Below are 72,089 nucleotides of genomic sequence, written 5' to 3'. Positions count from 1 at the left end.
AAGCAACAGGGATGACCGAGCATAAAAGTAACAGTAATCCATACTCTTTTCTTAATTGAAAAGAACTTTTCCATACGATATTCACATCATAGTTTATCCTTTGTCTCCTCTCAGATTCCCCCTACTCCTCCAGCCTTCCAACTCCACGCCTCCTTTTCTTTGTAGAAAACAAACAAGTGGGCCACGGTGGCCCAGGAAGGCCAGAAGAAAGACATCCATTGCCTGCCCTGGATTGTCCTCCCCACACCCCTACCCTTGTCCAGCGAGGCTAGAAGAAAGATTCCCAAGCACATGCCACAGGTGGACTATGATGAGCTAATGTGTGATGGAGAGACGGGAGAGATGGAGCATGCGGTGGAGAGATGGAAGAGAAAGTGAAGCCAAGGAGTCATATACTGTGGAGAAGGTGGAGCTGAAGAGTCAACTCGACAGTGGTGAGAAACAGGCAGATATGAGGAGACTATGGTGAGATCCTGGCCTGGGCTTCTGCCAAAGGCCATGTCTGGGTCTATGGTCCTGTTACAGCTGGGGTCTATGTTGATGTATGTGGCCTGAGTTACCACCAAAGGCCAAATGGATGTCTGTGGTCTGGGCTGCCACTGGAGACCATGTGGATATCTGAGGGCTGTGTTGTCAAAGCAGGACATGCTGAGCTAAGTGACCTTTGCTGCCACCTGAGGCCATGAGGATATCAAGGCCCTCAAGGATATCTGCTGCTGGGCCATGTTTGGGTACTGGTCGTTTGACAGCCAGGGACTGTGTTGATATTCCAGGCCTATGTTACCACCAAAGGCCGTGCAGATATCCCTGGTCTAGACCGCCACCTGAGGCACTGTGTTGACTTGCCCTCCCCCCACTCTCCTTACTGGATATCACACGCAGGACAAATGGCTATGACCCTCACCTGGGCAGCAGTGTAGAGCTAACCCAGATGGCAGGGGTGTAGGTGAGCTGGCCCCAAGAACATGAGGATGCCCCAAAGGTGTGAGCTGGTACCAAGGGCCTGAGTGCAGGAGAGCTGGCTCTGCACCTCATCTGCCATGGGGTGGGGTGGGTGAGGGAGACATGACCTTCTCCCTCCTTGACCCTTACTGCCTGTGGCAGGTTAGTGAGCTGTCCCTGAGGTCATAAGAGTGAGAGAGCTAACCCCTACCCGCATCATCCCTGCAGCACTTAGGAGAGCAGGCCCTACACCTTGCCTGGGCAACACAGTAGAGCTAGCCCTGGTGCTGAAGGCACAGATGAGCTGACCCAGAGGGTAGGAGAGCAGGAGAGTGGACCCTGCCCCTTGAAGGTGCAGCATTGGGTGAGCTAGCCAGAACAGTGTTGGAGAGCTCGCCCTGCAGGTACAGGCCCAGAAAAGTTGGCGGGCTAACCAACTCAGCTACCTTCCAGGCCCAGATCCAGGGCTTTGAGTTGATCCACCCCAACATCTATTTCATCTAGATCTGCTGGGGCATGTGAAAGGCCTAGGCCATCAGATCCTAAGCTGCAGGATCTCCATGACACAGGGTAACAACAGGATATCTGAGAAGAGTTCCAGTATTGATGGTGTAGCAGAAGCCAGAAGACTTGAACCAGACCAATGACTCACAACAATGAACATTTGCAAGTGGAGATGTGTGGACCAAAGGATATGCATATATTGTATGACACACTACAGCTTCCATGATGAGATTTTTGTTTGCTTTTGTTTTTCTTTTGCAGGGAGGTTGCAAGGGCAGAGTGTGGATATGAAGGGACAGGGAGATGAGTGGGACTGGGGTGCATGATGTGAAATTCACAAAGAATCAATGAACAGTTAAAAATAACAACAAAAGAAAACAAACAGACCAATAAAGAACCAGAATAACATACATACACACACACACACACACACACACACACACACACACAAAACAACAAAGAAAAAGCACTAGAAACACATATTAATCATCCCCTAACACAAACAAAACCCATAAAAACAAAAATAGGAACCTATACTGTACAAGCAAAAAAACCAGTGAGGTAAAAAAATGGCCAAATAAAGCAATATGAGATGAAAAATCTTCAAAAAATACATTGAGACTGTGGTGTGTGTGTGTGTGTGTGTGTGTGTGTGTGTGTGTGTGTATTGGGTATCTACTGTTAGGCATGGGGTTGGCCCTTAAGTGTGGTTTGTATACCCAGGGAGACTCTATTGGAGGAACTGTTTCCTTTGCAAGTGATTGTCAGTTGGAGATAGCTTCTTGGTTAGAGATAGGAGCTCATGTCCACTTCCTCTTCTCAGTGCCAGGACCCAGTCTGGCATGGACCCCAGGTCCTAGGCATGCTGTGACACTGCCACAGTCTCTGTGAGTTTATTTGTGTGTCAGTCCTATTGCATTTCCTTGGCATCACCCACCCACTCTGGCTCTTAATAATAGTTCCACCCCTTCTCCCTGAGCCCTAAGAGCACAGGCGTGATGAAGACATACTGTTTAGGACTGAATGTTACAAGGTCTCTCACTCTGAACACTCTCCAGTTGTAGATCTCTCTATTAATTTCCATTTCCTGCTAGAGACAGCTTCTTTGATGACGGCTGATTGAGATATTGATCTGTGAGTACACAGATTATCATTAGGAGTCATCTTTTTGCTACAGTCCTTTAGCAGAACATTAGTATTTGGTTTTCCCCTAGGTCCATTACCTGCCTAGTCTCAGGTTCTTAGGCACCCAAGCAGTGTCAGGCATGGGTTCCGTCTCATAGAGTGGGCTTTAAATCCAGTCAGATAGTGGTTGGTTGTTCCTACAACATTTGTGCCACCATTGCACCAGAACATCATGCAGACAGGTCACCACAGTAGATTGAAGATTTTGTAGCTGGGTTGTATTTACCTTTCTCCTCTGGTCACATGCTGAATACTTTCTAATACCATGGATGCTATTCAGTATGGATGAAGGCTCTAGTAAGGCTCCAGCTTAACTTCACTGTGTTCAAGAGACATGTAAGTGTTGTCTTTAGCAACAGGGCCTTACCATCAGTTTATGGAGAGCAACTGAAAACCATGGCAATAGCTTAGTTGTTTGTGGATTTCCATGGGACCCCTTTAACCAACAATTCAACTAGAGGTAAGACATTTCTGATATTGAAGGTTTCAGTTGGTGGCAAAAGTTGTCTATTTGGGGCTTTGTTTCCACCATCACTTGATGACTCCATTTAGATTTCTTTCATATAGGTATACGTTTTAAGAAGCTTCTACTGTAGTAGGTTTTTATATTATAACTCAAACGGCCCTTAGTGTTAGTCTTTCCTGTTATTCCCTCTCTTCCCTACCTCTCTCCATTAAATTCTTCCATTTTATCCAGATCCCAATCCTGTCTCTCCATAACTATATGTCCTAGCTCTCCTTCCTAGGGAGATCCTCCCTTCTCTTCTTCCCACGTCTTGTAGGAGGCACAAAGGTTCTTGTGCTCACATATAGGCACTGGGGAACCAGAAGTGTTAAACACACACGGTTGTTTCTTCAAAGAAAGGGATGCACCATCTATTACCATCCTAGAAGGCTAGAAGGAGACATGGTTAATAGCTTAGTGACCTCTGTATTATCTGTGTGGCAAAGACCACACTGTATCCTCCCCTAGACCCTTATTGTGAGCTTTTCAATCTTTAGAACCTATCTTTATGGAAGTTGTTACATGTAGTCGATCTATAGAACCCGTATTTATGGAAGATATCACAGTACTTTACAGTGAGTTTCAATGTTGTCATATCTTAAGCTTTATTATGCTCATGGGATTGAGTTAATTATCAGCAGGAGAAATTTCATCAAATTGTGTTGGGCTTAAAAAATGCCTAAAATAAATTCCTTTGGGTCAGACCCTTGAAGTTTGAACCAACACCAGCTACTTAGTCATGTTGAACTGAACTACCTTCTTGTCTCATGTGGATTATTAGTTTGCTGGCCACGGTAGTTGCAGAGATTCCCCTCCCCCCGCACAGTCCCTTACTGTATACCTAACCTCTGTGGCTATATGAACTGTAGCAAGCCTAGAGAAGCCTAAACATTAATGTTTAAATATAAGAGAATACATACCACATTTGTCTTTTTGAATGTGGACTACCTCACTTAGGATGAATGTTTTTCTAGCTTTATCTATTTACCTGAAATTTCTTTTTTTCTTTCCCTTCCTTCCTTCCTTCCTTCCTTCCTTCCTTCCTTCCTTCCTTCCTTCCTTCTTCCCTCCCTCCCTCCCCCCTCTCTCTTCCTTTCTTTCTCCTTTCCTTTTTGTGGAGTCTTACTATGTAGCTCTGGCAGTCTTGGAACTCTTTATCTAGATCAGGCTGGCCTCTATCTCATAGAGATCTGCCTACTTCTGCCTCCAAATCCTCTGCTTGGATTAAAGACATGTGTCATTACTCCCGGTTTACCTGAAAATAGTATGACTTTGTCTTTTTTAAACAGGTGAACATTATTCCATTGTGTAGATGTACCAAATTTTCACTATCCATTCATCTGCTGATGGACATAGGGTTTTTCTAATTTCTGGCTATTATGAATGTAGCAGTAATGAACATGGAGGGGCAAGTGTCTCTGTAGTAAGTGGAGTCCTTTGGGTATATGCCCAAGAGTTGTGTAGCTGGATTTGAAACATATCTATCCTCAGCTTCCCGAGGAATCACCAGACTGCTTTCCATAGTGATGGTGTAAGTTTGCAGCCCCACCAGGCATGAATGAAAGCTCCTCTGATCCTACATTCTTACCATGATGAGGCAGCATTTCTTTTATAGACCTTGGCCAATTTGACTGGTGTAGGATGAAATCTCGAAGTAGTTTTGATTTGTATTTCTCTGATGACCAAGGATGTTGAACATTTCATTGTTTCTCAGCCCTTTGTATTTCATCTTTTGAGAACTCTCATTTACTCCTGTACCTCATTTGTTAATTGGGTTGTTTTTATTTTTGGGTTTTGGAGACAGGGTTTTTCTGTGTAGCCCTGGTGGTCCTAGAACTCACTCTGTAGACCAGGCTAGTTTCAACTCAGAGAATTACCTGCCTCTGCCTCCCAAGTTCTGGAATTAAAAGTATGAGTCACCATGCCAGGCTTTATTTTTGATGTCTAGTTTTTAAAAAAAATATCCATATAGTTTATATAGTAACTACCTATTGGAGTACTTAGTAAAGATCTTTTCTTTTCTTATTTTTTGTAGCCTGATGCTTTGTTTCAATGGTAGTGTCCTCTTCCATACAGAAGCCTTTTAGTTTCACAAGGTCTCATTTATTAATTGTTGTTCTTAGCACCTGTGCTATCAGTGTCCTGTTGAGGAATTCTTTTCCTGTGCCAATGAGTTCAAGACCCTTTTCTTCTGTCAGGTCCAGTGTATCTGGCCTCATGTTGAGGTCCTTGATCCATTTGGAGTTGGGTTGTGTGCAGAGGATAAATTTACATTCTTCCTGCAACCATCTAGTTTAACCAGCACCAACTGAGAAAGATGCTGTCTTTTTTCTAGTGTGTATTTTCTATTTCCTTTGTCAAAAATCAGGTATCCATGGTCCTGTGGACTTATGTCTTGTATTTAATTCAGTTCCATGGATCAACATGTCTGTTTTTATACCATTACCATGCTGTCTGTGCTGTTTTTGTTACTATAGCTTTGTAGCACAACTTGAGATCAGGAGTGGTAGTGCCTCCAGCAGTTCTGTTATTCTGTTTTAGTTGTCTTGATTTTGTGTATGTATTTCCATATGAAGGTGAAAATTGTCCTTTCAAGGTCTGTGAAGAATCATGCTGAAATTTTGATGGGAATTGCATTGAATCTGTAGATTGCTCGATGGCCATTTTCACTATATTAATCCTATTGATCCAGGATCATATGAGATATTTCCATCTTCTGATATCTTCTTCCTTTCTCAGATGCCTTAAGGTTTTTATTTGATAACTCTTTTACTTATTTAGTTAGAGTTACTGTGAGATTATCTATCTATCTATCTATCTATCTATCTATCTATCTATCTATCTAGGTATAGTTATTGTGAAAGGTATTGTTTCCTTGATTTCTTTCTCAGTCTGTCATTTGCATATAGAAAGACTTAACTTTTGTGTGTCACTTTTGTATCCTGATACTTTCCTGAAAGTGTTTTTCAGCTATAGAAATTTTCTGGTAGAGTTTTAAAATAAGCACAAATAGGCATCATTTATGCTTAAAACAATATCATCTGAAAAATATAGATACTCTGACTTCTTCCTTTATTATTTGTATTCCCTAATCTCCTTCAGTTATCTTTTTGTTTTAGTACAGACTTCAGGTACTTTACTGAATAGATATGGAGAGAGGGGCCATCCTTGTCTTGTTTCTTGATTTTGGTGGAAATGCTTTGAATTTCTCTCAGTTTAGGTTGATGTTGACTGTAGGCTTTCTGAAACTCACCTTTTTTTTTTTTTTAATTTTGAGGTATGTGCTTTGTTCCTCTATCTCCTTAAGACCTTTATCATAAAGACATGTTGGATTTTGTCAAGTTCTTTTTGCATGATCAGTTTTGTCTTTTAGTCTGGTTTATATGATGGATTTACATATGTTGAACTCTTCCTGCATCTCTGAGGTGAAGCCTACTTGGTCATAGTAGGTGATCTTTTAGATACGTTCTTGGATTTGGTTTTCAAATACTTTACTGAGTAATTTTCCATTTAAGTTCATATGGGAAATAAGTCTGTACTATTCTTTCCTTGTTGGGTTTTTGGGTAAAAAGGTTTAGGCAATATTCCTTCTGTTCCTATTTTGCAGAATGATTTGGATAGTATTTGAGTTAATTCTTCTTTGAAAGACTGGTAAAATTCCATGTTCAATCCATCTGAACCTGCCCTTTTTTGGTTGGGAGACTTTTAATTACTGCTTCTATTTCACTAGCCATTATAGGTCTGTTTAAATTGCTTATCTGATTTTGATTTAACTTTGGTAGGTTGTATATATCAAGAAATTTATCCATTTCATTTAGGTTTTCCAATTTGGTGGAGTACAGACTTTTAAAGTGTATCAAGAAGATTATCCACCATGATCAAGTAGGTTTTATCTCAGAAATGCAGGGATAGTTCAATATATAAAAATCAGTAAATGTAATCTACCATAGAAATGAACTGAATGACAAAAACCACAGGATCAGCTCATTAGATGCAGAAAGAGCCTTTGACAAAATCCAATATGCCTCATGATAAAAGTCCTGTAGAGATTAGGGACACAAAGGACATACCCAAACATAATAAAGGCAATTTACGGCAAGCCTATAGGCAACATCAAAATAAATAGAAAGAAACTCAAAGCAATTCCACTAAAATTAGAAATAAGACAAAGTTGTTTACTCTTTTCATATTTATTCAATACAGTACTTGAAATTTTAGCTAGAGCAAGAAGACAACTGGAGGAGATCGAGGGGATATAAATTGGAAAGGAAAAAGTTAAAGTATTGTTATTTGCAGATGATATGATAGTATACATAACTGACCCCCAGAATTCTACCAGGAACCTTCCATAGCTGGTAAAATACTTTTAGCAAACTGTGTGGATGCAGGTTTAACTAAAAAAAAATTAGTAGCCCTCTTACATATAAAAGACAAATGGATTAGGAAAGAAATCAGGGGAACAACACCTTTCACAGTATCTTGGTGTAACTATATAATGAAAAATGAAAGACTTGTATGATAAAAATTTCAAGTCTTTGATGAAAGAAATTTAAGAAACTATCAGAAGATAGAAAGATCTCTCATGTTCATAGATTGGTAGAATTAACATAGTAAAAATAACTATCATATGAAAAGTGATCTACAGACTCAATGCAATTCCTATCAAACTTCTGATACAAGTCTTTACAGACTTTGAAAGGTCAATTCTCAACTTCATATGGAAAAAAAATCCAGGATATCTAAAACAATCCTGAATAATAAAATAACTACTGGAGGTTTCACTATCTCTGATTTCAGGTTGTACTACAGAGCTATAGTAATAAAACCTGTATGGTATTAACTAAAAACAGACATGTTGATCAATAGAATTGAATTAAAGACCCAGACATAAACTCAAACATAGATGGACACCTTATTTTTGATAAATAAGCCAGAAATAAACACTGAAGAAAAGACAGCATCTCCAACAAATGGTGCCCATCAAACTGGAAGTCTGCTTGTAGAAGAATACAAATAAATCCTTATTTATCACCCTGCACAAAACTCAAGTCCATTTGGACTTTACTATAGATGTAATGTGACTGTCTGCCTCAAGTTCCTGTAATGTGACTTCCCCACTATGATTGCTCCCTTGGAACTGTGAGACGAAATAGACCCTTTCTCCCTTAAGTTGCTTTTGTTAGAGGATTTTATCACAGAAAAAGGGTGTTGATTTTTATTTTATTTACCTCATAAGAATAAAAAGCTAAGTCTTACGTAAAAAGAAACTAAAGTCTTTTGTGTATCATTTTTTCCACATAAAAAGTAGCTTACAACTCATCAGTGAAAGCCGTTTCTCACATGTTGCTATCTCGTTCTGGTAAAATTTTTCATCCTTTGCTATGATCTCAGAGAATCGAATCCACAGCTTAGAAAATAGGCACTTTTAAATAGTGACTATAGATTCATATGCTTGAATGTCTGACTCTGAAGGCTCTGTGATGATGTATTTACTAGACTCTATAGGGGGAAACAACAATTCTTTACATATAAAAGATGTCTCTTTGAAGGTAACCTTTGATTCTCTGGCACATACACTTGAAAATCAATAATAAACTGTGCTACTTTTTCAAAATTCCAATGATTACATTTAGCTTGACAAGAGGCAACTGTCAACTACAAATTAACATAACAATATTTTTGATTATTTTATTTATTTTGGGGATTATACTATAATCACATTATTTTCTCCTTCCTTTTCCTCTGTCTAAATCCTCTTATATAAACATAAAGTACCACTAAACATCATGGTGCATAACTTTAATCTCAGCGTCCAGAAGGCAGTGGCAGGTAGATTTCTGTGGGCTCAAGTCAATCTGGGCTACATAGTGAGTTCCAGGACAGCTAGACCTACATAGAAATCTTGACTCAAAAACCAGACCAAACCAAACCAAACACCAAACCAGACCAAACCAAACCAAACCAAACCAAACCAAACCCAAACCCAAACCCAAAACCAAAAATAAATTTAAAAACTCCCCAAAACTAAACCACTACCACAACAAAAAACTCAAAAAAGAAAGAAAGAAAGAAAGAAAGAAAGAAAGAAAGAAAGAAAGGAAGGAAGGAAGGAAGGAAGGAAGGAAGGAAGGAAGGAAGGGGCCGGGCGGTGGTGGCGCATGCCTTTAATCCCAGCACTTGGGAGGTAGAGGCAGGCGGATTTCTGAGTTTGAGAGTTCGAGGCTAGCCTGGTCTACAGAGTGAGTTCCAGGACAGCCAGGGCTACACAGAGAAACCCTGTCTCGAAAAAACAAAACCAAAACAAAACAAAAAAAAAAAAAAAGAAGGAAGAAAGAAAAAAACCAAACAAACCACAAAGCACCACTTTGGGTGAGAACCCAAACACCACCAAACATCAACAACATACCAGCAATCAACACACACATTTCAATAGTGTCTTTAAGTATCAAAGGCCTCAGTTCTCCAAACAAAAGTCACAGGCTGAATGAATAGATCAAGAAACAAAATCCATCTCTCTGTTTTCTACAAGAAACACATCTTAGCTTTAAAGATTGGCTCCATCTTAATGTAAATGGCTAGAAAAACTATTCCAGTCAACTGGGACCAGAAAGCAAGCAGACATCATGATCTGACAAAATAAACTTCAAACTTAATATAAGCAGAAGAAATGAGAGATACTTAATCCTAATCAAGGGAACAGTTAACCAAGAAGACTTTACTATCCTAAACATATGTGTACCAAACTCATAAAAAATATACTACAGGATTTAAAGGCACAGATTAACATCAACCCATTAATAGTGGATGATTTCAATAATACCCCATTTCTCCATCATCTTAACAAAAAATAAACAGAGAAACATCAAGAAAGAATAACTGACATCATATGTCAAATGGACTTAACAGATAGCTACAGAATATTCCACCCAGACATCAAAGAATACACATTCTACTCAGAGGCACAAGGAAGCTTTTCCAAAATAGACCACACCCTGGGACACAAAATAAATCTTTACAAATTCAAAAGGAATGAAATAATTCTGTGCGGGGCGCGCGTGTAGTGGTCTCGCCGGCAAAAAACATACACACACGCGCGCACACACACACATCACACACACGCCAGAATCCTTCCGTATGAACACGTTTATTTCCCCAAAACCAAGATGGTGGAAGAAGACACCTCCCAGCCCTGGGAAAAGCCCTTATATACCCTAGAGCTGCGTAATCATCTCTGATTGGCTGTATACTCGTAGCGCGCCAATCGTCGTGGGATGGGCTTAGCTTTGGCGGGCTTACCATGGCACATGCGCACTTTATTTGTTTACTAGGAAGAACTATGGCTGACAGCGCCACCTAGCGATGGCGGACTTTGCCAGCTCTCGTCGCGGCTCCCAACATAATTCCTTGTATCCTATCTGGACATAATGTAAAAAAACTAAAAACTGGCAGAAAACATGTCTCTAGTGAATACATAAGCTCATTGAGATTAAACAACTTATTACTGAGTGATGAATGGCTCAAAGAAGAAACTAAGAAAGAAATAAAAAATGAAAATGAAAACAATACAGAAAAACCTGTAGGACACATTGAAAGCAGTCCTACAAGGAAAATTTGTAGGTCTAGGTGCCTACAGTAAAATAAGATAAGATAAGATAAGATAAGATAAGATAAGATAGATTGCAAATAAATAACTTAATGATGCCGTTGGAGAAACAACAACAAACCAAATCCAAACCCAGTTGTTGGTAAGAAATAATAAAAATCAGAGTGTAAACCAATGACATAGAAACAAAGAAAACAATAGAAAGAATCATTGAATCTGAGCTGGTATTTTGAGAAGATAAACAAAATCCATAGACCAGTGGCTCAACTAATTAAAAGAAAGAAAGAGGACCCAAGTTAACAGACTCAGGAATAAGCAGGGAAATATTGTAATGGACACCAAGGGAATTCAGAATATTATAAGGTAATGATTTAAAAACCAATACTTCATTAAGCTAAAAACCAAGACGGAGCCATCAACCTAGACAGAACAATAACAAATGAGGAGATTGAGACAGTAATGAAAAGCCTTCCAGCTGAAAAACACAGTCCATGCTCACATGGATTCACGGTAGAATTCTTTTAGTAATGATCTACGCCCATTTTTTTCTTAAACTATTTGAAAACCAGAAATAGAAAGAACACTCCCAAATTCTAACAAAGCCTGTATCACTCAAATACCCAAACCAGGAAAAGGTACAAGAAAGAAGAAAACAACAGGCCAATATCCCTGATGAACACAGACTCAAAAATGCTTACTGAAACATTACAAATAAAATATAGGCATATATCAAAAAGATTTTACACTATGACCAAGTTGGCTTTATTCCTGAAATTCATGGATATCCAACATATACAAGTCAATAAATGAAATAAATCATATAAATGGACTTAAAGTCAGAAATCACATGGACATCTCAATAGATGCAGAAAAAGCCTTTGTCAAAATCCAAAATACCTTCATGATAATGTAGGTCATAGAAAATGTAGAGCTAGAAGAAACATACGTTAACATAATAAAAACTATGGATGAGACACTCACAGCCAACATCATCTTAAATAAAGAAAAGCTTGAAGCAATGCCACTGAAGACAGGAACTAGAGAGGGATGTCCACTTCCCGGCTTCTTTTCAACACTGGGTTTGAGGTACCAGCTGAAGCAATAAGGCAAGAGAAGGAAATTAAAGGCAGACAATTAGGGAAAGAAGTTAAATGATCCTTATTTGCAGATGACATGATACTATGCATTAGCAATCCCAAAATTTTTACCAGAAAACTTCTATAAATAACAAATTTGTTAGTTGCAGATACTTAAAACCTACACACATATACCTATAGCTATAAGAAAGGTTAATTTGTATATTAGGCCCAGTAAGAGACTCACAGTGTGTTACTTGCTTTTCTAAAATACAAAACGCCTGACAAGAAGCTATTTAAGGGTGGAAGACTTCATTTTGGTTTATAGGTCAAGGAGATATAGTCCATCAGTGTTGGGGAAGAGTGTTGGCAGGAGCAGTACATTGTTGGTCACAGTACTTCCAGGGTCAGGAACTAAAGGTCGCTGGATATGTGTGTGCAGCTCCTTTTTTTTTTTTGTTCCGTCCAGGACTTCATTACCAATAGTGCTGTCCACATCCAGGTCAAGTCGCTTTGCAGTTAAACCTCTCTCAGAACTAGAACCAGGAATGTGTTTCCATGATAATTCTTAAATCAATCAAGTTGACAATGAAGATTAATCATCATAAGTAGGAAAGAACTGTATGTCTATTTGCCGCCCTTTAAAATATACAAACATGTAACTATTACATTCTCACATTTCTAATCATGAAAAATTATATATATAAACAATCACTATCAAATCTATCTATCTATCTATCTATCTATCTATCTATCTATCTATCTATCTGAATATGACTGTGCCCTGATAATCCTATCAATATATCAGATAATCAAATCATGAGGAGTGAGTTCATTCCTTCTGAATTTGTAAAGATTTATTTATTTTGTGTCCCGGCGTATGGTCTATTTTAGAAAAGTTCATATATATATATAATTTTATTCTTGGTCCTCGATGAAGTAGATTGCAGAATTCTTTATACCTATCAATTATATATATAATATATACATATATATTATGACCGATTATATATATATGTATATATATATATATAATTTTAGTATTTAATACATATAGTATTTTAGTCTTGGTCCTTAATAAAACAGAATACATAATTCTTAATATATTATACTATTTATTTTCCTATGGCCACCTAATGCTCGGTTATTTATTAATACTATGTATACAAAGCATCTCTGCAAGCCATCGGGAACAATCTGAGTCCCAGCTATTCATTTGCATTTCTAGAGTGACTGCTAGTGGAATCCAGTAAGCCTTACTTAGCATCTGTTCAGGGTAGGAGTACACAAGATGCACCCCACACTCCCGCCTCCATTAAGAACTCTGAGAACCCAGTGTAATCCAGGGCAGTTACTTTGAGACTCTTAGACTGGAACTGGGGCCAGCAAACTACCAGACACATGGACTGTTGGAGTATTGTGGTATAAGAAATTCTGTAACCCGAGTCATAGATGAGCAAGGTGAGACCTCCCAGGTCCGTGTAGAAGGTGCCAGAAATGCTCAGACCTGGACTGTCTTGGCAAGATGGCTTAGGCATAGCGTGGATGGAGACACCCACAGGCTTTTGTGAAGTAGTGGTGGTGAATGGTCTCTTGGGAACTGGAAACTGGACTGTTTAGCATGCTCACTGAAGGTCCTTGAGGTTCTTTCAACAGGCATTATGGGTCTGCTCAGTACCACCGTTCTGTCTGAGAGTAGAAAATTTCCACATTCTAACCCTAATCCTAACTTTGACGACCTTAATTCTTTCTATTCCTATCAACCCTAACCATAACCTTTGTAGAGGGTGAGGCCTTCATGCTTGTCTCTGAAACTGGCCAAACACTGCTCAGAAATCTTCACTCCGACTATTACATTTAAATAGGATCTGTTTTTGGTGGTGGTGGTGGTGGTGGGGCAACGCTTTGCGCCTGCGCCTGCGCTGCGCAGCAGCTGCCCACGCGGTCCTCTAGAGTTTACCCGCGCTGCGTACTGCGCAGGCGCAGTACGTAACAGCCTGGAAGCTGCTGTGGCAGCTGAGGAAGTGGAGCAGTATGGCCACCAGACCGCAGCCGTTGGGTGTGGAGCCCGAGGGATCAGCAGACCTGCTCCACGGGCCTGAGGGGGCCAGAGGTAGTGGTTGAAGGGTGCCTGGGTGGGCCTGGTGAGCTGGCGGGGTGAGCGGACCGCCTGTCGAAGTCTGAGGAGATCCTTGTGGGTGGGCGCGAACCCCTGGAGGGCCCTGACTGGGATTGCTGACAGAGATCTTCACTGAGGAGAAGCCAGCTTGCTGTCTCCCTGTGATGCCAGGCCTAGTGTGGGGTTGTTGTCGGTCACACACCTGTCACCTTCAGAGCGGGCCTGCACCAGGGCCTGTGGCACCACGCCTCAAGTCCTGTGACCGTACTGAGCTGGAGTCGCCCTTTTGCTGTCCAGAACTTGATGTCATCTCAGCGCCCCTGCCATGGGGGTGCTGGGACCGCATCCGAACGAAACTACCGTTCTCAGAACTTTTCTGCACTTTTCTGTGTTTGGGGCGGTAGAACGACATTTTTATTGTGATAAATTTAAGCTTATACAAAAGCGTAGAGGAAGGTGGGCTTACGCTTTGACTCTACTGCCCAGCTTTGATGTTTATGATTGTTTGTCAGTCCTCTGCCATCCCCCATCACTCAGTTTTCTGTTTTATGACCGACCACCTCAGACAACAGTGTCACCCATAAATGTCCCATATATATCTAGAGGACAAGTACTCCAGAAAAATAACAATTGCCACAGCTATATAACAGCACCCACAATTCCTCAATCACATAAAGTATCTGGTTGCTTTTAAAAGTCTATTGTTTTTTATAGTTATTTTTAAATAAAAGAAAGCATTTAATTGGGGGCTTGCTTACAGTTTCTACAGGGTTAGTTCATTTGTATCATGGCAGGAATCATGGTAGCAGGCAGGCCATTAGGCAAGCATAGTGCTGGAGCAGTAGCTGAGGGCTTACATCTTTTTAAAAAAATATTTACACACACACACACACACACACACACACACACACAATCAATCCAGCTGTTTTCCCCCTGCCCCCGTTCCACAGTTCCTCATCCCCTCCCCCCCAGAGGATGCTTCCCCTCACCAGGGTTTCCTTCTCCCTGGGGCCTCAAGTCTTGAGGATTAGGCACTTCTCCCACTAAGGCCAGACCAGGCCTTCTTCTGCTATATATGTGCCAGATGTGCCAGGAGCCTCAGACCAGGCCCTCTATGCTTCCTGGTTGGTGCTCAGTCTCTGGGAGCTCCCTGGGATCTGGGTAAGATGAGACTACTGGTTTTCCTACGGGGTGGCCCTCCACTTCAGCTTCTTCAGTCCTTCCCCTAAATCAACCATGGAGGTCCCCAACTTCAATCCAATGATTGGGTGTAAGTATCTGTGTCAGTTTCAGTCAGCTGCTGGTAGGGCCTCTCAGATGTAAGCCCATTATAGCATCATTAATAGTGTCAGGCTTTGGTGCCTCCCCAGCCCCCACCATGAGATGGATCCCAAGTTGGGCTGGTCATTGGACTGCCTTTCCTTCAGTTTCTTCTCCAGTTTTGTCCCTGCAGTTCTTTTAGACAGAACAATTCTGGGTCAGAAATTTTGACTGTGGGTTGGTAACCCATCCCCCAACTTGAGTCTTGGTCCACTGAAAGTGGACTCTTGGGGTTCTCTATCCCCACTGTTGGGCATTTCGGGTAAGGTCACTCCCATTGAGTCTTGAGAGTCTCTCACATCCCAGGCCTCTGGTACTTTCTAGAGGGACCCCTCTCCTCCCACCCATCAAGGCTGCATATTTCCATTCATTCTGCTGGTCCTCTGGGGTTCTTTTGTCCAACCCCCCCATACCTGATTCTGTTCCCCCTTTCCTCTCCCCCTCCCCTCTTCCACTCAGATCCCTCCCTCCATCTGCCTCTTGTGATTGCTTTCTTCCCCTCTTCTAAGTGGGATTGAAGTATCCTCACTTGGGCCTTTCTGGATGTTAAACTTTTTGCAGTCTGTAGGTTGTATCTTAGGTATTCTGTACTTTTGGCTAATATGTACTTATTAGTTAGTACATACCTTGCATGTCCTTTTGAGTCTGGGTTACCTCATTCAGAATATTTTCTAGTTCCATCCATTTGCCTGCAAAATTCATGATATCCTCATTCTTAATAGCTGAGTAGTATTTCATTATGTAAATGACCACATTTTCTGTACCCGTTCTTCAGCTGAGGGACATCTGGGTTGTTTCCAGCTTCTGGCTATTACAAATAACATAGTGGAGCACGTATCCTTCTGATGTGGTAGGGCATCTTTTGCAAATATGACCAAGAGTGGTGTAGCTGGGTCTTCAGGTAGATCTATTTCCAATTTTTCTGAGGAACCTCCAGATTGATTTCCAGTGGTTGTACCAGTTTGCAATCCCACCAGCAATGGAGAAGTGTTCCTCTTTCTCCATATCCTTGCCAGCATCTGCTGTTGCCTGAGTTTTTGATCCTAGTCATTCTGCTTGGTATAAAGTGGGATTTCAGGGTCGTTTTGATTTGCATTTCCCTGATGATTAAGGACTTTGACAAGTTCTTTAAGTGCTTCTCAGCCATTTGGGTTTCTTCTGTTGTGAATTCTCTGTTTAGCTCTGTACCCCATTTTTAAATTGGTTTGTGTTTTTGGAAGTTAATTTCTTGAGTTCTTTATATATTTGTGGATATTAGCCCTCTATCAGATGTGGGGTTAAAGAATATTTTTTTCCCAATCTGTAGGCTGCCGATTTCCCCTATTGTCTGTGTCTTCTGCCTTACAGAAGCTTTTCAGTTTCATGAGGTCTCATATATCAATTCTTGATCTTAGAGCGTGAGCCATTGGAGTTCTGTTTAGGAATCGTTCCTGCCCCTGTGCCAATGAGTTCGAGGCTCTTTCCTACTTTCTCTTCTATTAGAATCAGTGTATCTGGTTTTATGTTGAGGTCCTTGATCCACTTAGACTTGAGTTTTGTGCAAGGTGACAGATATGGATCTATTTCATTTTTCTACATACCAACTGGCAGTTAGATCAGCACCATTTATTGAAGATGCTTTTTTTTTTCATTGTAAGTTTTTTGCTTCTTTGTTGAAGATCAACAAAGTCCATAAGTGTGTAGTTTTTATTTCTGGATCTTCAATTCTATTCTATTATCCAACCTGTCTGTCTCTGTACCAATGCCATACATTTTTGTAAAAATCACTATTACTCTGTAGTATAGCTTTAGGTCATGGATGGTGATTCCCCTAGAAGTTCTTTTATTGTTGAAAATTGTATTCACTGTCCTGGGTTTTTTGTTTTTCCATATGAAATTGAGAATTGCTCTTTCCATGTCTTTGAAGAATTATGTTGGTATTTTGATGGGGATTGTGTTGAATCTATAGATTGCTTTTGGTAGGATGGCCATTTTTACTATGTTAATCCTTCCAATCCATGAGCATGGGAGATCTTTCCATCTTCTGAGGTCTTTAATTTCTTTCTTCAGAGACTTGAAGTTCTTGTCATACAGATCTTTTATTTGTGTGGTTAGAGTTACACCAAGATACTTTTTATTATTTGTGACTATTGTGAAGAGTGTTCTTTCCCTATTTACTTTCTCGGCCTGTTTATCATTTGTATAAAGGAAGGCACTGATATGTTTGAGTTAATTTTGTATCCATCTACTTTGCTGAAGATGTTTATCAGCTGTAGAAGTTCTCTGGTAGAATTTTTGGGGTTGCTTATGTATACTATCATATCATCTGCAAATAGTGTTACTTTTATTTCTTTGACAATTTGTATCCCCTTGATTTCCTTTTGTTGTCTTATTGCTTTAGCTAGAATTTTGAGTACTATATTGAATAGTTAGGGAGGAAGTGGGCAGCTCTGACTTATCCCTGATTTTAGTGGGATTGCTTCAAGTATGTCTCAATTTACTTAATATTGGCTGTTGGTTTGATGTATATTGTTTTTATTATGTTTAGGTATGGGCCTTGAGTTCCTGATATCTCCAATACTTTTAACATGAAGGGGTGTTGGATTTTCTCAAAGGTTTTTCAGCATCTAATGAGAAGATCATGCGATTTTTTTTCTTTGAGTTTGTTTATATAGTGGATTATGTTGATGGATTTTCATACATTGAACCATCCCTGGATCCCTGGGAAGAAGCCTACATGATGATGGTGAATGATTGTTTTGATGTATGTGTTCTTGGATTGGGTTTGTGAGAATTTTATTGAGTATTTTTTGCGTTGATATTCGTAAAGGAAATTGTTCTGAAGTTCTCTTTCTTCATTGGGTCTTTAGGTGGTTTAGGTATCAGTGTAACTGGCTTCATAGAATAAATTAGGTAGTGTTCCTTCTGTTTATATTTTGTGGAATAGTATGAGGAGTGTTAGTCTTTGAAGGACTGGTAGAAGTCTGTACTAAAACCATCTGGCCCTGGACTTTTTTTGGTTGGGAGTTTTTTTTTAAATTTTTTTTATTGGATGTTTTATTTACATTTCATATGTTGTCCCCTTATCCCATCCCCCACCCACCCAGGAACCCCCTATCCCCTCACCCCTCCTCCTTCTTCTCTGTGGATGTAACCCCCCTACTCCCCCTACTCCCTACCCTCCTACTCCCACCTCCCCACCCTCAAAATTCCCACCCCCTGGGGCATCCAGCCTTCATGAGGTCAAGTATCTCTTCTTCCACCTATGCCCAGCAGGGCCCTCCACTCTTACATATTCAGCTGAAGCCCTGGATCCCTCCCTAAGTGCTCCCAGGTTGGTGGTTTAGACCCTGGGAGCTGTGGTTGGTTGGTATTGTTGCTCTCCTCATGGGGCCACAAACCCTTTCAGCTCCAATGGCCTTCACTCTGACTCCTCCATTGGGAACCCCATTATCAGTTCAATGGCTAGTTGTGAGCATCTGCCTCTGAATATGTCAGACTCTTGAAGACCTCTGAGGAGACATCCATATCAGGCTCTTATCAGCATGCACTTCCTGACTTCCACATCAGCATCTACCTTTGGTGACTGCACATGGGATGGATACTCAGGTGGAATGGTCTTCAGATGGCCCCTCCTTCAGTTTCTGTCCCTCACTTTGTCTCCATATTTGCTCCCTTGAGTATTTTGTTGCTCCTTCTAAGAAGGACCGAATCACCCCCACTTGGTCTTCCTTCTTTATGAGCTTCATGTGGCCTGTAAGTTGCATCTTGGGCGTTTCAAGGTTCTGGGCTAATATCCAATAATCAGTGAGTGAATACCATGTGTGTTCTTTTGTGATTGGCTTACTTCACTCAGGATGATAACTTCTAGTTCCATCCATTTACCTAGGAACCTCTCGAATTCATTGTTTTTAATAGCTGAGTAATACTCCATTGTGTAAATATACCACATTTTTTGAATCCATTCCTCAGTTGAAGGACAACTGGGTTCTTTCCAGCTCCTGGCTATTATAAATAAGGCTGCTATGAACATAGTTGAGCATATGTCCTTGTTATATGTTCGAGCATCTTCTGGGTATATGCCTAGGAGTGGTATAGCTGGATCCTCAGGGAATGCTATGTCCAATTTTCTGAGGAACTGCCAGACTGATTTCCAAAGTGGTTGCACCATCTTGCAGTCCCACCAACAATGGAGGAGTGTTCCTTGTTCTCCACACCCTCGCCAGCATCTACTATCACCTGAGTTTTTAATCTTAGCCATTCTGACTGGTGTGAGATGGAATCTCAGGGTTGTTTTGATTTGCATTTCCCTGACAACTAAGGATACTGAACATTTCTTTAGGTGCTTCTCGGCCATTCGTGTTTCCTCCGTTGAAAATTCTTTGTTAAGCTCTATACCCCATTTTTTAATAGAGTTATTTGGTTGTCTGGAGTCTAATTTCTTGAGTTCTTTGTATATATTGGATATTAGCCCTCTATCAGATGAAGGATTGGTAAAGATCTTTTCCCAATTTGTTGGTTGTCGTTTTGTCCTATTGACAGTGTCCTTTGCCTTACAGAAACTTTGCAATTTTATGAAGTCCCATTTGTCAATTCTTGATCTTAGAGCATATGCCATTGGTGTTCTGTTCAAGAACTTTTCCCCTGTGCCCAGGTATTCAAGGTTCTTCCTCACCTTCTCTTCTATTAGTTTCTGTGTATCTGGTTTTATGTGGAGGTCTTTTATCCACTTAGACTTGAGCTTTGTACAAGGAGATAAGAATGGATCAATTTTCATTCTTCTACATGTTGTCCTCCAGTTGAACCAGCACCATTTGTTGAAAATGCTGTCCTTTTTCCACTGGACAGTTTTGGCTCCTTTGTCAAAGATCAAGTGACCATAGGAGTGTGGGTTCATTTCTGGGTTTTCAATTCTATTCCATTGATCTTCCTGCCTGTCTCTGTACCAATACCAGGTAGTTTTTTTTATCACTATTGCTCCGTAGTACAGCTTGAGGTCAGGGATGGTGATTCCTCCAGAACTTCTTTTATTGTTGAGAATAGTTTTTGCTATCCTGGGTTTTTTGTTATTCCGTATGAATTTGAGAATTTCCTTTTCTAACTCTGTGAAGAATTGAGTTGGGATTTTAATGGGGATTGCATTGAATCTGTAGATTGCTTTTGGCAAGATGGCCATTTTTATTATATTAATCCTGCCAATCCATGAGCATGGGAGATCTTTCCATCTTCTGAGATCTTCTTTGATTTCTTTCTTCAGAGACTTGAAGTTCTTGTCATACAGGTCTTTCACTTGCTTGGTTAGATTCACACCAAGGTAATTTATATTATTTGCAACTATTGTGAAGGGTGTCATTTCCCTAATTTCTTTTTCAGACTGTTTATCTTTCATGTAGAGGAAGGCTACTGATTTGTTTGAGTTGATTTTATAACCAGCCACTTTGCTGAAGTTTTTTTTTTTAATCAGATTTAGGAGTTCTCTGGTGGAAGTTTGGGGGTCACTTAAGTATACTATCATATCATCTGCAAATAGTGATATTTTGACTTCTTCCTTTCCTATTTGTATCCCTTTGACTTCTTTTTGTTGTCTAATTGCTCTGGCTAGGACTTCCAGTACTATATTGAATAGGTAGCGGGAGAGTGGGCAGCCTTGTCTAGTCCCTGATCTTAGTGGGATTGCTTCAAGTTTTTCTTCATTTAGTTTGATGTTGGCTACTGGTTTGCTGTAAATTGCTTTTACTATGTTTAGGTAGGGGCCTTGAATTCCTGATCTTTCCAAGACTTTTTTTTTATCATGAAGGGATGTTGAATTTTGTCAAATGCTTTCTCAGCATCTAGTGAGATGATCATGTGGTTTTTTTCTTTGAGTTTGTTTATATAGTGGATTACATTGATGGATTTCCAAATATTGAACCATTCCTGCATTCCTGGGATAAAACCTACTTGATCATGATGGATTATTGTTTTGATGTGTTCTTGGATTCGGTTTGCTAGAATTTTATTGAGTATTTTTGCATCGATGTTCATAAGGGAGATTGGTCTGAAGTTCTCTTTCTTTGTTGGGTCTTTATGGGGTTTGGTTATGAGTGTAATTGTAGCTTCATAGAATGAATTGGGTAGTTTTCCTTCTGTTTCTATTTTGTGGAATAGTTTGAAGAGAATTGGTATTAGGTCTTCCTTGAAGGTCTGATAGAATTCAGCACTAAAACCATCTGGTCCTGGGCTTTTTTTAGTGGGGAGACTTTTAATGACTGCTGCTATTTCCTTAGGGGTTATGGGACTATTTAGATGGTTTATCTGCTCCTGGTTTAACTTTGGTACCTGGTATCTGTCTAGGAAATTGTCCATTTCATCCAGGTTTTCCAGTTTTGTTGAGTATAGGCCTTTGTAGTAGGATCTGATGATTTGTTTAATTTCTTCAGTTTCTGTTGTTATGTCTCCCATTTCAGTTCTGATTTTATGAATTTGGATACTGTCTCTGTGCCCTCTGGTTAATCTGGCTAACGGTTTATCTATCTTGTTGATTTTCTCAAAGAACCAGCTCCTGGTTTTATTGATATTTTGTATTGTTCTTTCTGTTTCTATTTGGTTGATTTCAGCCCTGAGTTTGATTATTTCCTGCCTTCTACTCCTCCTGGGTGTATTTGCTTCTTTTTGTTCTAGAGCTTTTAGTTGTGCAGTCAAGTTGTTAGTGTGTGCTCTTTCCAGTTTCTTTTTGTAGGCACTTAGAGCTATGAGTTTTCCTCTTAGCACTGCCTTCATGGAGTCCCACAAGTTTTGGTATGATGTGTCCTCATTTTCATTGAATTCTAAAAAGTCTTTAATTTCTTTCTTTATTTCTTCCTTGACCAAGTCATCATTGAGTAGAGAGTTGTTCAGTTTCCATGTGCACGTGGGTTTTCCATTGGTTTTGTCATTGTTAAAGACCAGTCTTAGTCCGTGGTGATCTGATAAGATGCAAGGGATTATTTCAATCTTTTTGTATCTGTAGAGGCCTGTTTTGTGACCAATTATATGGTCTATTTTGGAGAAGGTACCATGAAGTGCTGAGAAAAAGGTATATTCTTTTGTTTTAGGATGAAATGTTCTATAGATGTCTGTTAAGTCCATTTGGTTCATAACTTCTGTTAATGTCAAAGTGTCTCGGTTTAGTTTCTGTTTCCATGATCTGTCCATTGCTGAGAGTGGGATGTTGAAATCCCCCACTATTATTGTGTGTGAGGTGTAATGTGTGTTTTGAGCTTTAGTAAAGTTTCTTTTATGTATGTAGGTGCCCTTGCATTTGGAGCATAGATGTTCAGAATTGAGAGTTCACCTTGGTAGATTTTTCCTTTGATGAGTATGAAGTGTCCTTCCTTATCTTTTTTGATTAATTTTGGATGAAAGTCGATTTTATTTGATATTAGAATGGCTACTCCAGCTTGTTTCTTGGGACCATTGGCTTGGAATATTGTTTTCCACCCTTTTATTCTGAGGTAGTGTCTGTCTTTGTCACTGAGGTGCGTTTCTTGTATGCAGCAAAATTCTGGGTCTTGTTTGTGTATCCAGTCTGATAGTCTGCGTCTTTTTATTGGGGAATTGAGACCATTGATGTTAAGAGATATTAAGGAAAAATGATTGTGGCTTCCTGTTATTTTTGTTATTAGAGGTAAAGTTATGTTTGTATAGTTATCTTCTTTTGGGGTTGTTGGAAGATTACTTCCTTGCTTTTTCTAGGTTGTAGTTTCCCTCCTTGTGTTGGCGTTTTCCATCAATTATCCTTTGAAGTGCTGGGTTTGTGGGAAGATATTGTGCAAATTTGGTTTTGTCATGGAATATCTTGGTTTCACCATCTATAGTGATTGAGAGTTTTGCTGGGTATAGTAATCTGGGCTGGCAATTGTGTTCTCTTAGGGTCTGTATGATGTCAGTCCAGGCTCTTCTGGCTTTTATAGTCTCTGGTGAGAAGTCTGGTGTAATTCTTATAGGTCTGCCTTTATATGTTACTTGACCTTTTTCCCTTACTGCTTTTAGTATTTTTTCTTTGTTTTGTGCATCTGATGTTTTGATTATTATGTGACGGGAGGTATTTCTTTTCTGGTCTAGTCTATTTGGTGTTCTGTAGGCTTCTTGTATGTTTATGGGCATCTTGTTCTTTAGGTTAGGGAAGTTTTCCTCAATAATTTTGTTGAAGATATTTACTGGCCCTTTAATTTGGGAATCTTCATTCTCATCTATACCTATTATCCTTAGGTTTGGTCTTCTCATTGTGTCCTGGATTTCCTGGATGTTTTGAGTTAGGAGTTTTTTGCATTTTGTATTTTCTTTGACAACTGTGTCAATATTTTCTACCGTATCTTCTGCATTTGATATTCTCTCTTCTATCTCTTGTATTCGGTTGGTGATGCTTGCGTCTGTGACTCCTGATCTCTTTCTTAGGTTTTCTATCTCCATGGTTGTCTCCCTTTGAACTTTCTTTATTGTTTCTATTTCCATTTTCAGATCCTGAATGTTTTTGTTTAATTCCTTCTTTGTGTTTTCTTGCATTTCTTTAAGGGATTTCTGTGATTCCTCTTTAAGGGCTTCTATCTGTTTACTTGTACTCTCCTGTATTTCTTTAAGGGAGTTACTTAATTCCTTCTTATAATCCTCTATCATCATCATGAGAAGTGATTTTAATTCTGAATCCTGCTTTTCAGGTGTGATGGGGTGTTCAGGGCTTGCTATATTGGGAGAACTGGGCACTGATGATGCCAAGAAACTTTGGTTTCCGTTGCTTATGTTCTTGCGCTTGCCTTTCGCCATCTGGTTAACTCTAGTGTTACCTGCCCTCACTGTGTAAGACTGGAGTCTGTATTTCCAGTTATCTTGCTTGTTGCAGAGCTCCTCAGAGTCCAGATGTCTCTGTGGTCTTATGCTCCTAATGTCCTGGGTGGAAGAACTCCTGGGACTCAGGCCACCTCTTGGATCTGGAAATCCTTCTGCTCTGGGTGCAGTGGTTCCTCTAGGATGGCTCAGGATATGATGTCTCCCAAGTGCAAACCACCTTGATGTCTGCTGCTCTGAGTGCAGTGGCTCCTCTAGGATGGCTCAGGATTCAGTATCTCCACAGGACAGGAGCAGACCAACTCTGTGTCTGCCCCAGCCCAAAGGCGGTTGGGAGGTTTTTAATAACTATTTCTATTTCCATAGGGATTATGAGACTGTTTAGATAGTTTACCTGATCTTGACTTAACTTTAGTACATGGTATCTGTTTAGAAAATTATCCATTTCATCTAGATTTACCAGTTTTATCTGCTATAGGCTTTTGTAGTAGGTTCTGATGAGTCCCTAGCCATCTGCCTTTTTGAGTCAAGATTTCTGAGTAGTTCAAGATGGACTTGACCTTGTTACGTAGGCTAGGTTGGACTCAAACTGTTGCTCTTCTTTCCACTTTCTCTAAGGTCTAAGATTACAGGCAGATGTTATTACACCTAGTATCTTGGTCTTATGCTTACAAGACCTAGCTTTGATACCATCAGCAACACAAGAGAACTTAAGTATAGCACTGCCCTCACCTTGAGTTTTATGAAGAGAATTTGTGTGGTGCTATTGTACCCTGTAGGAAAAGGCTAACCATGGAAAGGCTTAGTTCAATTTTTGTAATATTCATTTGGGGCAAAGATCAGTAACACTGCTCTGGTTAGAGATCTGTCCTCAGCTAATCTTAGTATCAGCCTAGGTACTGGATCTGCTGTTTATACTGCTGAGTTTGAAATGTTTGTTTTATTTCTACAGGGCGGCGTGGGTCCACACAGAAAATTGAAGACTTAATGGAAATGGTGAAAAAGTTGCAGAAAGGTCATGTGTCTCTTACCATGAGGTTTGAAGTCAGGCAGATGCAGATTCAACTCCAAGCACTGCTATTCACAAAAAAAAAAAAAAAAGAAATTATTTTACTCACATTAACTTTAAAACTTTAAATTGGATGTGTGTGTATAGAGATAGCCCAGTAGTTAAGAGCACTAACTACTCTTGCAAAGGACAGATTTGTTTCCCAGCACTCATATGGTGTCTCACAAGTATTAGTAAGTCCAGTTCTAGGAAATCTGATGCCCTGTAGGTACCAGACACATGTGTGGTACATATACATATGTGCAAGTAAAACACTCACACATATAAAATCAAAATAGATGCTTCTGAACATAAGTTTTAATTTTAAACAAAATTTGGTATGTGTGTGTGTGTATGTATGTATGTATGTATGCAATGTGCATGCTCACACATACCGTGTAATGAAGTCAGAGGCTAGCTTAAGTTCTTTCCTTCTCCTATGTGGGTTCCAGCGATCAAACTCAGATTGTCAGGCTTGGTAGCAAGTGCTTTACCCACTGAACCATCTCACTGGCCCCTTAAATTTTAGTTTCGAACTAAAAAGGGAGCCTTGATGATTTAAAGTTATAGCAGCATGAGAGTGAATAGAAGGCAAAATGTTTTCCCAAAGCCCTGTCCCAGGTCTCCTTTTACTCCACAGCATTCTGTTAGATCCAGAGGTTTTACCCATAATCCTCTTCCACTTTATATCCTGCCACATTCTACTTGATCATATGTATCCTGTTCCTTCTCATTTCCTCCTCAGGGCACCCTCCATTTTACCCAGAGAGCTTGAGGGCCTTCCTTCCTCGATGGAAGGCCCCTGAGACACTTTCTCGTATCTGAAAAGCACTTCTTGACCTTTGCCTATAGACCTCTCCCTTGCTTCATTTCTCTTGACTGAAGTTCCTACAGCTTGACTCAGTGTCTCTATTGGTCTGTTCCTTGTCCCATCAATCCTAGATTGAGACCATAATGTAGCACCTGTATATCTGAGATGCTTAGGAGATTTTTGTGAAGTAAAAGCTGCAGAATCCCAGGCAGACATACTCTATCATCAATGAGCTTTCTTTTTGCTTTGCAGTGGGAAGTCTAGAGCCCCGGATTGAGGTCCTGATTAACCGTATTAATGAGGTTCAGCAAGGTGAGCTCAGTGATTGGCTGCTATCCAGGACCAGCTAGATGTTTTAACAGGCCAGGCCTAGTAAAAAGTGGAAATACAGGGGTCCTTGTTAAAATCTCTGTAGTTATTTCAAGAGAGCATAAATGCAGGGCCCTTCTGCATGTAACTGCCATAGTCAATTGCCTGTGAACACGGCCCTGCTGCCACGTTAGCCTAGCGAGAAGGGCCAGGATTTAGAAAGCCTTATTTCCTTCTTTGTAAAATCTGAGCCCCCTCTAGGTTTTCTTGGGAGAAGACTATGAAATCTCATCATTTGTGCTTGAGGCTGTACTTACCAAATGTTTGTCCTACTCTTTGGCAAAGCAAAAAAGAAAGCCAGTGAGGAGCTTGGAGAGGCCCAGTCTGTCTTGGATAACCTGCAAAAGGAACTGGACTCATGTAAGTTAACTGAGAGTCACTAGAGGTTTCTGTGATGTCTTAGACTTCTAATGTGGTCCCGCAGGCACTTGATAGCCTCACCAGGGCCATGATTCTTCTCCTCATTTCTTCTAGCATTCCCATCTTCTAATAGGAAAGTTGTGGAAATGACTTTGAGGACACTTCTGTCTTGAGTCCTTTGCAGAGATGATCCTCCATGTATTGACCCAGCTAACACAAGTTATTGCCCATACTAGCAGCTGTGTATTATTGGAGAGGTCTTTCTTAGTCATCTTGCAATACCTGATCACATAGCCCTTTTGACTGATGTTGTTTTCCCCAGTCCTAATGACTGTTACATATGGTCATGGATATCGTTTGTGAAAATTAGGGCATGTTGTGTTTACAGGAATGTGGATACCCATAGGGTAGGAACTTACCTCAAGGAAACTACATCTGGTTTAGGGTCACAGTTATACCTTGCCTCTCATATGACTGCCCTTGAGATTTCTGTGTTTGGTTTGGTTTGGTTTCTGAACCTTCATCATCTTTTCTAGTATATGAAGAGAAAGTACGTCTGAAGGATATCTTGAACAGAAAAGAAGGTATTCCCATATTCCCCATTTCTAGGCTTTGTGATGCCCTGTCTAAGCCCACTCTCTCTAGTAGCCAGAAACTTAAGAACTCTCAACCTTATGACATTCCTATGGCTTTTACCAGACCCAGAAAATGTCAAAGTCCACTCAAGTGTCCACAGATTTGACATGATCTGTTTTGTTCCATCTGACAAATTAGATGCCTTAGCAAGCTCTCAGAGGGCTCTGTTGTCCTTACAGAGACCCTGAGGATTATGCAGCTGCACTGCCAGGAGAAGGAAAGTGAAGCACAGAGGTAAGATGTCATGCCTGTAGTGGTCTCCCTAAGCGTTCCTGTCACCTCCCACACTGCCTACTATGTTAGACACAGGCTTCGATTCAGAGGAACAGAATAGAAGCCCCCAGCCCTCCCTCTAGGAGAGTCATTCAAAGAACATGGCTGAGTGTTGGCTTCCTTCCCAGGAAGCACAGCATGTTGCAGGAGTGTAAAGAGAGAATTTCTTTCCTGAACTCCCAGATCGTCAATGAGAAGACCAAACTAAGAAAACTGAGGTAAACCTCAAGGCATGAGGCTTGGGCTGGGGATGTGCTATAGGTATAGTAATGCCCTGGATGGCCAGGCATAGTCCTGGATGATCAAAGGGGTGAAGGTATTCCTTGTGGAAGAGTGGACACAAAGTCTCTGGGTGCTATATAAACTCTGACCTTGGCCAAGCTCTGTGGTAGCTCATGGCCATCATGGCTCTGTGGTTGGCTCCTAGGTTGGATTTTGAAGAACATCTGGAGACTTTGATGAGTCAACATAAGGACACCTTGGAATTTCATGTGAGTCATAAAATGCTGTGCCACTTATTATAATTTTTCCCCTATGTAAGCCTTGGTGTTCCTGCTGTCACTGTAAATCCAGCCTCTGGTGACCACTCTTGAGGTACTTGGTGTTTTCAGTATTGGTCTTTCACATTCACTCATGTTACTGTGTTCATTCAGTGTTCTCTAGGTACTGTGGTAGCACCAAATGGAGTCATCCATTGAGAGTGTCCATGGATGTGTATGAGGCTATCCCAGACACAGTGGAGATATCACAGGATGTGCATGAGGCTATCCCAGACACAGTGGAGATATCACAGGACAAACAGTTGACATTTATTGAGACATTTTTCTATTGGGAGTTCCCAGACACTCAGTAGGAAAATAGGCTGGATATCAGAAGAGAAGGTATCAGGAGATAAGAGGATGCCAGGAGAAGAGAAGAGAGGAAGAAGCACTAATAACTAAATCCCCAGAGAGTGGCTCAGGATTGTAGGTCTGCAGATTTTAGGGTTTTGAATACTTTCCCTTGAACCTCTTTACAGGTTAAAGGTCCGAGGAGAGGGAATGGCAGGGTCAGTATCCCGAGGTTAGGCCATGGCTGGTATATACCAAGGGGCAGGGTACTAGGAAGTGAAACTCACTGAGCAGAGAAATGATTAGATCTACAGGCTTCTCTGAAGCTTGAGGGAGCCAGGAGATCTGGACGTATTTTCTTGTTTGTGCCTCTCCCCACCCCAGAAGCCTGAACATCTGACAGAGGAGATGTGTGTTTTGGACAGCAGCAAGGAGCAGCTGCTTCAGGAAGGTGAGGTCAGGGCAGAAGGGTGGCTCTCACTTGTACCAGCCTGCCCTTACCTGCTTGTTACTCTTTCTCTCTGTAGAGAAACTGATCAAGGTAAAGCTGGAGGATGTGAATCATCGGCTGTGTACCCTGTGTGGGCCTGAGGGGTCTTCCACCCTCACCGAGGGACTCTTCCTCCGAAGCCATGAGGCAGCTGCTGCAATGTAAGATGCAGGGTGGGGCAGGAGAAGGAAATGCCCAGCACTGACTCCTTTCCACACTATCAGGCAGATGTTCAAGAATGAGAATAAGAAAGCTGAGGAGCTCCTAGAGGCTGCAGCTCAGCAGCACCAACAGCTGCAGCAGAGGTGCCACCAGCTACAGCAGAAACGGCAGAGGTAGGCACAGAGCTCCTGTGTCCTCATTTTTCCCAGGAAGATGAATGGCAGTTGTTTCCCCTGTTCTGCCTGTATGTCTCTCATACTTTCTTGATTTTCCTGCTTTTATTCTCTTTGTTCACTCTTCTTCCTTAACAGGCTGAAAGAAGAACTAGAAAAGCATGGGGTACAGATCCTTGCTCAAGCTCAGAGTACGCAAAATGAAGAGGACAGCTCACAGAGGATGGTAAATCTGGGAGCAGAAGGGAAAGGAAAAAAGTGGTATTCTCCAGAGTATAGTCTGTGGAGAGGGCATTCCTACTGTAGGAGGCACAGCTGAAGCAGAGGTGTAAACTTATGGTAGCATGGGCACAGAAACGTGGAAAGGGGGTGGTAGGAGCAAGGAAAAATGCCTGGGCCTTTACCTCCTACAGGCCAATCCTAAGCCCTTAGAAGTCCATGAGGAGACAGTCCACGAGCGCCCATCAAGCAGGACGTAATAACCTTCTCAGCCTGGAGGACATACTAACTCCAAACATCACATGGGGATGTTTTGTGTATCTTTCTTCATCTGAGTATGTGCTGAGTGGAAGAATGGATGTTGGGCCAAGCCTCTTAAGTCTTTGAACCTGGAGACGTCTTGGATCAGTTTTGATTTTCAACTAGCTTAGTGTTCACACTGCAGGCCGTTAGTAAATTCTTTCCCTGTCTCTTGCTCACCACTAATATCTGACACTCTTCTACTCTTGAACAGAAGGATACAGATCTGGACCTTCTCACAGGATCTGAAGCCACTTTGTAGTTTAGTTCCCTCATGTAGGCCCAGAATAACATAGACTTTGAAACAAAAGGAAGATGCATCACCAGTTCTTAATTCTTGCTATAAACCAACCATTCTTCAAGCAAATTAAATGAAATTTGAGTCTGCATGTGGTCTATATTGTTTGTGAGCAATCCCAAACTGTTGCCAGGAACATGCTAAACTAAAAATTCTCTTTTGTTTGGGGAGGACATGAATGAGCAGACCTTCCTCATTCGTCTTTTGTTTGGGGAAGACATGAATGAGCAGACCTTCCTCATTCGTCTTTTGTTTGGGGAAGACATGAATGAGCAGACCTTCCTCATTCGTCTTTGGCTCTGCTGGGTCTTTGTTTGGTTGCCATTAGTTTTGTGGTTTTCCTGGTAAGATGCAAATGAATGTATATTTACCCCAAATATGGAAAGGGACAAAAAGGAAAGAGTCTGTCAAATCTCACTCAGTGAATAAATGAGTTAGCAGGGTGACTTACAGGAGCTATACCTTTTTAAATTCTGCCTCAGTCAGGTTTTGTTTTTCATCTTACAGAATGTAACACTTGGGAATTTAGTGGAATCCTAGAAGAGGATTTTGTAAGGGTCTCCTGAGGGTCTTTTGATACTTCCCTTCCATTCATAAGTGAATGCTAACAGCCCTATTCTTACAGATCTTGATGTCTGCTGTGTAGCTTATTTCATTGCCATGATTCAGGGACAAAGTTTTCTATAGGTTGCCACAGTTACTGTATTTTCAAGATGGCCATGGGCATGGGCATGCCAGGCTTGGAAGAAATATGTACATTAAAAGCAATAGTAAATTCCTTAAGGCCAGACTAATTCTAAAAAATTGTACTCCTGTTTTATTTGTTTCTTTGTTTTGAGACAGAGTCTCATTTTTAGTCCTGGCTGGTTTGGAATTTGCTATACAGACCAGGCTGGCCTCAGACTCACAGAGATCTATCTACCTGCCTTTGCCTACTGAGTGCTGGGTTTAAAGATGTGTGTCACCATGCCTTTTTGCAACTGTATTTGTGAAGTTAATGCTCCTTCCTCAAAAAGACAACCAGACTTGAACCATTTCAAGCTTTACCGCTGAGAGAAGATAGTTGGTGACTGCTGACTAGGTGCCAACCTTAGACAGTGGCCAGATGATGGATGATGCTGCAATTAGTTAATGGCCCCTAGAACTACATGTATTCTGTCTTTCCCTTGTCACTTGAGAATTTCTCTAATGGTAATCTATGAAGTTGAAACATCTCTACCCCAAGGCAGATTTTAAAATTACACTTTTTTCCCTGGAAGCAATCTTGCCATTGTGGAGCTACAACGATCCAAAGCCCTTCAGTGGGGCCACTGTTGTAGTGTCTGTTAACTTTGGGTTTCAGTAGTACTCCAAGGTAGATGAGCTGGAAGGTAAGGGTCAGCATAAAGCTGCTCACATTATAATCCCAAGAACCTATGAGTATGAGACCTATATGGTAAAAGAACTTTGAACATATTGTTAATTCAGTGTCTTGTGTTGGGCAGATAACCAGGGTTATCCATGCATATGCAAACAAATTATTATGAGAAGTCAGGGACAGATAGATTGGAAGATGTTATACTACTGGGTGTGAAATGCTATTCACTCACTGGGAAACTTTCACATGTGCAAGGGGACAAGGGTCTCATTAAATCCACAACTAACATAGTTTATCAATATTTTATTTAGTCTTTTCTGTTTCACTTTATGATAGAAACCCCATATGCTTGGAATTTCTTTCAACAGTTCTATTTTAAGGGATAATGATGGGCAGCAGTGTCAGGCAGTTTCCGGGTCTCATGAACGAGGAATGACACAGAGTTTGAAATGGGGTGGGATACTACCAAATCCAACTGTAATAGGACTGAGGTCGATATCCTTAGGGTCAACCAGAGACTTCAGATTAAAATGCTGCAAAATAGCAGACAAGAGCAGAAACAATTCCATGCGGGCCAGGCCTTCTCCAACACATACACGCTTTCCTAGAAGGGATAACAGTGTTGATGAGGTACTGAGGGACCCAAGCAGAGCTAACACTAAAAACATTGAGGGCTTGGAGGTGTGGGAGGAGGTTTCAAGCACACCATCTAAAGCAGGATCCACCATCCCTACCCATTGGTCCCCGAACACCAGTGCTCATATGTCAGAAAACATGAATGTCGGTGACATTGACTTGGACCAGCAGCTGATACCACTTATTAAGAACTCCACTGCATAAACAAGTGGTATTTTAGGGAAATGGACCCAAAGCGTATTTGCCATAACTTCAGGAAGGTGAGGCTGGCGAAGCCTATGTAAACATAAGCAGTTTAAGTTATCAAATTGGCTGTGGGATCTTCCTTTACAGGAACCCTAGGTGAGGCCCTGCAGTGGGACCATCTGGGGATGCTTCCTAAGAGGAGTCCATGTAGCTAAAGATAAAGTTTAGTGATTTTTTTGAAACTTATGAAGATTAGGTAATACATTTTTGAAAGCTTTTTACTGAGTCTGGTCAGAATAGAAATAGCTGAGCAATTAATTAGAAAACCACGTCCATTCTGTGATAATCCACCCAGAACTCTCATTTCCTGGACTCCTGGTGAAATACACCATTTGACTTTTCTGAACAGGGAGTATGTACTTGGGTTATATCTTACAAGGGCATGATGGAGTTAGGATGGTAGTCCTCATCTAGGATTGGGGAAGAGCACATGGGAAGTAAGTTTAGGATGGAAAAAGACAGTTTCCCAGGGAAGGCATGATTCCTGAACTCTGTTTACCTGCTGAAAATGCCTTGAAATAGTCACTGTACTTGAACTTCCCATTTTCATTCAGAAAATGCTCAGGTTTAAACTTCTCTGGATCTGGAAACTCGTAGCTGTCATATAAAAGTGAGTCCAGAGTTGGAATCACAACTGTACCCTGGAAGAATTAGAAGTTCTATCAGCCAAGTTAACAAAACAGGCTTTCATCTAGAAGACACCAGTGAAGAGGACTGTTGGAATTTTACATATGTAGGCTAGTATATTTCTAATTTGCCATGTTGTTTATTTAAGGACTAAGTAGAAAAGGAGACAGGGATCAGATCAGGTCTAAATGAAAAGGAAGGCCCTATCTCTTTCTTTCATAGGATGGATTCCAGTCTGTGTTGTGCTGCTATGGGATCTCAGTTTTAGAGTGGTCCACAAGTCCTCTGGACCAATTGAGGTGGCATTTTCCATTTCTTTGGTCATGAGGTTATTGGAGTGACTATGGGCGAAGCATTCTGCAGGGGAAGAATGACTGCCGGCTTGATTCCCATATCTAACCATATATGCTGGTCAAAGGTGTCCTTGAGGCTCTACCCTGAAGGGTAACCTAGGTGATAAACTAACAGGACAATGCCCATGGAGTGCTTTCCAACTCATTCCTGACCTTGGGGATGACATATCCTTGGAACTCTGTGTCTCGGGTTGCTTCGTGGGGCAGGTTAGAAGGGACAAGATTGATGAATCTCTGTATCTCATGTACCACAGCATCCATGTAGGGCATATTCATTCTATCTCTGACAGCAGGGACACGGTTTGGCCCAATAACCCTGTCAATTTCTTCATGAAGTTTCTCTGCCAAGAAAAGCATAAGGTCAATCTCAAGGGTTAAATCTAGAGTTGATGTCTACGTACCATCTACCCATATCTATGATCATCTCCGTTTACCTGCTCACCTATGTACCCATGTAACTCACCCACTTTTCTATCCACACACCACTTCATTTACCCACAGGTATAGTACCCTCTACACGCTTACTAACTACTCATTCACCTACTCATCCGTCTAGCCAATGATCCCCCAACAGCTCCATTCACCTACACATCTGTCCAATTCTTCCATCTATCTGCCAAGACATACATTATATGTTTATGAAGCACTTAACCTGCATTTATAATCCCTAAGTACTTTGAATTGTTAAATCATTTCCTTACAAGTATCAGTGAAAGCTAAGACCTGTGAGATTATTCACAGTTGACAGGAAGTTTGGGGGTCTATTGTCATAGTTGGAGATACTTTTTCCAATCTCTTTATATCAGGAGTAGAGATAAAAGGATCTTGGAAAATTCTTCTTAGAGGAAAATCTTTGCATTATTACTCTAGGACAATTTACTGTTGTTAAAAATAGGAAGATAAACTAGACTAAAAATAGGTGATAAACTAGACTATAGTTAATGAAATCTAATTATCCCCATGATTATGACAGAGGGAACAGCAACCTTTGTTAAGTTCCTTGGTCTTTCTGTGTTTGGGATTTACTATGGAACTTTATAATATGTGGAGTGAAAAAAAAGCAAGTTGCAATAAGTTGTGTATGGTATGGTATAAAGCATGGATAAACTAAAGTAGTATTAGTTATGTGTTGATATTTAGTTAACATTAAATGTCCAGTCACATGGGCATGCTACATAGTGGACCCAAAGCATCACCGTATCTGGCGAGTGAGACAGGGACGTGTGGGTTAGTGGGGCTCTAGCTAGTAGATACCTCATTTTTTTTAATAGCTCTGAAGCAAACATCGCAAAATGTCAATAGTTGTTCAATTTGGTAATTGAATTATAGATTGATGTAATTGATGTATAGATTGATGTAATTGATGTATAGATTGATGTAATTGAATTATAGATTGATGTAATTGATGTATAGATGCCGGTCACATTTACTTACTCCTTGCCTATATTAGAAATTCATTATATTAATAATTTAAAACATTTAAAAATTTATGTTTCCCAAGCACAATAATAAAAGTTCTAACTACTGTAATTTGTACATTTCCCTCCCTGGACTTTAGTCACTTCTCTTTTTTTTTTTCTGTGTGGTGTGGAAAGTCAAAGGCATTGCTGACAGGAAGGTCAGAGCTCAGATCTTGTCCCTGGACCAGACAGACACACAATCATGTTCTTGGGAAACATTACTTTGTATGTAGTAGCTGCCCAGATCTATGCCCAGCTCAGAGAATGGCAGGCTTTCAGGCTTTTGAGTACCTTCACCTTAGGTTGTCAACCCCCTCAGTTTCTCTACTAAAGGTGAGCCCCAGTGACTTACATGTAGGGGTTATCACACTTCCTCTATTCGGTAAATGTATGTATGACCCTCTGCATAGTGGGTTAAGGGTCCTGTGCCTACTTCAGGCACAGAATAATTCTTTCTGCCCAGATTTTGCTTTCAAAGCCTTGAAGAGAAAGTGAAATGGATTTAGGACATCCCCAATTGCTTCTTTTTCAATTTCCATTTCAGAGCTCCCTGGGCTAAGATGCTCTGGAATGACTCCAGCCTGGCTGTTACCGCTGTCTCAGCCTATAAATCCAGGACATGTTTCTCAGGGGAAACTGGAACATTATTTACAGAGCAGATCACTGACTCATTCCCCTTTCCATTTCAGCAGTGGGCCACAAACATCCTAGTGGAATGTATTAGGGACTAGTCAGTCTTCAGGATACTAGGTCTTGGGTACATACAAGCTCATGTGCTTTTAAAGTTCAGTTGGTGACTGGGGCACTGAAGGTATGTAAGCAGCCACAGAAGATAGCTGAGACCTGAATTGCACAGAGTTACCCTGACAGGTCTCAGCTATGACACATTAGAGTTTGGCTTCTCATTCATGTACCTTCAATTTCTGGGTATTTCATGAGGATCAGGAGCCCATATCTCAGAGTTGTGCTGGTAGTCTCTGTTCCTGCAAAGAACAGGTCGGCCAAAGTCACAGAAATATTTTCCATTGTGTACATGGGTTCTTGACTGTGTTTTTCCTGTGAAGTTGGAGACAGGGATCTGGTAAGATCTCTTTAGGTGTAAGAAGGTGATGCCTATTGCTCTTCATCAGGGAGGGACCAGGTTTTGTCAGACACCTTGTGCTATCAGGAAACAGCTCATTCTGCCTCACGACAAGGGAAACTGATGCTTCCAGGAAATAGGCAAAGCAAAGGAAAGGGTTTCTTAAACAGGCCACAGGGTCTTGGCTTGGTCAGTAGTGCCAGAATTATCTAATAATAATAATGACCTTCTACCGCTGTAGGGGTCAGGCTCAACCTCTCAGGCTCGAGACCATGCTATTTGGACCAGGGACAGAAAGAGGCAGAGTTGATAGCAATTTCTCAAATGGAAATCAATGTAGGATTTTACATGTTTTCAAGCTATTACAGCAAGAAAGTAAGGGGTAGGCATGCAAGAGGCATAGAGGCTGCAGGAAAATGAAGGCGGGGAGGCCTAGAACTCTGGAAGTTAAGCAAAACTGATCAATAAGTACCAAAAGGTATGCTGAAGTTTTCTCAGATAAGACTAGATTTTTCAAAGGGTTGCAGTTCAATTTGGCCTGGAGGGTGCTAACAGAGGGCCTCTGCCATCCAAATGTGATCAGGGAAGAGAATGGCGGTCATGCTGAAGCCAAGTGTGTTTATGAAAAACCATGACCATCAAGATGCAACCATGGTTCTCCGTGTGAACCCCAGAGACTGGGTCACAATGTCAGACCTGGATGCACTCTGCCCATCCCAGCAAACCCATCTTGTTCTGTACCTTCTCCATCTCTATGAGGAGACAGTCAGTCACATCCCGGGCGCAGTTGATGTCCAGTGTCTGAAGGTGTTCCTTGGCTTTTTGAAGTGTGTACTGTTTTATTTCAGACACATTTTTCATAATTTTTCTATGGCTTCCAGGTAGATATTTTAGATAATCCGAAAAGAAATTGTAAAGCTAAGGAGAACAAAACTATGTAACTGATAGGAGCCTCCAAACAATGAACTTATGATATGTTCATAAATAGTATGATAATACTGTTTAAAATATTGGGTCCTATGGCATCTTTTGGGAGTGCTGTTCTCCAACACTAGGTATATATACACAGGTCCTGAAGTGAGAAGGATGCTGAGCCAACCTAGTCAAATGCCCTCCTGTATGTTCCTGTAGTTTGATTTTCTAGGCCTGTCACTCTCATGCAACCTGAATTTTTCTTCCCCTTTTAATGGAAACAATGCAACTGAAGGTTTATGGAAACGGAGGAGCATGGTCACCTGGACCCAGGGAGTACTCAGCAGGTAGAAGTCTTCATTGAACAAACTCATGAGCCTCAGACACGTCTTGTCATTGTAATCGAAACGTTCGTGGAAGAGGATATCCGAAATGACATTGCAGGGTGCGCAGCCAATCAGAAAGGTGGGGTCAAAAGGCTGGCCTGGAAAACAGATTGAGTGTGAGCATCTCATAATGGCCTTCCCTAGCCATCTCAGCCTTCCATGAGTTTGCACTGAGGACATAGTAAATGTGTGAGCCTCCAAGTGTCTTTACTTTTTAATGCTACTTAGGGAACAACAGTCATGCTTGGCAGCCACTTTTGCTCTTCTGGAAAGAGCTGGGACTTAAATTGAGAAGGAAGTACCAGGGGACCAACTTGATCTCTTCCTTCCCCAGGTTCCTTTAGCTGCCAACTGCCTCCGTGTTGCTCAGTGTACTTGGGAGCCTACTCACAACCCTTCCCGACTGCTGAGATACTAACCTTTGGTCTTTTTGAGCTCCTCCACCAGGAAGTGTGCCTCCCTTTGGATGCGGGCCTCGTTACCCTGTTTCCCCATTCCCCAGTCGCGAAGGATGCTTAGGGAAAACCTCCGCACATCCTTCCATGTGGGTCCATTATTGAAAATAATCCCTAAAAAAAGGGATTAACAGGGGTTACTATAAATACACAATTCTGGAGAAGTAAGGAAGGAGGGGGACATTTGGTCTTGGGTGTAGTGTGGTTTATGTTGTGTGCCTGGCCCTTTAAAGGATCTCCAGTTGCTAGTCAACTAGTTCTTTAAGAGAACTGCTCGATCCTATGACCTTCAGTGTCGGGTTGCCTCTTGGACTTCTGGGGAGAGGAGAGCATATAAAATGCTAGCAGAGGCTGAGAAAAGGGGATTAGGGGCCAGGTGGTGGAAGATGAGGTCAGAGACAAAGGTTAGAGAAGACAGTTGATGCAGAAAGAAAGAAGATCAAGTAAGGGATAAAGAAGAGAAAACAGTTGGTGCAGAAAAGAGATTGAGCAGAGTGAAAACAGGAGACTTGCAGGAGAAGCTGAGCCGAGCTAGAGAAGATACTGTTAGGGGACAGTTGAAAGTGAATCGGGCTAGCAGAGTGAGAAGAGAAGATGGCTGGTGGCAGCTGAGCCAGGAGAAGCTGAGCTGAGCAGATAGGCTAGAGTACTTGTTATAGTTTGGAACTGCTAGAATAGGGAAAACTGGGAGAAGGGTCAGTTTATGCAGACTGTTAGAAATCTTCGAAGTGGCTGGGGTGGAAACTGGGAGGAGGGCTGGCTGGGAGTTTAGAGAACTGGTTGCTGTTTGTAGGAAAAGGAGACATTAAAAGAAACAGTAACAAAGAACCCACAAAGCAGGGATAAAGAAAGGATACACTTGGGTACTGGGTGGGATGTACAGGTGCAGAGGAAGCACAAAGGGAACCGAAGGGCTGTGTTTCATAGTTGTTTCTTCTGAGCATCTGTTTTCTTTGATTTCCTACTTTGCTCTGAACTTTTACCATGCTAAATAAACTGCAGGCAGCCGCTCTAAAAATGGACTCTCCTCTTTCTGCCTCCTGATAAAATTCCTAAGCAGCATATCTGAGTTCATGGATTTTAACCTTCACAACATAAGCCCTTCAACTCAAGACTTTATGGTTTCAAAGCAACATCCTTTACTAAAATCTAAAGGTCAGAAGACTTCCCAGTTTGGAGACATTAAGAAAGAAAGACTGAGTACTATTTCCTCTCAGTGAAATGCTATGGTGTATGTTCCAATCAAAGAAAATGTATTGTTTTTCCTCTTAGAACATGGCCTGGTGTCCCCGCCCTCCCCCTTCTCCCCCCATGAAGACACTGGGAATCAATAACTCTGAAAAGAATTTTTCTTTCCTTCTATCTCTATCTCAGCTAATTCTGTGGGCATTTTTTCATTCCTTAATACTGAATTTAAGACATCCTGACTGATGTGATGGCTTGCTAGTTGACTCTTGGAACTCTTGGATCCCCTTGGAACCAGTTCAACGTATCCAGGGTCAGCTCCACCAAGTCCCACCCAGCTCTTGCCTAACAAAGCCCTCTGGCCTCCCTCCACTCCAGGAGTCTTTCTCTTTCTTTAATCTCTCCCCAGTCCTTCTCTTACTTTTCCTACTGTCAGTAAATAATGTTTTGGAATCTACTGTGTCTAGGCTCTGAGCATTCTGAGACAAACAACAATGAGATATTTACATGGGGTCAGGGCTTGCTTGCATTTTATAATCTCATAATCTCTCCTATGTTAACAGTCTAATCACATGTGAGATGCCTAGTGGAACATGCAGCAGAACATGTGGAAGTTCTAAGGGGACGTATGCTTGCTATGGTCTTAAGAACTTTCTAGAAGAAATGGCCAGCTTGAGAGGGGAAAGGGATGTATGTGGCATGAGCTAAGATTGTGGGTCAGTTTTATCCTGAAGGTTAAAGGAGTGACCCAGTGGCTGAGAGAGTGGCAGAGCTGGCAGCCCACCACTGTGGCATGGGGGCCTTTCAGTAGGCTGACTATCCAGGTCAGGACCACACGTTCTCAGTTCTCAGCATTCACTCAAATGACGCATGCACTTGTCTTGGTACATTGCCGCATACCTGTGCTTAGAGTTTTGTTATTAGAACAATCATTCACACAAAGAACACTGGAGACTCAAAGTCATCCTTATCTAAGGCCCAGCTGAGCTTACAAGAGTCCTTTGCTGTGTGGGATGCATGACAATAGTCCCCAGGCAGGGGCAGCAAATGCCTTTTGAATCTAGCCTGTGGAGAGGCAGGTCCTAATCGTGCTGGCCCATTGCCTGAGCTGGGCTAGAGGGCACATAAAGGTCTGTGCCCTTCTCAGCAGGTTCTTGTCACCCTGCTTGGTCTCTCTTCAATTAGTAACTCTTATATTGAGGACAAGGACTGAGAGTACTTCTGTTTTCTTTCAGTACCTCTTAGACAGTACAGAAACCCACACTATTGATTAGGAAACACCAAATGCTTGAGGTAAAATAGCTTTGAAAACACAAATTGGGAAACCAAGCTGATACGGAGGATAAGACATAAAGCTGACCATGCTTTGATCTAAAATCTCTCTCTGTCTCTGTCTCTCTGTCTCTCTATCTGTCTCTCTCTGTCTCTCTCTGACACACACACACACACACACACACACACACACACACACACACACACACAGAGCTTTGTAGAAATTTATCACCAGTGCTGACTCAGGTGGAATCAGGGCACCCTATCTCTCATCTGCTTTGGGATACCTGGAATGAAAAAGAGGAAGTAAGATGGTACAGCTAAGATGGAGGCTGGGCAGGCAGGAGGCACCAGTGAGCCGGGAGCAGCTCTGGTTCTGGGTGCCCACACTCAGTAAATAGCCTGCATTTCCATCTACAGGGCAGAGCATCTCTCTCTCTCTCTCTCTCTCTCTCTCTCCTCCTTCTCTCCCTCTCTCTCCCTCCCTCCCTCCCTCCCTCCCTCCCTCTCTACCCCCCACCACTCCACTCCTCTCTCTGGAGCTTACCAGCTACAATAGAGAAAAGCAAATGCCTAAAGTCTGGTCTAGCCCTGCAAGCAGAGTGCCAGGCAGGGGTAGGTAAGTGAAAGGACTTTGGTGCATGCAACCAGCTACAACTCAGAGACAGTTGAGGCTGAGTGGAAAGAGTCCCAAGAAGTGTCGAAAAGCACAAGGGCCTGAGGAGGAATCCTCTGGGGGAGACTTCCTGGGTTCAGAAACAACCTGGCTGCCATTCTCTGTAAGTTGATCAGGGCTATGGTGAGCATGGGGGTCTGGAGGTGTCGCTGGGTTCACAGTGCCTGCTCAGTACAAACCTCAAAGCAACTTCCATGAAGGCACAAGACGTCATCTGCGCCTTTGCCTCTTTCTTCATTCTGTTGCTGTCACTAAGGTTCAGAAGATCAAATGGTACTCACATTACTCTCTGTTAATTTGCCCCCTCCAATGGCCTAAGAAGCCAACTTACCCTTGTTCTTGTACTCCTGGAACACAGGAATGTCCCCTCGACCAGAGAACTCATTCTTGTGGTTTAGTAGCACCTCCTTGACAGCCTTGTAGCCATGCAGGACCACGATGCGCCTTGAACCCAGGTGCAGTGTGAACACTGGCCCGAAGCGCTTTGCCAACTACAGGGACCAATGCACAGAAGATAGACAGTAGTCAGCCTGTTTTAGACAGCCCATATCTCCTGCTATTGTTCCTGTTCTTCACGGAGAGTCAAAGGGACTTGGGGGAAAGGGCATTTTGTCTCATCTGATATGAGGATACTCTCTCTACTTTAAGTTTCTGGGTTTGTGGGAGACCTTCCTTCTATCTAGATACAATTCTCTTCTCTGTGCCTGTTTAATCAATGCCAACACTCACCACTCTCTTGTTTGCCTCTAAAGTTAATGCTCTACCTTACCTGATAGTACAAGCTAACTTGGAGTCAATGCTCTTGAAGTCTGTAGCTACCCTGCCATGTGGAAAGACATTAATTCCATGCCTGATAGCATTTTGGGGACTGGTTAAACCATGTAATGTTCACAGCATTAGCAAAAGGCAGATACTGTTACTCTGGTGAATCACAGTTGGCTCGGTGTTTTCCTTTCAGTTCGTTGACACAGGTTAATACCAGCCAGGGTACACCTGTTGTATCATTTGGCACAGAATGGTATCAGTGGCATCAGTAACTCATAATCACTTCAACTGCACAGGGCCTCTGGGCCTGCATGGCACTACTCTCTGTGAGTGGTCCATGCCCAAGATGGAGTGAACTGTTAATTCAGTATCATGGTAATCTGTCATTGGATAACAACTGACAATGAGTTTAGTATATACACATTATATCTACTCTGTAACTTATTTTCTTAATGCAGCAATGTTTTCCTTACCTTGGTGAAAGATTTGGGGATATCCTTCAAATCCAGCTGAAAAACGTTTCCAAGGATAGGGAGTGGGAAAGGTCCTGGGGGCAGGTTCCAACTGCTATAGATCTGCTTCCAGACAGATATGACGAGGAGGGTGACCACCCACAGCAGCAAGGCAATGGTGATGCCAAGAACTGCCATGGTGCCACTGGGGCTCCACTAAAAATGTGTAGGAATTTCCTGAGGAGAAACAAGGATTTTATAATGTGTCACTGAGAAGGAGGATGTCTCATCAGCCAATAACTACTCTTCTCCCTTAGCCTAAGGTACTGGTTTATTATTAGCTGTAGTTGGCTATCATTTCAAAGGCTGAACCTTGGAGCTATTGCCTCTTAGAAGTTGCATCTACTGATCTGACATAGATGAGGCTGGTCTCTGTCAATATTCTGGTTGCTGGCACCTGTCACAGTGCTGGTGAGTACATGGAAGAATACCTCATCAACTCATAGGTCAGTCCTGGGGGTGGGAGGCTGTCCTCCCCCATGGCATGGATCAGCATAGTGGGCATGCATTCAGATGATGTTTGTATGTGTTCGTTTGCTGGGGAAAGGTTTTTGCAAGGCAGTACCAACCCTCTACTGCTCATTCCAGGCCAAAGACAGCACTAGGCTGCAAACACTTAACTTCTGATCTGACACCACAGCACTAATGGCTTGTCTGGAAATTGAGGGCAGAACAGGAAATCTCTACTTTTGGGTTTAATTTCACATCGAATCAACCAGAAAATTCCATGGAGACAAAAAAGTAGCTGTAAATAAAGTTAACCAACTTTGAATTATTCTGACTGTATGTGTATGCTACTATTTGCAGTGCCAAGGACCAAACCCAGGGCCTGTACATGGTAGGCAAGTGCACCTGAAAGGTATCACTAGTCCTCCGACATTTCCACTCATCTGTGAAAAAGTATGTGGAAAATGTTTTTCAAAACAGTTTGCCAAATTCTGAAGAATAAAAGATCAGGATTTTTACTAGATTTTTTTTCATGTATTTGTTCATCCAGGAATGCAGTACTGGTCTACACTCCTCTGCATCAAAAGATGTCAACATATGTAAGAATACTGATTATGTCTTTCATACAGTCTCATATTCACTTTTTTGTCATGGTTCTAGATATATTGTGGACCTTTGTGTGTTTAAAAATGAAGACATCTTTTTTGTCACATTGTCTTCTAACTGATAATGCAGAAAAGATATTAGTTTATGCCTTATAATCTTATATTTTTGTGTAACTACACACCTTTGGATGCATTAGAAAACATGACAGTGGATCTAAGTAACAGATTTTTGTGTTATTTATGGCCCATGATTCTTTCATCTATAAAAAATGATGCTGTGCACCATACACAGTATTCTAACCTGAATGTTCTCTGAATAAACCATTAGTAGTGTAGACTACTCTGTCTTTCAAACCTCAGTTGTGGTTTTGCACTGTGCTCATTAATTAAGTCTCCTAGACTACCAGGGACAGTTGTCATTTTTTTTTTAAATTATTTTTTTCTTTCATACAACACATCTCAACCAAAGTATCCTTTTCCTCTACTCCTTTCTCCCCCAGATCACTCCTCTGTTTCCCTTTGGGAAAGAGCAGGCCTCTCAGGGATATACATTAAGACTAGGCACAAAACCTCATATAAAGGCCAGATGAGGCAACCCAATAAGGGGGAAAAAGGTCCCAAGAGCAGGCAAATGAGTCAGAGACCCCCCTCACTTCCACTGTAAAAGTCCCACAAAAACACCAAGCTAACATCCTTGGCATACATGCAGGGGACCTAGCAGAGACCCATGCAGGCTCTAAGATTGCTGAATCTGTGAGCCCCTATGAATCCTGTTAGTTGATTCTGCAGACCATACTTTTAGATTCTACCTTAGACCTGTCAAAATGTCTAAGATCAATAGCACAAGTGACAGCTCATGCTGGTGAGAATGTGAAGCAAGGAGAACACTCTTCTATTGCTGGTGGGAGTGCAAACTTCTGCAGCCACTTTGGAAATCAACATGGTGGTTCCTTAGAAAACTGGGAATCAATCTACTTCAAGACACAGTTATACCACTCTTGGGCACATATCCAAAGTATGCTCCATCCTACCACAAAGACACTTGTTCAACTATGTTCAAAGTGGCCTTATTCATAATAGCCTGAAACTGGAAACAACCTAGATGTCCCTCAACTGAATGATGGATAAAGAAAATGTGGTACATTTACAAATTGGAATATTACTCATCTGTTAAAAAATGACATTATGAAAGTCACAGCCAAGTGGATGGAACATTATTGGTGAGGTAACCCAGAACAGAATGACAGACATGATCAGTGCCTGGCCCAATCATCATCAGAGAGGCTTCCCTTGGCAGCTGATGGGAGCAGATACAGAGATCCATAGGCAAAAATTGGGTGGAGTGAGAACCCAAATTGAAGATCTCAATCATGTCCCTCTTCTTGGAGCTTGCGGAACCTTGTGGAAGAGAGGGAGGAAGAATTATAGGAACTAGGGGTTTGAAGACAAGTGTCATCTTTAGCTGGGACTTCAGGACCAATTGTTCCTGAGATGAGACCTAATGGTATGACTTGAAGATGAATGAGTCATTGTATCCTTGAGTCTTCCTGATTCTCCTGTGCTTTCTGGGTAGCATAACCCTGGTCCAAGGACATTAAGTAGGCTGTCTTCACTATTAGCACATTCTCTCCTGTCTTCGGCCCATATTTGTCCTTCTGGTGATGCTGGAGGGGCACAGTGCTCTTTGCTCAGGCTGAGCCAATTTTGGGATCTAGTGGACTGAGTGGGAAAATGAGGGTTTTATAGGTAGACCAAGCTTTTGGAACCTGTGACTGAGACTGCCTGAACCTGCATAGCTCACCTAAACACAAACATATTGAGAGTCAGAGTGTCACCAAATGCTGGTGTAGTCTGCAACCAAGGTGAGTAACTCAGAGATTTTCAGTTTATAATGTTGTTGAAAGCCCAGACAATATCAGGTGATAAATACAGATATTCATGTCTTTTGAAAATAATGGCATTTATGTATATCTGATTTTTTTGAAGTAATGACTTCTATTTTCTTTGTATATTACTCAGTTGTCTGAACCTTGTAGGTTGGGACAGAATGACTGTGCATAATGCCACAGAAGTGGTTGTTTCCTCACGATTTTTAACACATTTGTAATGCCAAGTGTGCAAAGAGGAATTGATGTTGGAAGATGTTTCCTCTGTAGCTAACTGACTAACAGTATAACTCAGCATTAACTGTGCTAATTAAACATACTAGTTGAGAGTTGAGATGATGACATTTTTTGATTAACACATTTTTGTTCTTTTTTGTTTCTCTTCTCATTCATTCATTCATTCATTCATTCATTCATTCATTCATTCATTCATTCATTTTTTGAAATATAGGGTTTCTCTGGCTGTCCTGGAACTCACTCTGTAGACCAGACTGCCCTTGACCTCAGAGATATGCTTGCCTCTGCCTCCCAAGCACTGGGATTAAAAGTATGTGCCATCACTGCCTGGCTCAGTTTTTGTTTTTAGATCTTCCTGTTTGAGTCTGGAAATATTGTCTTATGTAAATGCTCTTATATGCATAATTTACAAAATGTTACTCTTAGTAGGTAAATATCTGGCTTGGGGAATGGGAATTCCAGGGACAGGACAGTCTCATAATTCATCCTCATAACTTCCCGGTAGAGGGCTTTTTTTTGCTCTGTCAGAACTTCTCACTCCTCATCCGAAAAATATATGGCCACCTCATCAAATAGGGCTGGTACTCACACGCCTTCTGAGCAGATTTGTACTTTCTGCATATCTATGGGGCCATCCTCCAATTCCTGGATCTCAATCTCTTCTTTTTGTTCTTCTTTCAGGGTCAAATTTAGAGGGTAGGCTCGGGACTCCATTTCTGGATTTTCCAGATTCATAGGTGATGTCCACAAGCCACTTCAGAAACTTAACAGTCTTTCTGCCTTAAAGGACCTCCCAGAGCCAAGTCCGTGATACAGAGAGGGGCGTGCCTGGGTGGCAGAGGACAACCCAAACCTGGCAGGACTTCTTCTCGTCTCTGGGTCGTAAATTCTCTCTATTCGAAGCCTCCTCAGGCTGGTACAAAGAGGTTCCCCAGAAAAGACTGCGGGCAGAAGCTGGGTGTGTAGTGAGTGTGCATCTTGTGAGCTCCATTTTCCGGGACTTCCCAAGCAAAGATCTTCCCTGAGTTCGGAGTCAGCTTCTTCTAAGTTTCCCGGCAGAGCCGGCAGCACCGCCGCCTTTTAATACATTCTTCAACTCAATTTGCTAGTATTTTGTTGACTACTTTTGCTTAAAAGCTCATGAGGAAAACTGGTCTGTATTTCTTTTTCTTTATTGAATCTTTGTGTGGTTTGGGTATCAGGGTGACTTATAGCCTCATAAAATGAATTTGACAGTGTTCCTTATGCTTCTGTTTTGTGGAATAATTTGGAAAGTATTACTGTTAACTCGTCTTTGAAAGTCTGGTAGAATTTTGCACTAAAGCTGGCTTGGCCCTGAGCTATTTTTGGTTGGGAGAGTTTTAATGATTTCTCCTATTCCCTAGGACTTACAGGTCTATTTAAACTGCCTCCTTGATCTTGACTTAACTTTGATAAGTGGAATCTATCAAGAAAATTATCCATTTCTTTTGGATTTTCCAATTTGGTGGAGTACAGGTTTTTAAAGTCTTTATGATTCTCTGGATTTCCTCCATGCCTGTTGTCATGTTCCCATTTTCATTTTTAATTTTGTTAAGTTGGATATTCACTCTCTGCCCTTTAGTTACTTTGGAGAAGGGTCTGTCTTTTTTATTTTCTCAAAGAATCAACTCTTTGTTTCATTTACTCTTTGTAGTGTTCTCTCTGTTTCTATTTTATTGACTTCAACCCTCAGTTTGATTATTTCCTGTCCTCTACTCCTTTTTGGTGTACTTGCTTCTTTTTGTTCTAGGTCTTTCAGATGTGTCATCAAGTTGCTAGTATGAGATCTCTCCAGTTTCTTATGTAGGCACTTAGCGCTATGAACTTTCCTCTTAGCACTACTTTTGGGTATGTTGTACATTCATTGCATTCTAGGAAGTCTTTAATTTCATTCTTTGCTCTGTCTTGAACCAGTAGTCATTCAGCAGAGTGTTGTTTCATTTTCCATGAGTTTGTAGGTTCTCTGTTATTTCTGGTATTATTGAAATTCAACTTTAATTCCTATGGGATTAAATGAACACTCCAGAGAAAGGGTTCAAAGCAAGTCTGGGCTGGTGTCGAAAAATGATGAGAAGGCATGACCTATTTCTGAGGCGTAAAGTGCCAGTTCCTCAGCACCTGGCTGAGGACCTGACTGAGAAGCTCGTCACTTACCAGTAGAGCATGCCGGCTTTGCACCGGACACATGACTATGAAGTGGCACAGATGGGCAATGCAGATGAGACAGCCATCTGCTTAGGAGTACCATCTAGAGTGACTGTTGACAACCAGGGTGAAAAGCTCATCTTGGTCAAGACACCAGGCAGGGAGAAATTGAGAATCACAGCCATGCTGGGGATCTTGGCTGATGGGAGGAAGTTACCACCATATATCATTTTGAGGGGGACATACATTCCCTCTGGGAAGTTTCCCAGTGGCATAGAAATCTGCTGCCACCACTATGGATGGATGACTGAGGACTTGATGCAAGATTGGTTGGAAGTTGTGTGGAGACGGAGAACTGGAGCTATGCCCAAACAACGAGGGATGCTGATCCTGAATGGCTTCCAGTGCCATGCCACTGACTCTGTGAAGAGTTCCATGGAGAACATGAACACAGACATGGTGATCATCCCAGGGGGCCTGACCTCACAGCTGCAGGTGCTGGATGCGGTTGTCTACAAGCCACTGAATGACAGTGTTCGGGCCCAGTATTCCAACTGACTTCTGTCTGGGAACCTGGCACTGAGCCCCACTGGAAATGCTAAGAAGCCACCCCTGGGCCTCTTCCTGGAGTGGATCATGGTTGCATGGGACAGCATCTCAAGTGAGTCAATTGTCCAGGGGTTCAGAAAGTGCCACGTCTCTAGCAACTTAGAAGAAGAAGGTGACGTCCTCTGGGAAATTGAGGGTGAGTTGCCCAAAGAACTACCAAAAGAATGTGGTCTTGAAAGTGTGGCTGAGGGTGACCGAGAGGACTCAGGTAACTGGTCAGGAATAGATCTGCCACCATCACTGATGCCCCTGCTTGTGGTAGCACTTACCTTTTTTCTAGCCCTTAAGTTTTCAATCTTTTCATGTTCTCTTGAAATAAGCCTGTCATGCCACAGTATGGATGGCAGGTCATCAGCACTTTCTTTGTCTGAAACTGATTTCTATTGTGTTTTGTGGCCTAGATCCAGGAGTATCAGGTAAGATGAACAAGGAGCTGTCGGAACACATCACATGAGAGCAGTCCCACTGCAAAGTTACTTGGGCCTCTAGAACACAGTTCAACATTGTTTGGTTCATTAAAAGGTTGTCTGAAGAGACAACTTTCTTCTAAATTGCTGAACTTTGAGGGCTGGGCTGTCTGCTTGTATTTCTTAACATAGTTGCACTGCCTTTTGCTGATCAGCAGGACCATTACCCAGGGAGAGAATAACGTCATCCTTTAGTATGGTAACCTCTAGGCCTTAGCTCTGTGTCCGAGGGAGATTATTATCATCTCCATGCCCACCAGGGAGATGATAATATGTATTGTTTGCTTTTGTCTAGGGAATACTGAGAGTTTAAAAACACCATCTTGGCCTCATAAACTTCAGATATGAGGTGAGACATTACAGTCAATTCCTGTGGTCAGCAGCTATCTGAAGGAAGATGTTTTTAAATTGAATCTTTGAAGGGCTGCAGAGTTGGCTTAGCAGTTAAGAGCATGCTGTTCTTGCACAGTTTTGTTCCCAGTTCCCACATCCTGCAGCTCATAACACTGGTAGCTCCAGTTTCAGGAGTCCAATGACCTCTTTTACCTTCCTTTGACACCTGTAGTCACATATACACTTCCACATACAGAAGCACGGTATTTGTGTGATTAAAAAAAGTCTTGGACTAGAGAGAGGGCTCAGCAGTTAGGAGTGCTTACCATTCAGCCTTGCAGAGGAAGGGTGTTTAGTTTCCAGCACCTATACAGCTCACAACCAGCTGTAACTCCAGTTCCAGGGCATCCAATGCCCTCTTCCAGCTTCTGCCAGCTCCTACATACATATGGTGTGGGCTCATACATATACACATAAAATTAAATCTTTTTTACAAAATGAATCTGTACTAGAAATAATACAGTGAATAAAGTTTGTGAGACTAAAAAAAATGTATTAAAAGGATCACTCAGCATGATCAAGTAGACTTCATCCCAGAGATGCAGGGCTGGCTTAATGTACAAAAATGTGCCAATGTAATCCACCATATACACAAACTGAAAGACAAAAACAAATCACATGATCATTTCATTAGATGCTAAAAAGTCCTTTGACAAAATCCAATACTCCTTTATAATAAAAGACTTGGAGAGATTAGGGATACAAGGGCCATATCTAAACATGATAAAGTCAATTTACAGCAAGCCAGTAGCCAACATCACAGTAAATGGAAATGGAAAGTCAAAACAATTTCACTAAAATCACTAACAAGACAAGGCTGTCCTCTCTCTTCGTATCTATTCAATATAGTACTTGAAGTTTTAGCTAGAGCAATCAGACAACTGAGAGAAATGAAGAGAGTACAAACTGAAAAGAAATAAGCCACAATATCACCATTTGGATATATGATAGTATACATAAGTGATCCCAAAATTCTATCAGAGAATTCCTACAGCTGATAAACACTTTCAGTGAAGTGGTTGGATACAAGATTAACTAAAACAAAATCAGTGCTTTCCTATATACAAATGATAAATTGACTGAGAAGGAACCCAGGGAAACAACATCTTTCCTAATAGCCATAAACAATATAAAATATTTTGGGTAACCCTAACTGTGATGGTTTGTATATGCTTGGCCCAGAGAGTGACACTGTTGGGAGTTGTGACCTTGTTGGTGTAGGCTTTAATATTCTTGTCCCATCTGTCTGGGAGTCAGTCTTCTATTAGCAGCCTTCAGGTGAAGATGTAGAACTCTTAGTTCCTCCTGCCTCACATCTGCCTGGATGGTGCCATGTTCCCACGTTGATGATGATGGACCTGTAAGCCAGCCCCAATTAAGTGTTGTCCTTTTTAAGATTTGCCTTGGTCATGGTGTCTGTTCACAGCAGTAAAACTCTAAGACACTAACCAAGCAAGTGAAAGACTTGTATAACAAAAACTTCAAGTCTTTGAAGAAAGAAATTGAAGAAGTTGTCAGAAGATGGGAAGATCTTCAATGTTCATGGATTGGTAGAATTAACATAGTTAAAATGGCCATCATACCAAAAGCAATCTACAGATTAGATGCAATCCCAATCAAAATTCTATCATAATTCTTCACAGACGTTAAAAGGAAAGTACTTAGTTTCGTATGGAAAACCAAAAAAACCCATAATAGATAAAATAATCCTGAAAACAACAAAAGATCTTCTGGAGGTATCCTCATCCCTGATTTCAAGCTGTACTACAGAGCTATAGTAATAAAAGCTATATGGCATTGGTATAAAAACAGACATGTTGATCAATGAAATCTAATCAAAGACCCAGACATAAATTCATACACTTGTGGACATCTGATTTTTGATAAAGAATCTGGAAATGCACATTGCAAAAAAGAAAGTATCTTCAACACACAGTTGCTGGATTAACAAGATGTCTGCATGTAGAAGAAAGCAAATAGATCTGTATTAATCACCCTACACAAAACTCAAGTTCAAGTGCATCAAAAACCTCAACATAAAACCAGACACACTGAACCTGATAGAGAAGAAAGTGGGGAGTTGCCTTAACTGCACTGGTATAAAAGACAACTTTCAAAAAAGAACATGCATAGGACAGGTGATAAAATTGATAATTAGTAAGTTGTATCTCATGAAACTGAAGAACTTCATAAGGCAAAGGACACTGTCAAAACAGCAGCCCACAGAATGGGATAAGATTTTCAGCAACTTCACATCTGACAGATGGCTAGTATCCAAAATACATAAAGAACTCAAGAAACTAGACATCAACAAACCAAATGAACCAATTTAAAAATGAAGAATAGATCTAAACAGAGAGTTCTCTGTGAAAACTCAAATGGCCAAGAAACACCTAAAGGAAATGTTCAGTATCTTCAGCTATCAGTGAAATGCAGTTCAGAACTACTCTGAGATTCCATCTTTACCTGTCAGAATGACTAAGATCAATAACACAAGTGACAGCTCATGCTGATGAGGATGTAGAACAAGGGGAACACTCCTTCATTGCTGGTGGGAGTGCAGACTTGTAGGGCCACTTTGGAAATCAATATGGTGATTCTTCAGAAAACAGAATCCATCTACCTTAAGACCCAGTTATAAAACTCTTGGGCATACACCCAAAGTACGTTCCATCCTACCACAAAAAAGTCTACTTGGTCAACTATGTTTGTAGTGGCTTTATTCATAATAGCTTGAAACTGGAAACAACATAGATGTCTTTTAACCAAAAAATGGGTAAAAGGCAATGTGGTACATTTATACAATGGAGTATTACTCATCTGTTAAAAAATGGCATCATAGAATTTGTAGGCAAATGGATGGAACTTGAAAAAGTCATCCTGAGTGAGGTTCCCAAGACCAAGAAAGACAAACATGCTATGTACTCATAAGTAGGTATTAGTTGTTAAGTAAAGGTGAATTACTCTTCAATCCACAGATCCAGAGAGGCTAAGTAACAAAGAGGGCTCTAGGAGGGGATGAATGGATCTCCCTGGGAAGGAGAATAGAATGGAATTGAATGGAATGGAATAGAAAAGAAGAGAAAACAGGATAGGATAGGATAGGATAGGATAGGATAGGATAGGATAGGATAGGATAGGATAGGATAGGATAGGATAGGACAGGACAGGACAGGACAGGACAGGACAGGACAGGACAGGACAGGACAGGACAGGACAGGACAGATTTGTGGATGGGTTAGGGGAAGGCAGGGATGCAAAAAGGATTGATGGGGTGGAGGAAGAAGGGATGGAGGGAGAGATGACTGGGATTGGGGGCAATTGGCAGGTGATATGGAAACCTAGTGCAGTGGAAGCTTCCTGAAATCTGAGGAAGACTCTAGCAATGACTCATAGTAATGGAGGATATGGAGCCTGGAATGGTCATCTGTGACCAGGCAAAGTAGTGGGGCTGGGACACCACTGCAGCCACAAACCCTTCAACTACCCTGCCTGCAAGATGTGCTGGGGCAATGGTTTTGTGATATGTGTGTTTCCTTTCCAGTTTGCTTGATCATACTTTGTTAGTTCCTTTTCTTCCTTGGTGCATTGGTATCTAAAGGCTTACTGCTCTTTTACTCTCATCACAGTCCTTCCATCTGAGGCCATTTAGGCTTTAAGTTCTTAATTAACTTAAGTAGCTTAATTAACGAACTTAGTGGAATTTTCTTCTCGACTCCACACAATGTGGAAACTCAGAAATTTTAGAATATTAGCTTTAAGTTTGTTTGGATAAATTTTCTTTTCTTTTATAAATTAATTTTAGTAATGATACTAATATTTACAGTGTTCCTCTCCAGTAATTCTTTATACTGTGCTGGCCTCTTCCTGTCTTCTATGTCAAATCTGGTCCATTTTGGAGTCTGTCCTGGTTTCCTGCTCCCAGGCATGTGAACTCTCCTACAGCAGCCCAGTTTGTATGAGGAAGAGGTCAAGCTCTACAAAGGTGCCAAAGTAACATCCCCCTGCTGGATCACGGGCTTCTCCACTTGGGACAGGTCACATGTCAGCTTGGTACTCTGACTTTCTGTTCCTTTACACTCAAAGAAGAATGGAACTTAGCAGGCATAAATCCTTAGGCCACAATGGTTTAAAACATAGTAGGCAAATATGCCATTTTGGATACATAAAAAGCTAGCTAGTAAAGTGAGAGTTGATTCAAGTAAACTCTTGCAAATTTTCTCTTGTTTTTGTATAGCAAAATGTCAGGCCCTTATTAAAATCTTCTTTCCAATTAAAAGGAGTCCAAACTAGAAATTTGTTGGGTAAGTAGCTGTTATTTAGTACTACCTTTTCATTAAATCAATGGCCTTGACTGACGCCCAAAATTCTCTTCCAAGTAAAACAAAAGCATAAAATACACAGTATCAGTACAAACAAGCTAGCCTGGCCTGGGGACAGAGTTCCCGACATCAAAGGAGTTGGAGTCACTGTGTTGTCCTCTGCCAGATAGTCTCCAAGTCTGAGCTTCTGTTTAACATTCTGGGAGCAAATAATGTTTTTCCTACCAACAGTGCAAAGAGTTATACCTGAAGGATGGAGGAAGCATCTGTTTCCTGAGTTCCCAGTGGGCTCCAGCACTCTGAGACCACAGTGGAGATGGTGCACAGCCTACCAGCCATGTACAACTTACCCAGGGCAGGAGGGAAACCAAAGCCAGAGGACAGCTTTGTGAAAGCGGCTAGGCAGCATATACTTCTTGTGTCCTTAGTAACGCGTTTGATGTCTAGAGGGAAGTGGTGCTGCACTTCCTATGAATGGTAGAACAGGCTAGCTTAATTAGCACCCAGGTCTAACCCAGCGCCAGCATTGTAACTGTGCCCCACCCAGAGCTGAAAACTGCCATGTGTTGCTCTTGTCTCTAAGGTTTTCTTGCATCTTTGCTATTGTTCATTTTTAATTTTTATTTTAATATGTGATTTTATGACATTTGTGTTCCCCGAGGCCTGATTTTTTTCAGCCATTATTACCTCACGTTCCATCAACAGTGTGGAATATGCTGGTGGCCACTGAGTTCAAGATGTCACACTTTTTGGGAATTTTTATAATTTATTTTGCAATGTGAACTTCTGTGAATATATAAACTTTAAATTTGTAATTATGTAAATAATTTCAAAATAGTCCTAAGGAAACATAAACAAATTGCCAAAGAAATTTAAATATATTTTTCAACCAAAGAGTCCTAACAGACTCTAAAACAAAATTTATGAACATTGGAATAAGTGTGGGCAGTTTGAAGAAACTTGGTTTTAGAAGTTCTCTTTCCACTCAATGGCCAGGTCATCACACAACAATAGTTTACTGAAGGAAACAATATCAGCATTGGTAATGATTGAAAGCGACATGAGAAAAGATCAAGAGGATACATCAGTGTTAGTATACAGACTAAACTTTTTAAGTTTTTCTATATTTCTATAGTTTGTATTAATACCACATTCTCTTTTAAACATAGATTGTTGTCTGCTGTCCTCAGGCTCCAGTGACACTGGGGCTGTAGTTTCTGTTCCCACTTCCATCCTACCCTCATCCTACGGAGGGACTTGGAGTGGAGCTGGGACCTGGTTCCTGCTGTCCTTGGCCTTGACTTTCTGTTTCCTCATTCTTTTTACACTCCCAGTCACCTCTTTCCCATTTTCTGTGTGCTTTCTATTTTTCTCTCCACAGAACATACTCTCTCCTTACTCTGACTCTTGTCACTCAGGAGATCTTTGCTTTTGTTTTAACGACAGAATTTTTGTCTTGGGTTCAATCTCCTTACTCATAATCATTTTGTTCTGATGTCTAACACTTTCATGATTCTATAACCATGAAATATTCTGCATTTCAGGCTGTCTGTTTTGTTTGCAGTTGTTGGCAGTGACTGCCTAACTCTTCTGTGAGATCTGTCATACTGTCTCTTCCATTTTATTGGAGTATTGTGTTTTTATCTTGGATAAGCAAATTCAATCAACTTCTGCTCGCTGTAATGTAAACATGTAAGGGCTCACTAATGCCATTCTGTTAACATTTGCCAATATTCTCTTTTTCTTTCTTTGGATTAGATGATGTCTATAGTGGTACACTTTAAGTCTTCCCTTCTTAACCTCGGTATATCTATTACAGGCTTCAGTATCAGTGTAAAATATTTGTACTTATAATAATTATTTTAAGCTAGTATAAATATCTTTTATTCCACATAGAAATTTACATTTCTTCTTCACCTTGAAAATATTTTTTTGATGTTCATAACTTAATATTTGTATAATGTATATCCCTTAACAAAATGTGAGGTATGTTTTTGTTCATTAACACAATTGGGTTGAGAGACGCCAAGAAAATCAATAAATTATACTTTATTGTGTTTCCAAAGACCTGTGACATGTGTGTAAGGGAACTGAAAGGGGAAGTCAACCTTGAATGTGGACAACTCTGTCCAACAGTCTCTGAGCCCAGCTGGAACAAAGGTTGAAAAAAAAAAGGCCTATACATGCAAACAAGCTTGATTCTTGAGAATGTGGCTTTTTTTTTTTTTTAAAATTGAAAGACCCAAATTTATTTTAATTTAATTTAATTTAATTTAATTTAATTTAATTTATTCTTCTCTCACATATTACATCCTGACCATGGTTTCCCCTCCCTCCACCTCTTCTAGTCTTCCCTCTCTCTCTTGTCTCCCCCAGATCCACTCCTCCTCTGTTTCCCTTCAGAAAAAGAGCAGGGGTTCCAGGGATATCAACTGAACATAGCTAGCAAGTCACAATAAGACTAGGTACAAACCCTCATCAAGGTTAGACAAGTCAACCCAGTAGGAGTAAAAGGGTCCCAAGAGCAGACAAGAGAGTTAGAGACACCCTCACCCCAGCCCCACTGCCAGGAGTCCCACAAGAACATCAAGCTACACAACTATATCATATATTCTGAGGACATTGCTCAGATCCACGCAGGCTCTGTGACTGTCACTTAAGTCTCTGTGAGCCCCTGTGAACCTTGCTTAGTAGATTCTGTGGGCCGTGTTCTTTGGTCTCCTTGTCCTTTCTTGCTCCTACAATCCTTCTGCAGCCAAACATTAGGCAGAACTGAGGGAACCCCATGGAAGAAGGGGAGGAAGAATTGCAGGAGCATGCGGATTTTCAAAATAATTTTTATTAATTTCTTGAGAATTTTGTACAATGAATTTTGACTGTATTTACTCTTCCCTTAGCTCCTCCCAGGGACACCCCTTCCTTTCCCATTCACTTTGCATCTGTTTAATAAAATCCATCAATTCTAATATGTGCTGTTTATATATTAACGTGCAGCCTTCTATTAATGTGGGGTCAATCTACCTACCAGTGGTTATGTTCTTAACAACAACAACAACAACAACAACACGAATTCTCTTTTTCCAAGCAGCTCTTTTGCTGTGGGAGGAACTTCGTGTCTACTTCTCTCTGTGCTGGAATTTGGTCTGTTTTGTGCATGCATGGGCTTGGACATGCTGCATAGTCATTGTGGGTTTATATGTGCAGCTTCCTGTTGTGTCAGGAGGACATTGTTCTCTTGTATTCATTTACTACCTCTGGCTCTTACACTCTTTCTGCCTCTTCTTCCCCAGTGATCCACAAACCTTGGGAGGAAGCAGTGTAGTATAGATGTTTCATGTAGGGCTGAGCATTCCATAGGCTCTCATTTTTGGTGTCTTAGCCAGTTGGGGGTCTCTATGTTAATCATCACCTATCAAAAATAAAAGCTTCTTTGGTAAGGGTTGTGGGTATAAAGATAAATCATTAGGAGTCCATTTAATATCACATTCACTCAGCAGAATAACAGCAGTAGGGTCTCCCCCAGGAACTATAACCTGTGTAGTCACAAAATGGTGCCAGGTATAGGTGTCATCTTGTGGAGTGGGGCTAAGTCTAATAATAAAGTGATTGGTCACCCCCACAATGTTCATGTACCAGTGGGCATGAGTTACCAGGTAAGGCATTATTGTAGTTTACAGAATTCACAGGTAATTACTTCCCGTAGTGTGGATAGCACCTTCCAGCACTATAAAAGCTATCCAGTGGGTTTTAAACGTCAAAGTTTGTTCTCCATGGTTTACATGGTGTCCTCACCAATAGGGCCTTACTGTCAAGTTCTGGAAGGTAACTGATATCATTGGCAATTGTCTGTAATGTTTGGGGATCTACAGGACTGATAACCTTTATGAATATTCCAAATGAACATACATATCTAAGGATCAAAGATAACAACAAATGAGAGATAATATGTGACATTTGTCTTTCTGGGTCTGGATTACCTCACACAGAATGATTGTTTCAAGCTTTGTTATTTTAGCTACAATATTCGTAATTTCCATTGTGTAGATATACAACATTTTAATTTTCTGCTCAGCAGTTGATAGACATGTAGGCTGTTTTCATTTCCTGGCTATTGTACATAGAGCATTAATAAACATGGGTAAGTAGGTATCTCTATAGTAGGTATAGTGGCTTGAATAGGAATGGCCCCCTACAAATATCTATATCTAATCTATATCTATATCTACATCTACATCTATATCATCTATATCTATACATATATACAAGTATATATGTAATTTAAATAATATAAAATTAACACACACACACACACACACACACACACACACACACACACACACACACGTTACCCTATTTGAATGAATGTCACTATTTGAAAGGACTAGAAGGAGTAGGAGGAGATGGTCACTGAGAGTGGACTTTGAGGTTTCAGAAGCCCATGCCAGGTCCAGTGTTTCTCTTTCTGCCTAGGATCAGGATTTAACTCTGAGCTACTTCTCCAGCACCACATCTGCCTGCCACCATGCTTTCTGCCATGATGATAATGGATTAAACCTCCAAAACTATAAGCAAGCCTCAATTAAGTGCTTTTTTTTTTTTGGCAAGAATTACCTTGGTCATGATGTCTTTTCACAGCAACAGAACATTGACTAAAACAGTAGGCTATAGGTGTATGCTTAAGAGCGCTGCTGCTCGATCACATGGCAGATCTATTTTTAGTTTGTGTGTGTGTGTATGTGAGGAATTTATGTACTGATTTCTATAATGGACACACAAATTGGCACTCCCACCAACAATGAATAAGCATTTACCTTTCCTTGATAGCATTTGTCATCATTTTTTTTTCATAGCCATTTTGACTAGGGCAAGATGAAATCTCAAAATAGCTTTAATTTGTATTTCCTTGATGGTAAAGGTTATCAAATGTTTTAAAAATGTTTCTTAGACATGTGTATTTCCTCTCTGGAGAACTTTTTATCATTCCATACCACATTTAAAAAATTAGGTTGTTTTCTTGATGGTTAGTTATTTAGGTCTTTGTGAATTCTAGATACAAATCCTCTGTCAAATGTATAGCTAACAAATATTTCTTCTCTATTTTGTGGTCTGCCAGTTCACTCAGGGGATGGTACACTTTGCTGTATAGGACATTTTAGTTTTGTGAGGTCACATTTATTAATTCTTGGTCTTATGCCTTTCAGGAAGCCCTTTCCTATGTCAATGAGCTCAAGTGTATTGACTACTTTCTCCTCTATCAGATTCAGGATATTGGGTCTTACGTTGTTGTCCTTGATGCATTTGAGTTGAGTTTTATTCAAGCTGAGAGATAAAGATCAAGTTCCATTCTTTCATGTAGCTATCGAGGTTGACCATTTCACAAGACCATTTCCTGAAGATGCAGTCTTTCCTCCAGTGTGTATTATTGGTTTCTTTGTCAAAATCAGATGACTGTAGGAGTGTTAGTTTATGTGTGAATCCTAGATTCTAATCTGCTGAATGAGTCTGTTTTATGCCAGTGCCATGCTGTTTGTATTATTATATCTTTGTGGTATAATCTGGGATGTTGATATGTTATTTTTATTGCTCAATATTGTTTTGGCTCTCCTGGGTTGTTTGTGTTTCCATATGAAATGTAAGATTATTTTTCAATTTCTATGAAAAAGTGCATTGGAATTTAAAAGGAATTTGAATCTATAGAATGCTTCTGGCAAATGGCCATTTTCACAATATTAATCTTGCCAGTTCACAGGCATGGTAGGGTTTTCTATATTTTGGTGTCTTCAATTTCTTTTCAGTTTCTTGAAGTTTTCATTGTGTAGGCCTCTAACTTCCTTGGTTGGTTTTACTCCAAGATGTTTTAGGTGATTGTTAATGGCATTGTTTCTCTGGTTTCTTTATCTCTGTGTTTATTATTTGTATGTAGTAAAGATGTTGATTTTTATGTGTCAATTTCATATCTTGCTGCTTTGCTGAATGTGTTTATCAGGTGTAGAAGTTTCCTAGTGAAGTATTTGGGGTCTTTTATGTATAAAATCATATCATCTGCAAAGAAGGATACTTTAATTTCCCACTTTCCTATTTGTATCCTCTTTATATTCTTCAGTTGTCTTGTTGCTCTAACTAAGACTTCAAGTGCTATATTGAACAGAAGATGAGAGAGTGGACATAACTTAAATTGCTCCTGATTTTACTGACAATGCTTTGAAGTTTTCTCTATTTAACAAGGTATCGGCTATAGGCTTGCCTTATATTCCTTATGGTGGTTTGAATATGCTTGGCCCAGGAAGTGGCACTATTAGGAGATGAGGCCTTGTTGGAGTAGGTGTGGCTTATGGGAGGAAGTGTGTCACTGTGGGGGTGGGCTTTGAGACCTTCCTCTTAGCCATGTGGGAGACAGTTTGCTCCTCAATTCCTTTGAATGAAGATGTAGAACTCTCAGCTCTTCCAGCACCATGCCTGCCTAAACGCTGCTGTGACAGTAATGGACTGAACTCTTAAACTGTAAGCCAGCCCCAATTAAATGTAGTTCTTTATAATAGTTGCCTTGGTCACGGTGTCTGTTCACAGCCACCCAAATTCAGACATTGTCTTTGCATTGTACCTTGCATGCCTAAATTCTCTAGGGACTTTATCATGAAGGGATGTTGAATTTTGTCAAAGGTCTCTACATCAAATGAGATGATTATGTGGTTTCTGTCCTTGAGCCTATTCATATAGTAGATTAAATTTATTGATTTATGTATGTTCAACCATCCCTACGTCTTTGGAATGAAGCCTACTTGATCTTATTGGTTAATCTTGTTGATGTGGACATATCTTGGCCAATAGAATGGATCATCCAGGCATAAACAGACACAACTACAGCCACTTTTGTTTTTAACAAGGCTTTAAAAACAGTACCCCAAACAGAAAGTCTTTTTAACAGATGTTGCTGGAAAAGCTGTATTTTCTGGATGGTGAGATGTCCTAGTGGGTAAAAGTCCCTGCTGTCTGAGTCAATCTCCAGAATCCACACTAGAAGAAGTGAGTTACAAATGATGTTCTCTGACTTCTACATACACACTGCATCATCAGAACATGGTCAAAAGAATGATGCATGGTGAACAATGCCTTGGGGAACTGTGAGAGAGACTCTAGGAAAAAAGTCGCAGGGACTTTTACCTAATTTTGTTCCTTGGATTGCTCTTGGAAGTTGTTTTGTGCCTCCTGTGTTAAACATTTATATTCAATTTATAAGATATGCTTATTCTTATTGGATGACAGGACATAGCTATAGAACCCAATCTAGTTTGAGGGTATGCTGAGTGCTGTTCTTAGTGTGCTTTGAATCTGGCCATGGCCTTTAGTCTTGATTTTGTGCCTTCCCAGATATAGTTTATTGTACATGCCAGGAAATTGTGTTTAATTTTTTTTTCTGAGAAACTTCTAGGAAAGAGCTGTTCTGTTAATATTTAGTATGTGCTTACTGGAGTTTATTTACCTTGTTTTTATAATCATTTTTTTCCTGAGCTCAAATGACCTTCCTTGGACCATTGCTTTGTTACATTTGTGTCTAAAAGCACACTGAAACTGAAGTAAGATTGTCTACATTAGACTGTAGTCCGCCCCATTCTTTAAGGTCTTCAAATCTCAGGTCTTGCAGACAGATCTGCATAGGTCAATAAAAGTTGACGCTGTATCACGTGTGTGCCTACAAGCACCCATGGTCAAAATAATTAAAATAAATAAAAAGGAAAGAAATTGGATTTCCTTCTGTAGAAACAAGATTGGTATCTTTTACCCTGGGCAAAAACTCAATTCAAAACAAATCACAGACAAATCTATGACCTGAAATTTCTAATTGCTAGGAGAAAGCATAGATAAAATATCTTCTTTTTTTAAAGTAATCATTCCATTCATTTATATCTCAAATGATATCCTACTTGCCAGTTACCCTTCCACAACTCCCCCCATCCCACATCCGCCCTCTTCTCCCTCCCCTTTGCCTCTATGAGTGTGCTCCCCCACCCACCCACCCTCTCCTACCCTACAGCTCCAGCATCCTCCTATGCTGGGGCATCAAACCTCCACAGGACCAAGGGTCTTCCCTCTCATCGATGTCAGACAAGGCCATCCTCTGCTACCTATGTATCTGGAGCCATGACACTCCTTGGTTGGTGGTCTAGTCTCTGGGAACACTAGGTGATCTGGCTAGCCAATGTTGTTCTTCCTATGAGGTTGCAGTCTCCCTTTGTTCCTCCAGTCCTTCCACCAGCTCCCTCACTGGGGTCCCTGAGCTCAGTCTGATGGTTGGCTCCAAGCATTCACAGCTGTATTGGTCAGTTGCTGGTTGAGCCTCTCAAAGAACACCCACACCAGGTTTCTGTCAGCAAGTGCCTCTTGGCAATAGCAACAGTGTCTGGTTTGGTGTCTGCAAACAGGATGGATCCCCAGATGGAGCAGTTCCTGGATGGCCCTTCCTTCAGTCTCTGTTCCAGTTTTGTCCCTGTTCTTCCTTTGGACAGGAACATTTCTGGGTTAAAAACATGTAAGCTGTCTTAAGCAAAGGGACTCAACACTGTGCCTTCTAAATCTCTTTCTTTGCTCCTATGCAGTAAACATGAACAAAGAAAGACTGTACCTTTGATTGGACAGAAAGCAAATACATATCGAGAAGTTACTGAAAATAAAAAAGCTTGCACAGAACCAGGACAAGCATGTTACATTTATTAAGTATTTTAGTTTTTATCTGAGATTTTATTTAATGCTAACAACAATCCAGTCTCTTATTTTGAAAGTGGGGGTGAGAGAGGACTAGCGGATCAAATATATAATTTGGTTGGGGGTGTGTCTCAGGGGTAGAGTGCTTGCCTAGCATGCAGAGGCCCTGTGATCCCAGAACAACAGAGTCACAAAGTTGTTAATGTGACAAACATGGAATCATGTCCAATTTAAATGGTACTTTTTCTTAGGCTGTGTGGTGGGAGGCAGGTGCTCTACAGGGTGAGCTCCTAGCTGATTTGCCTTAAGGGATAACAGAGACATTATTTGCCCCTGTCTGTTTGAGGCCTTTATGTAAAAGACTAATCTCCTTATTTTGTTCTTGCAAAGATAAAACAAGTACAATTATAGAACATTCAATTATGTAAACAAATAAAGAGAAAAATCATCCCAATTTTGCCACTGAATGATAACTAGGACATATATATATATATATATATATATATATATATATATCTAAAGATTTATTTATTTATTATATATAAATACACTGTAGCTGTCTTCAGACACACCAGAAGAGGGCATCAGATCTCATTACAGATGGTTGTGAGCCACCATGTGGTTGCTGGGATTTGAACTCAGGACCTCTGGAAGTGCAGTCAGTGCTCTTAACCACTGAGCCATCTCTCCAGCCTTAGGACTTATATTTTTATTATGTATTCCTAATGCTTTTATACTAATGTATACATGCTATGAATATTCATATATATATATATATATATATATATATATATATATATATTCCTATTCACAAAGAAAAAGCTCCAGTCCATCTTTTATTTTTTTTTGAAAAATTCCTGACATTACAGAACTAAACTGAAATGTATTAATAATCCACTCTTACATTTCCATGACAAACAAAAATTCATGAGCCAAAAAAAAAAACCCAAAAACAAAAACAAAAAAGGGGGAGAAGCTTATAAAACTAAATATGGATATCTTAGCGTAACTGCTGAACAGAGAAAGGAATTAAAACACTTTAATTAAAAAATCATGAGTGGATGATAAAGTGTGTAGAAACTGAAAATTTACAAACTATTTAAAACCTGGAATCGCTGACTGTTCAGAAATTACACAGATGGATCATGGGTGGTGGTGAACAGCAGAAAGGGATTATGGATGAATCTGCTCTGTTCTAGCTGCTCCCCATGCCACCTGTCTCCGAGGAAAGCCTGACATTGATTAGATACTGAGCCAGGCTAATGCTGGCAGCAGATCCAGTGATGGTAACCTGACGATCAGTAGATCCTTCCACTGGGTTTGCGATTTTGATCTGCGCCCCAGATATCTGACGGATCTCATTGATTTTGGCACCCTGACGCCCGATTATACAGCCAATCAAATCATTTGGAATGATGAGTTCATGAGAAGTAGTTTGAGCAGATGCATCCAAACCTGCCCAATAGCCTTTCACCTCTGGAGAGCTGAATTCAGTGCCACTGAATCCGGTGTTGCCATGGGTTATGGGAAAATGAGACTGTTGCATTGCCAACTGGTGCAGCGTGGTCAAATCTGGCTGTGGAATGGCATACTGTCCTTGAATGGTATAGGCCTGACCACCTGCAAAGATGACTGGAGAACTGGAGGGCTTGGGCCGGTACGGGATGGTCACGCCCTTCGGGGGGGACTGGGAGAGAGTCTCCAACATGACCACACAGATCTGTTTGACACACTCAATGATGGATTGCGGAATGCCAGCAATAGTGATTGCCCGCTCAGTTGAGTTGGGGAGCATATCCCCTGCCACCTGGACCTGAGCCCCTGTACTCTCTTATTTCCTTGATCTTGCAGCCACCTTTTCCAATAAGAGAGCCACACTGACTAGCAGGAACCACCAGCCGTAAGGTAACCGGGGGTCTACTGGCAGCTGTGCTATTGGTCATAGAACTGCTTATGTCCTCTTCCAGTTTGTCAATGATCATAGCAAAGGCTTTAAAGATGGCGTTAGTCAGTCCAGCCAAAGTGATAATTCCCTCAGGACAATTCCCTTCTGAGATGTTGATACGTGCACCACTCTCCTCGCACATCTTCTGTTAAGATTCTCCTTTCTTTCCAATGATACTGCCAACTTCCTTTCCATGCATAAGTAGCCTGATGGTGAGAGTGACATTTAATCCACCTTCAATCACACCGGTGTCCATGTCTAGCAGTTACAGGGAGCTGGACTTTGAGTGGTCAAGTCTTTGGTCACTGGAGGCGCGAGTCAACTCTCAAATATATTTTTATAAAAGTGAAAAAAAACCTTTGAGATGGGTGGGTGGCTCCATCACTCGACTGGGAGCCATGCCTATCTGCTGGAGGTGGTCTCTACGGGTTCTATCTCCCTTTTTCTTCACATTTCGTCTATAGTCATCCTCTTTGGATCCTGGGAGCATCTCATTCCCCTGACATCTGGGACCCTCCAGTGGCTATCACCAGTTCCTCATACCCCACTGCTGCACATTTTAAATTTGATTTCCTGACCCTCTGTACCATTCTCCCATCCCCTCTAGTACCTGATACTGCCTCCCTTATTTCCTCCCCCTCATCTCTCCCTCCCGGATTTTCCCTTCCTCCATCTCCCGTGATCATCCTGTTCCCCCCTCAATAGACCAGGGTGTGGATGCTTCAGTCTTGCATTGATAAAAATATCTTAATAAAAAGAAATAGAAAAGGCTTTTCATAAGTTCTAATCAACAGCACAAGTTGCTTATTGAATACAAAAAGGGAAACAATTTATCAGAATGAAGAAAGAGGTAGCGTACAGAATGGAGGAAAAAAATCTTTGCAAAATGCATATCAGACAGGGGATTAATTACTAGGATATAAAGGGACAGCAAATATTTAAAAAATTAAGGAAATCAAGTAAAATTTTTGGTGTGTTCTTGAATTTGTTTTGAAATATTTTATTGAGAATTTTTGCATTCATGTTCACCAGAGTTATTGGCCTATATTTTCTTTTATTAGATCTTAGGTTTTAGCATCAAGATAATACTAATTTTCTAAAAAGATTTTGCAAGTATTCCTTTCTATTTTATTTTATTGAATAATTTGAAGAGTATTGGTGTTAGTTATTCTTTGGACATCTGGTTGAATTTTGTGTTAAATTGACTTTGCTCAGGGCCATTTTTAGTTGGAAGATTTTAATTAGTGTCTCTAGCTCATTGGATGATATGTGCCTGTTTAAATTATCTGTTTTATCTTTAGCTAACTTTCATAGGCTATATTTTTGTTGGTTTTATTTTGTTTTTATTTGCTGCTATAATCACCTGTGAACCTCTGACTCCACCATTTTCAGCTTTGAATGTAGAGTCATATCAGCAGCTTTGTAGGGAATTTTATACCTTCAACCTCAGACTTGGACTGCATCTTATCTTTCTTGTTTATGAAGCTTCCAGTTTCTAGTAATGAGAGCTGCTAGTTTCTCCACCTATATAGCATATGCACATCTATTGTGGATGTACTTAGTTGTTTGTTATGTAAGTCAATCTAATGTATTGTTTCTATATCTGTCAATTCTATCTATCTATCTATCTATCTATCTATCTATCTATCTATCTATCTATCTATCTATCTATTTATCTATCTATCTACTTACCATTCTGCTACATGGCATCTGGTAGTCTATCCCTGAAGAGAATACTGGCTGATACATAAAGTATTACAGCTATAGTAGTTTTTGTAGCTTTCACTCTCTCTTTAATTGAAAATGCATTCTTTTCTTACATAATAACATATATTGATTACAGTTTCCCCTAACTCTACTCCTCCTAGTCCCTCCCTACCTCCCTTCCCCTGTGGATCCACTTTGTTTCTCATTAGCAAAATCTTTTTTATGATATTTTTTATTAATTATTTTACTTGTTTATATTTCAAATGTTATCCCCTCCATGAATGCCCCTTCCCATGCCCCTCCACTTTGCCTCTAAGAGAGTGATCTGTAACCCACACAGCCACTCCCACATCACCCCTCTACCATTCCCCCTTTTCTGGAGCATTAAACCACCACAGGACCAAGTGCCTCCCCTCCCACTGATGCCAGGTAAGGCAGTCCTCGCTACATATGCAGCTGGAGCCATGGACCAGCCCATATGCTCTTTGTTTGGTGGTTTAGTCCCTGAGTGCTCTGAGGGGTCTGGTTAGTCGATATTGTTGTTCTTCCTATGGGGTTGCATTCTCCTTTAGCTTCTTCAATTCTCCCCTAACTCTTCCATTGGGTCCCTGGGCTCAGTCCAATGGTTGGCTGTGAGTATCTACATTTGTCTTAGTCAGGTGCTGGCAGAGACTCTCAGAGGACAGCCATATTAGGCTCCTGTATGCAAGCACATCTTGGCATCAGCAATAGTGTAAGGGTTGTTTGCTGTCTGCAGATGGAATGGATCCCACGTGCGTTAGTCTCTGGATGGCCTTTCCTTCAGTCTCTGCTCCATTTTTTGTCCCTGTATTTCCTTTAGACAGGAACAGTTCTGGGTTAAAAATTTTGAGATGGGTGAGTGGTACCATTCTTTTTGGTTTGTTTGTTTGTTTGTTTTTTGTTTTGTTTTTGTTTTTTGAGACAGGGTTTCTCTGTATAGCCCTGGTTGTCCTGGAACTCACTTTGTAGACCAGGCTGGCCTCGAACTCAGAAATCTGCCTGCTTCTGCCTCCCAAGTGCTGGGATTAAAGGCGTGCACCACCACCGCCTGGCCGAGTGGTACCATTCTTAAACTGGGGCCCATGTCTATCTATTGGAGGAGGTCTCTTCAGGTTCTATTTCCCCTCTGTTGGGCATTTAGGCTAATGCCATCCCCACTGGGTTCTGGGAGCCTCTCCCATCCCTGGCATCTGGGACTTTCTAGTGGTTCCTCCCATTCCACACCCACTACTGCTACATACATCTATTCATTCTCCTGGTCTTCTGGACTTCTTTTCTGTCTTCCCAGACCTGATCCTGCCCACCCAGCTTCTTTTTGCCCCTTCCCTTCTCCCACCCAGTTCTCTCCCTCTCTCTGCCTCTTATGATTGTTGCCCCTTCTAGGTGAGATTGAATCATTCAGAGGCTGGCCTTCCATCTTGTTAAGTTTCATATGGTCTGTGAGTTATATCATAGGTATTCTAAGGTTTTTATTTCCTAATATCCACTTATCAGTGAGTACATACCATGTATGTCCTTTGGGTGTGGGTCACCTCACTCAGAGTGTTATTTTCTAGTTCCACTCATTTGCCTGCAAAATTCGTGAAGTTTTTAATAGCTGAGTAGTATTCCATTGTATAAATGTACCACATTTTTTGTATCCATTCTTTGGTTGAGGGACATCTGGGTTATCTTCAGCTTCTGGCTATTATAAATAAGGTTGCTATGAACATAGGGAAGCATGTGTCCTTGTTATATGTTGCAGCATCTTTTAGATATATGTCCAGTAGTAGTATAGCTGGGTCTTCAGGCAGAAATATTTCCAGTTTTCTGAGGAACCACCAGATTGATTTCCAAAGTGTTTTTTATCAGCTTACAATCCCACCAACCATGGAGGAGTGTTTCTCTTTCTCCACATCCTTGCCAGCATCTGTTATCACCTGAGTTTTTTATCTTAGCCATTCTGACTGTTGTAAGGTGGAACCTCAGGGTTGTTTTGATTTTGCATATCCATGATGACTAAGGATGTTGAACATTTCTTTAGGTGCTTCTTGGTCATTTGAGTTTCCACAGTTGAAAATTCTCTGTTTAGCTCTGTTCCCCATTTTTTAATAGGGTTATTTGGTTCTCTGGAGTCTAATTTCTTGAGTTCTTTGTATATATTGAATATTAGCCCTCTATTGGATGTAGGAATTGGTAAAGATCTTTTCCCAATCTGTTGGTTGCCATTCTGTCCTATTGACAATGTCCTTTGCCTTACAAAAGCTTTGCAATTTTATGAGGTCTCTTTTGTCAATTCTTGATCTTAACGCATAAGGCATTGGTGTTCTGTTCAGAAACTTTCCCTGTGTTCATAAGTTCAATGCTTTTCCCTACTTTCTCTTCTATTAGTTTCAGTGTATCTTGTTTTATGTGGAGTGCCTTGATCCACTTGAACTTGAGCTTTGTACAAAGAGATAAGAATGGATCAATTTGTATTCTTCTACATGCTGACTTCTAGTTGAACCAGCACCGTTTGTTGAAAATGTTGCCTTTTTCCCCACTGGATAGTTTTAGCTCCTTTTTGTCAAAGATCAAGTGACTGTAGACATGTGGGTTCATATTTGGGTTTTCAATTCTATTCCATTGATCTACCTGCCTGTCTCTGTACTAATATCATGTGGTTTTTAAATCATTATTGCTCTTTACTACAGCTTGATATTAGGGATGGCGATTCCTTCAGAAGTTCTTTTATTGTCGAGAATAGTTTTCGATATCCCAGGTTTTTTAGTTATTCCAGATGAATTTGAGAATTGCTCTACCAAATTCTCTGAAGAATTGAGTTAGAATTTTGATGGGGATTGAATTGAATCTGTAGATTGCTTTTGGTAAAATGGCCATTTTTACTATGTTAATCCTGCCAATCCGTGAACATAGGAGATCTTTCCATCTTCTGAGATCTTCTTCAATTTCCTTCTCAAGGACTTGAAGTTTTTGTCATACATATCTTTCACTTGCTTGGTTAGAGTTACACCAAGATATTTTTTATTATTTGTGACTGTTGTGAAGGGTGTTGTTTCCCTAATTTCTTTCTCAGCCCAGTTATCCTTTGTGTAGAGAAAGGCTATTGACTTGTTTGAATTAATTTTATATCCAACCACTTTGCTGAAGTTGTTTATCAGCTGTAGAAGTTCTCTGGTAGAATTTTTAAGGTCACTTATGTAAGGTCACTTCTTCCTTTCCAATTTGTATCCCTTGATCTTTTGTTGTCTAATTGCTCAAACTAGAACTTTGAGTACTGTATTGAATAAATATATAGAGAGAGTGGGTAGCCTTTTCTTGCCCCTGATTTTAGGGGTATTGCTTCAAGTTTCTCTTCATTTAATTTGATGTTTGCTGTTGGTTTGCTATATATTGCCTTTATTATGCTTAGGTATGGGCCTTGAATTCCTGATCTTTCCAAGACTTTTAACATGAAGAGGCATTGTATTTTGATAGAGGCTTTTTCAGCATCTTATGAGATGATCATGTGATTTTTTTCTTTGAGTTTGTTTATAAAGTGGATTATGTTGATGGATTTTTGTATATTGAACCATCCCTGCATCTCTGGGATGAAGCCTACTTTATCATCATGAATGATCATTTTGATGTGTTCTTGGAATCAGTTTTTGAAAATTTTATTGAGTATTTTTGCATCAATATTCATAGGTGAAATTGGTCTGAAGTTCTCTTTTCTGTTGGGTCTTCATATGGTTTAGGAATTAAAGTAACTGTGGCTTCATACAATGAATTGGGTAATATTCCTTCTTTTCTGTTTTGTGGAATAGTTGGAGAAGTATTGGTATTAGGACTTCTTTGAAGGTCTGATAGAATTCTGCACTAAAACCATCTGGCCCTGGGATTTTTTGGTTGGGAGAGTTTTAATGACTGCTTCTATTTCCTTAGGAGTTATGGGACTGTTTATATAATTTATCTGATTCTGATTTAACTTTGATACATAGTATCTGTCTAGAAATCATCCACCATATCTAGATTTTCTAGTTTTGTTAAGTATAATCTTTTATAGTAGGATCTAATGATCTTTTGAGTGTCCTCAGTTTCTGTTATGTCTCCCTTTTCATTTCTGATTTTGTTAATTTGGATAGTGTCTCTTGCCCTTTAATTAGTTTGGCTAAGGGTTTATCTATCTTGTTTATATTTCAGAGAACCAGCTCTTACTTTTGTCAATTCTTTGTATTGTTCTCTTTGTTTCTAATTGATTGATTTCATTCCTGAGTTTATTTCCTGCTCTCTACTTCTTTTGGAGTCTTTCCAATAGGATTTCTCCAATTTCTTTATGAAGGTACTTAGTGCTATGAATTTTCCTCTTACCACTGCTTTCATTGTGTCCCATAAGTTTGGGTATGCTGTGCCTTCGTTTTCATTAAATTCTAGAAAGTCTTTAATGTCTTTCTTTATTTCTTCCCTGACCAAGTTATCATTGAGTAGAGAGTTGTTCTGTTTTCATGAGTATGAGTCTTTCTGTTGTTTTTGTTGTTACTGAAAACAAGACTTTGTCTATGGTGATCAGATAGAATGGGATTATTTCTTCTCTTCTTCTTCTTCTTCCCCTTCCCCTTCCCCTTCCCCTTCCCCTTCCCCTTCCCCTTCCCCTTCCCCTTCCCCTTCCCCTTCCCCTTCTTCTTCTTCTTCTTCTTCTTCTTCTTCTTCTTCTTCTTCTTCTTCTTCTTCTTCTTCTTCTTCTTCTTCTTCTTTTTGTTTTCTGAGACAGGGTTTCTCTGTGTAGCCCTGGCTGTCCTGGAGCTCACTCTGTAGACCAGGCTGGCCTCGAACTCAAAGTGCCTGCCTCTGCCTCCCAAGTGCTGGGATTAAATGCGTGCACCACCACCACCCAGCCAGAATGGGATTATTTCAATCTTCCTGTATCTGTTGAGGCTTATTTTGTGTCCTACTATATGGCTGCTGAGAAGAAGGTATATTCCTTTTTTTTTTATTTTTTTTTGGATGAAGCTCTGTAGATATCTATTAAATTCATTTGGTTCATAACTTTTGTTAGTTTCACTGTGTCTCTGTTTAGTTTCTGTTTCTAAGACCTGCCCATTGGTGAGAGTTGAGTGTTAAAGTCTTCCACTAATATTGTGTAAGGTTCAACGTGTGTTTTCAGCTTTAGTAATGTTTCTTTTATAAATGTGGGAGCCCTTGTGTTTGGAGCATAGATGTTCAGAATTGAGAGTTTATCTTGGTGGATATTTCCTTTGATGAAAATGAAGTGTCCTTTCCCATCTTTTTTGTTAAATTTTGGTTGAGAGTCTATTTTATTGGATATTAGAATGGCTACTCCAGCATGTTTTTTAGGGTCATTTGCTTGTATTTTTTTCCTTTTAGTATGAGTTAGTGTTTGTCTTTGTCACTGAGGTGTGTTTCCTGTATGCAGTAAAGTGCCGGGTTCTGTTTAAATATCCATTCTGTTATTTTATGTCTTTTTATTGGGGAATTGATATTGAGTGATATTAATGACCAATTATTGTTGCTTCTTGTTATTTTTGTTATTAGAGGTGGTAATATGTGTGTGTGGTTCTCTTCTTTTGGGTTTGTTGTGAAATGATTAATTTCTTGTTTTTTTCTTGGGTGCAGATATCCTCCTCATATTTGAATTTTCCTTCTAGTATTCTTTGTAAGCCTGAGTTAATGGATAGATAATGTTTAAATTTAGTTTTGTCATGATATATCTTGGTTTCTCCCTCTTTTGTGATTGAGAGTTTTGTTGGGTTTAACAGCCTGGGTTGGCATTTTTGCTCTCTTAGAGTCAGCATGACATCTGCCCAAGATCTTCTGGCTTTTAGAGTCTCTGTTGAAGTCTGGTGTAATTGTGATAGGTCCGCCTTTATATGTTACTTGGCCTTTTCCTCTTACTGCTTTTAATATTCTTTCTTTGTTCTGTGTAGTTAGTGTTTTGATAACTATGTGATGGGAGGTTTTTCTTTTCTGGTCTATTTGGTATTTTGTAGCCTTCTTGTATGTTTATGGCCATGTCTTTCTTTAGGGTAGTGAAATTTTTTTCTTTATTTTTGTTGAAGATGTTTTCTGGCCCTTTGATTTGGGAATCTTCACTCTTATATTCCTATCATTCTTAGTTTGGTCTTTTCATTGTATCTTGAATTTCCTGGATGTTTTGGGTTAGGTGCTTTTTGTATTTTGCATTTTTGACTGTTGTGTCAATATCTTCTATGGTATTTTCTATGACTGAGATTCTCTCTTCTATCTCTTGCATTCTGTTGGTGATGCTTGCATCTGTATCTCCTGATTTTTTCCTAGGGTTTCCATCTCTTGGGTTTCCTTCTTTTTTGATTTCTTTGTTCTTTTTATTTCCATTTTTACATCCCAGATGGTTTTGTTTAATTCCTTCTTCTGTTTGGTTGTGTTTTTCTGTAATTCTTTAAGTGATTTATATTATTCCTCATTATAGACTTCTACCTATTTACCTGTGTTCTCCTGTATGTCTTTAAGGGAGTTATTTATTTCTTCCTTATAGTCCTCTATCATCTTCATGAGATGGGATTTTAGATCAGAATCTTGCTTTATGGGCATCTTAGGGTATCCAGGGTTTGCAGTGGTGGGAGAACTGGGTTCTGATGGTGCCAAGTGGCATTGATTTCTGTTGCCTATATTCTTGCATTTACCTCTAGCCATCCAGTTATT

The 72,089-nt window shown here is 40.7% G+C and overlaps 2 protein-coding genes and 1 pseudogene across 2 annotated transcripts; 1 reads left to right on the top strand and 2 right to left on the bottom strand.

Moving 5' to 3' along the window:
* Positions 1-13,815: 13,815 nt before the first annotated feature.
* On the top strand, positions 13,816-30,095 carry Syce1 (synaptonemal complex central element protein 1). Its single transcript, XM_028786995.1, has 13 exons — positions 13,816-13,928; positions 24,988-25,050; positions 26,147-26,206; positions 26,549-26,623; positions 27,160-27,207; positions 27,439-27,493; positions 27,661-27,750; positions 27,960-28,023; positions 28,747-28,813; positions 28,890-29,013; positions 29,077-29,187; positions 29,326-29,413; positions 29,601-30,095. The coding sequence occupies exons 1-13, from the start codon at positions 13,850-13,852 to the stop codon at positions 29,664-29,666; spliced, it is 990 nt and encodes a 329-aa protein (XP_028642828.1). The 5' UTR covers positions 13,816-13,849; the 3' UTR covers positions 29,667-30,095.
* Positions 30,096-31,649: 1,554 nt separating this feature from the next.
* LOC114638435 (cytochrome P450 2E1) lies at positions 31,650-42,102 on the bottom strand. The gene is made up of 9 exons (XM_028786860.1): positions 41,889-42,102; positions 40,982-41,141; positions 37,482-37,631; positions 37,000-37,160; positions 36,506-36,682; positions 35,598-35,739; positions 33,377-33,564; positions 32,743-32,884; positions 31,650-31,965 (listed from the first exon to the last, which is right to left on the bottom strand). Exons 1-9 carry the CDS (start codon positions 42,063-42,065, stop codon positions 31,781-31,783), a joined length of 1,482 nt encoding a protein of 493 aa, XP_028642693.1. The 5' UTR covers positions 42,066-42,102; the 3' UTR covers positions 31,650-31,780.
* A 20,667-nt stretch (positions 42,103-62,769) lies between these two features.
* Positions 62,770-64,014, bottom strand: LOC114638488 (annotated as a pseudogene).
* Positions 64,015-72,089: the final 8,075 nt, after the last annotated feature.

This window comes from Grammomys surdaster, unplaced genomic scaffold (genome assembly GCF_004785775.1).
Source record: "Grammomys surdaster isolate TR1022 unplaced genomic scaffold, NIH_TR_1.0 125603, whole genome shotgun sequence".
Taxonomy (NCBI): domain Eukaryota; kingdom Metazoa; phylum Chordata; class Mammalia; order Rodentia; family Muridae; genus Grammomys; species Grammomys surdaster.
This window is presented reverse-complemented; position numbering and strand designations above follow the sequence as displayed.

Bases quoted from the DNA above. Each gene is read 5' to 3' on its own strand.
- Syce1 (XM_028786995.1), top strand. From the start codon at position 13,850: ATGGCCACCAGACCGCAGCCGTTGGGTGTGGAGCCCGAGGGATCAGCA. The intron at 26,624-27,159 runs GTAAGTTAACTG...CATCTTTTCTAG, and splicing joins GCAAAAGGAACTGGACTCAT to TATATGAAGAGAAAGTACGT. The intron at 28,814-28,889 runs GTGAGGTCAGGG...TTCTCTCTGTAG, and splicing joins GGAGCAGCTGCTTCAGGAAG to AGAAACTGATCAAGGTAAAG.
- LOC114638435 (XM_028786860.1), bottom strand. From the start codon at position 42,065: ATGGCAGTTCTTGGCATCACCATTGCCTTGCTGCTGTGGGTGGTCACC. The intron at 36,683-36,999 runs GTGACCATGCTC...TGTTCTCCTTAG, and splicing joins TGAGTACTCCCTGGGTCCAG to CTTTACAATTTCTTTTCGGA. The intron at 31,966-32,742 runs GTAAACAGAGTT...TATCCCTTCTAG, and splicing joins TTTCAAGGCATTTTCAGCAG to GAAAGCGTGTATGTGTTGGA.